Below are 62,675 nucleotides of genomic sequence, written 5' to 3' on the forward strand. Positions count from 1 at the left end.
AAACCCGGTCCGGCAGGTGGATGGGGGTTGAGGCGCCGGTCACGGGAGGCGGGATGCTACAGGAGAGATGGCCCGTGGTTTGGTTGGGAGGAGGGCGGTGGAGACGGCGAAAGTGGCAGCCGAAGGTGGTGGAGACGAGAGGGAAAGGGAGGCGGCACGAAGGCGACAACACAACAAGAAGCTTTTATTTGATCTTTTTTTTCTCTTGTTTTAAAATTGTTTGGTTTGTTGATCTAATCATTCCCCACGGATATGCAATTTGTTCATCAATGTGGGCTACTTAGCTTCAAAGTGAACTTATGTATCTAAAAAAAGGCGATCGTCGCTCTCTTTAGCGCGACACAAGCTAGTCGGGAAAATCCTAGTCGTCGGGGGTCACCTTAGTTCACCCTCACCCGCGGAGGCTAGCGGGCAACATGGTCTCTTTGCACTTCTTTTTCATGGTGGTTGCGGTGCACATAGTGGCTTAGTGGCATGGCCTGCTAGGTGTTGCTATGTCCATGTGGCACTACAATAATGCCTTGTCGAGGCAGAAATAGTGACACGTTCAAGAACAATCATCAACGCGGGATCCTAGCTAGTTGACGGGGTTGCAAGGAGGCGGGCAGTTGCAATTGTTCGGATCCCTCAGTGTGCCACTGGATCTAGGATGGGAGGGCCCCCAACAATGGTCGTCTCTTGATATTTGCGGTGGGGGCATGTGGTGGATTTGTGTGAAACCCCATCTCTGAGCCTGCGACAACGCGAACATTGTCCCCTTCTTGAAGGCATTGTTGTGCAACACCACTCCCTCTACAAGCCTTATGGTTGAGGTTCTCCGGGTGAAAAACTTAGATATGGTTTAGCTAGTGGTTGTAACTTCGGGAAAGTGGGAACTCGTCATGGATTGGGCGAAATTGGTCAAGACGATTGTCCTTGTTCTCTTAGAATTGGTCAAGACCCAGATATGCCTGCCTTCCTTATCATAAGGAGTCTAGCTTCTCTCTCCGACACTAGAGCTCTGTGGCGGAGGTTTGCTCAGCCGATTCAACCTTTTGGTCCAGGGATGCTAGCTACGAGCCTAGGTTCCTAGGTGTGGCTTGCTTGTGGTTAGGTTTCTGTGCATTTATTTAAATAATCATGATTTGTATGGTTTTGGCTTAGTTTTTCTCATAAACAATATCAATTATCTCTTCTCAAATGAGTTTCAGGTGCATATACCCCTCTTTGAGGCGTTCATAAAAAATCTTATATCTCTTCCTCTTGATTTTGGGTATAATGTTGATCCTATAAGCACACACCAAGGACTATCTATATTTTTCTAAGATCTATCATGTTTGCAGAGATGATGTTTTGGATTTGGATATAGTGACCAATATACATGTTTACCTTATTTTTACACCGTGTGCTAATAAAAATTTGCATATTTGTTAAGATATTTTTGTAATTCTGATGTCATGAAAATATTTACAAACAACGGTAGTAAATAGTTGGATATGTCTAGCTAGCATGTAACACTGTTGGATTCTCCCTTAATGGGCTGCTCTGAAATTCGTGACAATGGTTCTTATTTCATCTACTTTGCCACTTTCAAGAAATGCAAATTGTGCAAGACCGGAATTCCGGAAAAAAAGATCAAATGATATTGTGGAAGCGATGGAATGACCCCACAAAACTGAACTATACAAATTCAGAAGCAATACCCCCATATCTATGTGGAATATTTTACAGTTCAGTTGTACCAATAAAGTATTCCACGTAGATGTTGATTTAAAACTTATCCATGCAATAATAATACGTCGTTTGATGCAATTCTAAAATGAGGAAGTAGGTTTTAGATTCTAAATCTTTTGTTGTCTTTTTTCTTAGCTCTTAGGAAATTTTAGAACTTAGACCTGATGTGATGTAAGTTTGGGAAGATTCCCCCCCCCCCCCCCCCAATCACGAAATGGTTAACATCTAATATTGTGAGAGCAACCGCTCCATGTTCTGAAAAATCCGCTCTACGTTTGTAGTCGTAATTCGTAAAACATGTTCTTTTTCGAAATAACTGAAAATGCTGACAACATTTGCCCATCCCCAACACCAAAAAGTTTTCCTCGACACCACCTTTGTATGTCTCCCATCCTACAGAAAGAAGTCTAGATCACCCCCCCCCCCCCCCTATCTTTCACGTCTGGGACGTTTAACCCCTCTAGGTTTAAAGTGGAACACATAACCCCCTCAAGTATGGATTACCGGTTAAATTACCCCCTCCAGACGGTTTGTGAGGCTTATGGTTGTTTTGGGAGGCGGTATTTGTCCACGTGGAGGTGGTGCGTTGGCGAGGTGGTAGAACCCGTTGGCACCTGGTCTTGTCCGGTCGAGCGCATGGGAACTGGTCCGCTCTGCTCCTCTCCCATCGCTGCGCTGCTCCTCCTCTCTGCCGGCCCGTCGCCGGGCTGCTCCTCCTCTCTCCCAGCGTCGCGCTTTTCCTCCTCTCTACCAGCGCCGCGTTGCTTCTCCTCTCTCCTGTCGAAGCGCTGCTCTGCTCCTCCTCTCTCCTTGACGAGACGACCACCAAGGAGTACTCCACTACTGCTACTGCTTTGATGCCCCGAGCGCTCGTGGAACTCGCCGGACTTGCTCAGAAAGCAGTCGTCGCCGCCGCCACCCTCAGTTGGTGCTTTAGTGGAAGAGATCTGGCTGCTCCGGGCCAGCGCCATGGGGCTCTCCCACGAGTCCTTGGACGAGTCAAACACTAACATTGACATGCCAGGGACCTAGCCCGTGAAGAGCGGCACGCTGTAGTCTGTAGAGGGAGTCGTACATCGCAATTGCGTTGAGCTGCGGCACGCCTTGGTTCTGCGGCGGCATGGGAAGCACGTGGGACGCGCCGGTGAGAGGGTTGGACACGATGGCCAGCACACGCAGAGGATGAGGCCGCCCGATGCGACCACCGGCATGGACCCTGGCGCGACGTAGCAAGGATTCCAGGACCGCTCGATGGCGTTGAAGGCTATGGTAGGACGGGCGCAGCGTCGTGGTCTCCTGGAGACGACAGCCGCGCACAACTCTCGACAGACAGCACGGAGGCAGAAGAAGCTGGGCGGTGGGAGGCGCGCCAGGACGCGCTCCAGCATGCCCTCGTGGATGTCTCCCAGGACGGGCGATGGGCACTTGAGCTTCCTGTAGTTGGCCGCCGCCGTCTCCGTGCAGTTGACTTTTCTCCTTTTCCCCATCTCTTAACTGCAATCTACGTGGGCAAATATACGTGGGCAAAACCACCGTCCAAGTCAGCTAAAACAGCCATCTAGAGCCTGAGGAGGTAATTTAACCGGTAATCCATACTTGAGGGGGTTATATGCTCCACTTTAAACCTAGGGGGGTTAAATGTCCCAAACGTGAAAGATAGGGGGTGATCTAGACTTCTTTCCATCCTACATGACCATCCTACTACTACTCGATCTCATGTCTGGTCATTCTTGCTTTCCACGCTGAGATGCACATGCACGGTGCCATGAAACCCATATAGTAGCCCATCACGTGAAAGGAGAATCGTGACGCCCCTATCGCCATAAATCCCCGAAATAAACAAAAGCTCGAGACACCCCACCGGCTAGACTACGACCAGTAACCATTAACCACACTACCGGTTCTACTTAAAGATCTGGGTAGAAACAAAATTCACGGTCAACCATCGGTTCGTGATAAAGAAACGAGCCCGGGCAAATCACTGGACAACACTCATGCCCTCCTCAATCGAACGTTGACATGCATTGCCGGTCCGATCCAGCACCTACAAATGCTAGCAAACAATATACTATTATTGAAGCGTATAAATGGATTGCGCTCCTTCCTCCGTCTCAGTTTACTAGTCTTCTTCGTATATCTAGGTCGTCAATTTAACCTATATATCGAGAGGTACACGCACGCCTAAGAGAGAGAGAGAGTAGCTACTTTTATTACTCAGATTTTTGGCTGCGTTAACCTGTTGCTTAAAGCCTTAAACATGGTATCAAAGCCAAGAGTCTCAAGTTTAAGTTTTAGTTTTCACAGTTTATCCTAAAAAATTTACCTTTGAGTATCTACACGTGTTGACTTGTCTTCCCGTCACATGTGAGTGAGGTTGCTAAAGTGTATAAGTGAATTGCACTACTCCGATCCATCAGTTCGAACTTCTGATTGTATTGTCAAAATAGTGCATAAAGCTTGGCATATACTATATAACAGGGGATTAACTTGTCAATGCCTACAGATTATAGACTTGGGTTTCGTAGAAAGTAGAGGACAAATAGATCTCAAAGGTTCAGCCGAAAAATGTGCTTGACTATGAAAAAGTAGATGACAAGTAGATCCTGTCGCCATCTTTTAATGAAAACACCCGAAGATTTTTCGACTGACGTCGCTGCTGACGATAGCCACGATTCTCTCCTTGGGAAGCCACAGGTCCTGTCACCTCACTGGGTTGTGGGTCCAGAATTTCTGCACCGTCAACACGTCGCACAAGTGGGGGACATAGGTCCTTCGTAATTTCCGGCACACGCGCAGTAACTCCGTCCAGTAATTTAGGGCTGACGAAACCATTCTACCCTTGTGGACACGCGTAAGGCTAAAAATACTTCTCTTTTTCATCCAACGGCGCGGCGGGTCAGCTTCTCACTATATATTCACCGCATCATCCTCATTCATACCCTTCATCGTGCCGCACATCTGCTTTCTCTCTCTTACTCCGCCATTGCCATCCCTTAAGCTCCTTGCGCTCCTGCTTCCCTTCATCCTGCTCTTCCACCAAAGCTCTCCTCCATGGCTCCTCCTCGCACGAAGATGCTGGAACAAAGCTCCAGGCACTGACGCACCCGCGGGGAAAGCCCGGGTTTCTGGTTGGGAGCGGTCCAAGATCTCCACTCAGGACCAAAAGACTCTGAAGAAGTTAAGCCTACTGAAGAAGCAGGAGTCGCTAAAGTTCCCCGGTGATGAAAGCTTCCCTCATCCTCCAATCGGATTCCCGGTAACATTCATCGACTTCCTCGTTTGTGGCCTCTCCACTCCTATCCACGAATTTCTTCGTGGTCTCCTTTTTGTTTACGGGATTCAGCTGCACCATCTGACAAGGGATTAACTTGTCAATGCCTACGGGTTGTAGACTAGGGTTTAGTTGGAAGTAGAGGGCAAGTAGATCTCGAAGGTTTCAGCCGAAAAGTACTCGACGATTATGAAAACTAGGGTTTGTGAGACAATGATTCGATGATTTCTTTGTCCCTCGACTCCCCCTTATATAGGAGGTGGAGCCGAGGGATTCGTATTGTACAAGTTACAGAGTCCGGGAGGGTTTCCAACTCATCCCGCAAGATTACAAATATTATCTTCTAATACAACTCTAGTTTTCCTTAATAACAACTTGGGCTTCCGATTCTTCTTATTCTTCGAGTCGTGGGCCTTCAGTAAACCCCGGGTACTATATTCGGCAGGCCCATTGGGGATGCCTATGTCAGTAGCCCCCGAGATTTTGCTTGAATCGTAGAGTCAGGGAAAATCTCCATTGTTTATATTTACTCGCCAACTTTAAACTTATCTATATTTCTTCATATGAATTTCTATATTGTACAGGGAAAATGGTAGTTGGGGCTAGTTCATCTGACGGATCAGGTACTAGTTAACTGCTCTAGTGGCAATCCGCAAAAATCTACTTCAAGATCACGTCCCTGGACATGATCTCGGGATATCGGTGTAAACTTCGACAGGTGCCGCTTAAGGTCTTACCATTTTGTCGAGTCCCCGTCATATTTATCGGGTACCTAACGCGTCCGTTAGGATTTTTCTTCGTATCTGTTGATACGGATAAAAGTAGCAAACCGACGTCAGAGACGGCGCCACGCCACACAGAACGGATCTGGGGTCTTACCTTCGCAAAGTCTTGCGGCATTTAGAAATTGTTCGCAACTTTGGCGTTCTGAGAATATATTGTCGAGTGCTTATTCGGCTGTTGGAATGGTACATTTTATTGAGTCAACGGATGACTTATATTGATCTCCCGATGGGAGTATATGCAGAGTTACTTATAACTCGAAATATACACTCTTGTTCTTCTATCTTTCTTTTTTTTTTTATAATTTCATCGGGCACGCGAACAGAGTTCCCGATGGGAGTAGCCCCCGAGGCTACAGCCAAGGACTTGTGCTTGGGTGTAGGCTCCACGCCTTATGTCGCTATATTTTCTTTCTCTCCCGATATTTCCAAATCTCTCGGGTGCGCGAACAGTGCTCCCGATGGGAGTAGCCCCCGAGGCTATGAGCAAATATTTGTATTTGATCATAGGCTCACACCATTTCTATTTTGTCTTTCTCAAACTTTTCATTTTTTCCAAAGTAGCCCCCGAGCATTTGATCAAAAACTTGTATTTGATCAAAGTCTCTCCAATATCTTTTGCTGTCGCCTTTTTATGAAACTGTTGAGTCGAAATTTTCTCTTGCTAAGATGACATCATTGCTGACGATAGCCACGACCGCTGTTCTTGGAAATCGCGAGAAGTTCTTTCTCGCTGCCTTGCGGGCCCAAATTACGCATCGTATTGACACGTCGTGCAAGTGGGGGACACACGTCCTCCGCTTTTTCTGGCGCACGCACTGTAACTCTTCCAGGGTGAAATTACTTTTTTACCCCTGTTCCATGTGTACATCATCTGCCGCACACTTTTTCCATCCAACGGTGCGCCGCTTCGCCGCACCTCTATTTAAGGTCTTCATCTTCTTCCTCCAGCACTTTCGCTCGCGCCGCTCCTCTGCTCTCCTCTGCAAAAATCCCCTCTTGCGCTCCATAACTCCCTGAGCTCAACCACTCTCACATTGTGTTCCTGCGCCATTGTTGATGCCACCACGCAGATTGATCAGGCACAGCACTCCTGAATCCAAGATGGCTTCCGCAGATCTAGGGAGCGCTGAGTGGGAGAGATCCAAAATCTCCGCCCAAGACATCAACCTCCTGAAGAAACTGGGGATCAGCAAGAAGCCAAAGGCGCTGTGCTTCCCCAGCGAAGAAAGCTACCCAACCCCTCCAATGGAGTATCGGGTTAGTTTCGTTGATCATCTCATCCGCGGCCTCTCTGCCCCCATTCACCCTTTTCTTCGGGGGTTTCTTTTTGTTTATGGTCTGCAACTTCATCACCTCACTCCCAACTCTATCCTCCATATTTCCATCTTCATCACCCTTTGCGAGTCCTTTCTCGGCGTCCAGCCTAACTGGGCGTTGTGGAAACGCATCTTTTTCTGTCGCCGCAATGGCTCTCCCAATGTCGCCTATAACATAGGCGGCGTTGTTATCTGCGTTCGCCCTGATGTCGATTACTTCGATGTCAAATTCCCTGACTCAGTTCAAGGGTGGCGCAAAAAATGGCTGTACATTCATGAGGAGAATCATGGATGTGCTGAAGACAACATCCCTCCTTTTGATGGTGCCGAGAAAATCTATCGCCGCCGCTCCTGGGATGCCGATGCTACCGAGGAAGAAAAAACGGCGATGGAGGCGCTGATGACCCGCATCTACGAGCTCCAAAGCACCCGCGGTAAAGAACTGTCGGGTATCCAAATCACGGCGTATTTCCTTAGGAACAGAGTGCAGCCTCTACAGGCTCGCAAAAATCCCCTCTGGAAGTATGCTGGCGATAATGATGTGGATCGCCTGTCGGTGGATTTGCCGGTCAAGGACTTAGAAAAACTCGTCCGGAAAATTTCCTCCCTCAGCAAAAAAGATGCTGTCCCCTCTTCTTGTCGGGTAAAACCATACAACGCCACCAATGCGCTTCCTGAGGTAACTTTGGTCGACTCTCAATTTTTGTTTGACATCCTTTGCATAACTCCTTTATTGACATCCTTCCTTGCTTTGTACAGAACCATCCAGATATTGTCTCTCTTCCTCCCCTTCCTGAAGGTGGGGAAGTCGAAGAACGAGCTGTTGTCACTGATGACAACCAAGATGCTCCTTGCCCTGATAGTGAACCCGCAGGTTCTCGAAAATCTGCGGGATCCTCTGAAAAGGAGGCTGGCTCTGAGGCTACCACATCGGCACAGTCTCCTCCTCCTGCTGTTTCTCCAAAAAACAAGAGGAAGAGGACTGATGTCGAAGATTCCGGCACTTCCAAAGCCGAAGAAACTGCTCCTTCGCGTCGGAAGGCAGCTTTCGATCCATACCTTGAAGCCCTCGTCAGTTCGTAAGTCAACTTTTGTTTCTTACTGTTTTGCTTCGTGAAGATTTTTGTCTATCTTGCTTCTTATACTGTCGCCATTTAATCGTAGTGGTGACGAGGAAGAAATGCCAGCTATTGATGCGACTGCTCGAACGAGTACGTCGCATACTCTAGTTGTTTCTGAGGTGCAAGTTGAAGGAGAAGAATCTTCGCCTCCTCAACAAAACACCGACGCACCTACTCCTCCTGCAAGCCCCCTTGTCCCTTCACCAAAAAGGGCGAGGGTTGAAACAGTCACGGAGCCTACCTTATCATTGGGTAGCTCCTCGACTCCTCTTTTGGATGATGTAAGTCCTCGAATGCTTTCTGATGCTGTCGATGTTTTCACTATTTGTTTCTTTTCATTTTGTGCTATCGCACTCTTTCCCATACCGGCGCTTTCTTTCTCTATCTTTCTTTGACAGCCTTTGATTAAGGAATTCATTCGCTTCGGTGCCCAATTCGTTGGGTACCGTGAGTACGCTAACAAAGCTGAAGGTAATGACTCCCTGCTTTCCTTTACCCATGACTTCTTGCTCCTTTTTTGTCGCGATTTTAACTATTTTTGACTATTTTGGCAGAAAAACTTGCGGAGGCCAACAAACGTGCCGACACACTTGCTCAAAAATTAGAGCAAAGTGAGGAGGCTCGTAAGAAGGCCGAATCAGATGCCAGCAAGGCTAGGGCAGATGCTGACAAGGCCAAAGCAGAAGCTGCTGGTGTCGAAGAACTTCAGAAGAGGCTTCATGACGCCGAGACTGCTTTGAGCGAGCATAAGGCCGCACAAACTGCTCGTGAAAAGGCGATTACGAAGCGCTTGGATTCACAAAACCGTCGCTTTGTCAGTAAGTGCCCGCTCTATTTTGCATCCTTTGGACTTGCTTTTCTTTACTTGTTTGCTGACTAATAGAATTTTTTGCCTTGACAGGGAAAACCTCTCAAGAATATGAACTTGAAGATCCCGACAATGATCCTCTTCTTGACGCGCTTGCTTTCCTTGAGTTTCACGGAATGGAAGCACGCGACGGCATTGATCAGGCCAAGGAAGGATTGTCGCGGCTCTACCCTTACTTCTTCCCGAAGAAAAAGGAACCCGCGACTTTTCTTGCTCTTGCCAAGGACTTTAATCCGCCAGAAGATCTTGGACTGAAGCTGCGCCAAGAAAATATGAAGGTTGCCGTTGAAAGCACTGTCGCCCTGGTTGCTAACAGCCAGCAAAACATCGAATGGACAAAAGTTGGCGACACACAGGAGATGGAGACCACGAAGTGGCGATCACTGATCAAGGCTGCGAAACCCAACACAAAGAAGATCCTCGCCTATCTTGGATTCAAGCCTACTCCTGTTTTGTCCTCCACAACTCTATTCTCATCACTCTCTGCGAGTGTTTCCTCGGCATCCATCCTCATTGGGGCCTGTGGAAACACATTTTATATCTCCGGCGCAACAACTCTAGGAACGTCATCTAAAATGTAGGTGGCGTTTGTATCTGAGTCTATCCCGACGTTGATTATTTTGACGATAAATTCCCTAACTCCATCCAAGCCTGGCGCAAGAAGTGGCTATACATGCAAGACGAGTCCTCCTCTCCCCAAGAATATGGCATTGCGCCGTTTAAGGGTGCCGAAGAAATTCAGAGGCGCCGATCTTGGGACATGGAAGCCACTGCCAAAGAAAAAGCAGACGTTAAAGCCTTGATGACCCGAATCCATCAACTCTAAAACAGCGACGGAGAGGAACTTTCGGGTGTACAGATTATCGCTTATTTCCTTAGAATTCAGGTACAGCAGCTGCAGGCTCGCAAAAACCCTCTTTGGATGTACTCGGGAGCAAACGATGTCGACCGCTTGTCCAAAGATCTTTCTGTAAAGGACTTGGAGAGGCTCTTCTGACATTTTACCTCCTTGAGAAAGAAACATGAAGTCCCCTCATCCTGTCGCGTGGAGCCATACAGTGTCGGCCATGCTCTCCCTGAAGTAAGTGCTTTTTCTCGAGTCAAGTTCGCTATTTTTTCGGCTTCTATTTTGTTTCTCTTGTGTTCATTTTCTTGTGTTTTCCTTGTTTTGCTTCATGTAGGGTCACCAAGTTCTTTCTTATCTTCCCCCCTTCCTGAAGGTGGAGAGGTAGATGGTCGAGTCGTTATCACCGACGACTCGCATGAATCCTCTCTTCCTGAGAGTGAAACCGCGGGTTCCCAAAGATCCGCGGGTTCCTCCGACAAGGAGACAGAGTTAGGGAAACCCTCTGATTCTGCCCATTCCATCTCTCCTCCTCCTGCCACTTCTTATGAAGGGCGCGGCAAAAGGAAGAGAGACAATGTCGAAGACTTTGGCACGTCAAAGCCTGCCGAAGTTATTGCCGAAGAAACTTCTCCGGAAGCTGAAGGTGCCTTCGACCCTTTTGCCGCCGCGGGCGCAGTTAGCTCGTAAGTTGCCATTTTATTGTCTCCATCTATCTTAGTTTTCTTTCAATGCTCTAATATCTTCCTTTGTCGCTATATTGTCAGGTCCACTAAAGAGGCAGAGGAGGAAGGAACCGCGGCTCATGGAACAGCTCCTACGAGCACTTCCAACACCCTGGTTCTTTCCGAAGGAAACCGCACTACCGCGGAAACTTCGCCTCCCCCGGAGCGTAGCCCAAAAGCGTCGACTCCCGTGCCTAGTGCCCGAGCGCCTCCAACTAAGAAAGCTAGGACCGGGGCTGGACACGCTCAAGAAGTTTTCACTAGGAGTTCATCGACTCCTTACCTGGAACATGTAAGTTCTCCTTTCTCTATTGAACATCTATTTTGCTTGTCGAATTTTTACATCCTGATGGTATTTTTCTGTCTTGTCGAGTTGCGTTTAGCCTTTGATGAAGGATCTCATCCAACTGGGTTCCCAATTTCTCGGGTTTCGTGATGAAGCTGTCACTTTGAGAGGTAAAGCTTGCACTGCTCTTTTGTATGTTCCTTACTTCTGCCAGTGAATTCTTTGTCTTCTAATGAGTATTCTTTTTCTTTTGATCTGTTTCATTTCAGAGGCGCTCCGTCGTGCCGAAGAACGTGATGATGCACTAGACGCCAAGCTGAAGCTCAACGAAAAAGCTCGTGAGAAAGCCAAGAAGGATGATGCTGCTGTCGAAGGTGTTCGGCAGAGTTTGCAGACTTCAGAAGATGCTTTAAGCGACAAGGAGGCCTAGCATATCGAGCGCGAAAACACTATAGTGACGCGCCTTGAAACGCAGATCCGCAGATTTACAAGTAACCTGTTACTTCTCTTGCCCCTTTGCTTCTGCTTTTGTCCGTTTCTTTGATATTAACGAACTCACGGTTCTCTCCAGCAGGACGGATGGGTGAGGAATATACCCTGCAGGAAGAATCCGATGATCACCTCTTCAAAAGTCTCGATCTCCTCGAGTTAAGCTATGACTTGGCGCGCACCAACATCTCGGCTGTGCGGGGAGTGCTGAACCACTTCTTCTTCCACTTCTTCCCCAAGCAGACGCAACCGGATATCTTCTCCGAGCTTGTACATTGCTTCCAGACAAAGGATGATCCCGTTCTGGCTGATCGTGAGGCTAGCCTGAAGATCGGAGTCGAAGGAACAATTGCCTTGGTCGCTGCCAACGGCCAAGAAGTTGATTGGGCGAAGGCTGACACTCTTGCGAGCATAAACAATGAGAAGTGGAAGACTTTGGTGTAGGATGCTACGACTCAATCGAAGAAAATCATTGCGTTCCTTGATCCACAGTCCACTGCTTCTGCTAGTACTGCGCGGACGGAGGTCAAGTAGACCAACCCGCTTCTTTTCTATTTTCTTTTGTATCTAGTGCTAACTTTTGTTGCTTCCGAAGATTTGTAGGGCTCGCTAGGAGCCACCTTTTGTAAGATCTTGACTTGTGTATATATGCCAAAGTATGAATGAAAAAGTGCCTTTTGTTGAGTAATTGATGTCGAACTTTCTTTTCTTCCAGTTTATATGCGATAACTATACCAAAGCTGCTGGTCCGTCCAATACTTCACCCGCCCTTTCTCATTCTGCGAGAGTTGCTGGCGATGTTTTCTTGGATGATTCTTCGTGTGTTAGTTCAATGTACCAAAAACTAGCCGATCTTCGACAGCAGTTGCAAGCTATGAAAAAACAGGCTATCACCGTTATGGATAAATCTCGCAAATTATCGGATCGTGAGCGGGCTGCTCTTCGGCAAGCACAAGAGGCTCTCGAGTTGAAAGAATCTGCTGCTGCCGATGCTTCTTGGGCTATTAAGCACGAGAATTATATGCTTGATCTGATGACTGATGCAAGTGAAGATATGGCGGGTATGTTGTGTTTTATCCTTCCTTTTCTTTTTACATTTTTCGTGTCTCTTCTCAGACTGTGTTGCTTCTCCTATGTTGTGTGTAGGTTCTTTCCTTGACACAGTCGCTGAAGAACAACGTGTGAACTCGCGATTCGAGGTTCTCCTTGAACTCGCTAGAAAGAATGATATTGACTTCTGGGCGGACGAAAATCGTACCCGCCGAATTGTTTAGTTCCAGGACTGAGCCGCTCAAGTTCGTGAGTTCCGAGATTTTTTTGGCAGCACTTTGGCCATGGTGTATAATGCTCCGTTTCCTCAGAACCCTCAGCCTGCGAATCTTATTGAGCTTATGAATAAGTTCAGGGATGTTGAAAGTATTCACGAAGGCCCAGATGATGGCCGGTGCAAAGTTTGCTCTGATTTGGTTGAAGGTTTGTCACTCGAAATTGGACTTCAACAATCTCTTCGACATTTTTTATCGCAATACGTCGAAAAGGAGGGTAAACGTTGATAAACACAATGAAGTTGCATCACCTGTAGCCGAGAAAATGATCGACGAGCTTCTTCGGTACGGCGCCGCTTTCTTCACAGATCTTCGGTATGATGACTCGACGTAGAATATTCGTGCTGCCAAGGAGAACATAGCCATAGATAGGTTCATGTGAAAGCAATTTTTCGCTTTTCCCGAGATATGTAGTCTGAGCCGAATATATTTGTAACTCGTATATATTGTAATCATTATTGCGAGACTTATGTACAGTCAAAGCAAATTTGTATGTTGTTGTTTTCTTTTAAAGCCCTCGAGTGTCCTCGTTGGCGTATCTATGTTTGTTATCCGCGAGGTTTTTTGTGAACCAAGGAGAATAATTTTGAGCTATATTTTGAGAGTCAAGTATATTTTGCGAATTCTTCGGGTATGAGCCCCCGAGCCTTGCGAGAAAAACATATGCCATCACTATTTTTATTATATTGCAGCATTGCAAACCCGCCTCATTAAAAACCTTCCAGCCCCACTCGGTGCCCTGAAAGGAAAAGAGTGCGTCTAAAAACTTGCGAGCTCTTCAGTACAATGTATGCTTACATAGTCGATACTATATTGATCTCTAAGCGTAGAAACGTCGTAGCTGTGCCACGTTCCACGAGTTAGGATCGTCCTTTCCTGTCTTCTTGTCCTTCAGCATGTATGCGCCTCCTGGAATTACTTCAGTAAATATGTATGGTCCTACCCACGGAGACTCGAATTTTCGTGGCTTTCTTGCTTGAGTCGAAGAAAACTAGATCGCCAACTTCAAACGACCTGAGCCGCAGTCGTTGACTATGATAATTCTTGAGATTTTACTGATACATGGTTACTCTCGAAAGTACTTCATCCCTGGCTTCGTCGAGTGCGTCCACATCATCTTTGAGTGCCTTCTGTAAGGTTTCTTCATCATATTCTGCAACTCTGGGAGAGTCATGCTCTATTTCTATCGGGAGTACCGACTCGGCTCCGTGAACCAAGAAAAATGGAGTTTCTTGGGTTGCTGTGTTGGGTGTTGTTCGTATGCTCCATAATACATTGGGTAACTCCTCTACCCAATTGTGTCGTGCTTTCTCCAGTGCTGTCAATAATCGCTTCTTGATTCCATTGCAAATAATGTTGTTTGCTTTTTCTACTTGGCCATTGGTTTGCGGATGCACCACTGATGCAAACTGTAGTTTGATCCCGAATTTGTTGCAGTACTCTTTAATTTCTCGGGAGGTGAAATTGATGCCATTGTTCGTAACTATGCTGTTAGGGACGCCAAATCGAAAAACTATCCCCTTGACGAAGTTGACCGCCGATGCTGCATCTGCCGATGTTACCGGTACTGCTTCAATCCACTTTGTAAATTTGTCGACAACCACCAATATATACACGTGTCCTCCGGGCCAGGACTTGTGTAATTTCCTAACCATGTCTAAGCCCCATCGCGCGAAAGGCCACGCCAATATCAGCATCAATTCTGCTGCTGGTGAGTGAGGTTTCGATGCAAACATCTGACACGCCTCACAGGTTCGCACGATTACCTTTGCATCCTCTGTTGCTGAGAGCCAATAGAATCATGAGCGAAAAGCTTTGGCTGCTATTGCTAGGCTGCTCGCTTGGTGGCCGCATATTCCTCCGTGTATGTCCTTCAATATCACTCGCCCTTCCTCAGGTATGACACACCTCTGCAGTACTCCTGAGATGCTTCACTTCTATAGTTCTTCCTTGACCACGGTGAAAGCCTTGGATCGCCGAATAACTCACCTTGCTTCGACCGGATCATCGGGTATCTCTTTCTTTGTGATGTACGCTAGGTGTAACATCCCAATTTTCAAATAAATAAAAGAAGGTGGTTTCCAAATTTCAAATTTTAGACCTAACAAAAACTTTTATTTGCTTATAGTGTTATTCATGGTAATTGTGCAATATTGTGTGACTTTGCCATGAGGATTGTTTGTGTGCTTATGCTTACTACTAAAACCCTAGAGGATGATCCCTTAAGATCAAGAAGAGAAGCAAAACAAGAAGAAAAGAATAAAAGTGAGAAATCACAAAAACCCTCACATATGGTTTATGGCCATTTTTGAAAACACTTAACTTAGGCCAATTTGACTTGTGCCATTGGTTGGAGATTGTTATTAAACACTTAAGAACACCATTTGAATCAAAGAAACTCAAATCAAATCAAATTTGAATTCAAATTGAGCTCACATGAGATAATGGTCAAATCTGCCATTTTTATCATGCCCACTTTGAGCCTCTGTATTAAGAGATTTGTAAACCAAACAATTCCAACTCTTTGCACCTCATCCAAGACCTCATCAAGGAGAACAACTTTGGTCAAAACCACCCCTGCAAATTCTTGCTAGATTCAAAGTTATGCTCAAGCAAAGTAGGGACATCAAATCAGATTCTAGATTATGCCCATTTTGATTTTTTGCAAACCAACTCCATTTTGCACCCCACCACCACCATTATGCTCCAATCTTTATTCGAATCAACTCCACCAAAATTCATTTCAAAATTTGAAAATTTCCTTCTTGCGGCCATTTGACCGAACACATGGTGAGCACTGAGCTGCCAACTCTAGACATGCCTTTGTCCAGTGTGTTTTAGCCCTAACCATCAAGCTTTGCTCATCAAAAGTACTCCCATGTACCCTCTCCACCTTGCCAAGCACCAGAGACAAAGAGTGGTAGACCAAATCGTCACCATTTTGACAAAACCTGGCCATGCCGTGCATGGCATGACACACACACATGCCACTCCTCTCTCCATCCTCTTCCAGCGTGCCAAACCTTGTCAGCCACCTTCCCCTTACTCTCCTGCACACGCTAGATACCGTGGTCGACGAAGTGGAGCACCACACGCGCCCAGTGACGCACGTGCACGCCAGGACGCGCACGGACAAGCCCTGTACGCGCTAGAGCGTGACGCCGCCCCGCTGACCCTGGCCACCACTCACTCTCTCCGCTCGCCAGCAGCAGCGCCACGCCACCAGGAGACGCCAGGACACGCTCACCTGCTCGCGGGAACGTTGTAGACGATGCCACCATCGCCGACGTCCGCCGCGGTACTGCAAGCATCCGTCACCCTCCTGCCCTCGTCACTGCCTTGTTTTCCCCGCAATCAAGCGCTACGTGACCGCCGTGACGTCGCCGACTCGCCTGCATCATCGCCAGCCACTCCGCGCCCCTGTAGACGCATCGCCATGGACGACTTCCTCCGCCGCACCTCAAACCCTCGCGCCGCTATAAAAGGGGCACTCCCCTCTCTCAATTCTTCACACCGCCAGCCTCCTCTCCTCTCCCTGACCCTCCTCGGCCATCTCAACCTCGACATTAGCCACCAGAGCCACCCAATTGCATCGTCGGAGCCCGTAGCGCCGCTGCGGAAGAAGGAGAAGCTAGGAGCCATCCCCGGAGCTGTCGCTTGTACCTGGAGCCTTGCCGTCGTCCACAACTCTGCCGCGCACCTCGCCGACGACCGCCGGAGCGCCAGTGAGCTCCCCTACCCCCTACCTGTGCCGCCAGTACACTCGCCTCTCGCCGTCGACGATGATGAACCTGATCCGTTGGATCGTGTTCTAATCGTGCGGCTCAGAACAGAACTTACCGATTCGCGTTTTAATAGTCGCTGACAGGTGGAGCCCACCCTGTCAGGCAGCCCACGCGTGCTGGACGCATTGTTGGGCTGGCTTTCTCGTTTTTAAACCGTTTCGACCCCTTTAGCTTTCCCGCCAGGCCCAAACTTTCAAATTTGGTTTTTCAGATTAGTTTCAATTTCAAATTTAAATTCAGGAAGATCTACTGGGCCAAATTTGGTGAATTTGGTATTGTTGGAAAGCTTGTGAAAAGCTCTACCCAACTCCACTGGTCTCAACCCTAAATTAGTTGTAGAATTAATGTGGTAAAAATAACAAGGCATGGCCTTTTGCAACTTCAAACAATTATTAAAAATCAACCCTAAGTGATTTTGAGTTGATTCCAACTCTCATAAATCACATTTCACATACTCTACATGTTTCTGTAAAAATATCACATAGTTGTCTGTATGATCATGGACTAGAGCAAATCAATGGCTATGTGGCTATTTCTAGTCCATTTTAAATTAGCCCAAATTATTTCTTAAATAGTATGAGAGGTTCCCTCTCATTTAAAACATGGTCCTAAGCAATTCAAGATGAGGTGTTGACTTTGGTCTATAGTATCTCATAATGGATTACTTAGAGACATTAAATTGTTGCAATAGTAGTATTTCAGATGCATGAGGTATTGTACCTCATTTAAATCATTTTCCCCAAATAATAGATATGAAGTGTTGACCTTAGTCAACATGTATTCATACTTTATTATTATTTGAGGAAATTAAATCTTAATAAGATTCAATGAGAGGAAATTATTTTCTCTTACAAATCTTTGCTTAACACACAAGCCAACCCCCTTGTGATTAATGTGGTGATGTTAGAATAACTGGTGTGAACCATGAGTGTGCTTAGTATAGCTCTTAAGCTTGGTTTGGTGATTGTTACCTCGTATCCGTTTTTAGACGCTAGTACCGAGGAGTACCAGGAGGAGGAGGTCTACTTCCAGGAAGAACAAGACCACTTTGATCAGTACACCAACCAAGGCAAGCTAATATTCTTGCAAGCTACCTTAGTGCAAAGCTCTCCTAGAGCAAGGCACTCTTACATAATACCTTATGCTTAATGATCCCAATCCAAGTTTTTACCTTACAAGCTTTTGACTTTAGTTTATCAAAGTTTACTTTTGATTCATGATGCACTTGGTCTAGATATGGAGTAGTACAAGAGCCTCAAATTTAGCCTAGAGCAATACAAGCTAATTAGCACCCCTCATGACTAGTTGCTAGCGCTAAAACTAAAAATGACTACTCTAGATGGGAACATGTGATTTGAAATGACTTTGAAAACCTTGGAATGATGGGTCATTCTATAGAAAGATTTTTGAAGGTGAATATGACTTGGATGACTTGTTGAATTTGATAAAAACTGATGATTGAGTTGGATGCGATACCATTCCAATTCTTGAGTACCCCCACAATACCTGATTATGGGTAAGGCTTTAGCTGGAAATTTATATGTCTTAGTATGGGTTCCCTCTGAACAAGCGTCATAGAGGTTATGCCGAGGCTGCCTCCGTTGAAAGTGAAATGACGTGAAATGAGGTGAATGTCCTACCCAAGCCCTGTGCAGTTCCCAGGATAGCAGTTGGTTATCACTGGGAGGCCAAGCTCATGGGGAGAGGTACCTATACTAGGATGTGTAAGTGAAAGGTTAATGGTTGATGATCCGCATACTGAGTTATGATTATTCAGGGTTATCCCTGACGGATGTAATCAAATGTTGTGGTACAAGTGTGCAACCTCTGCAGAGTGTAAACCTATTGGAATAGCCGCGTCCGCGGTCATGGACAGTTGGAAAGGCCATATTGTTCCGTCATCAGAACTTTCCCAAAAGGGTGACTTGTGATTTGAATTTGAAATGTGACCTTGCTTTTGAATCATAACAGAGTTGTAGGAATGACACTAATGTTCCCACTTGAGTTAAGTTAGGCAATTGAAGAGTCTTTGTTTACTAAATGCTTATGAAATAAAACTGGCTTTATGCAAATAACCTAGAGCTTAGAACACTCTCACTAAAACTGTTAGCGCTTACACTAGTATGAGTTTGCGAGTACTTGAAAGTACTCACGGCTGTGTCCCTGACTATTCAAATGGCCAGACTATGAAGAAGAGCAGCAGTATCAGGAGGATGGACAGCAGTACGTCTATGAAAACTAGGAGCTTCTCCTAACGTCAAGCGTTTCCTGTGGATTAGATGGAATTCTAAGACTTCGCTTCCGCTATGTGTTATGTATGGATCATTAGATCAAGTGTTGTGATGAGACTGGATCATGTGATCCTTTTTGTTGTAAGACTATTATGGTGTTGTAATGAATGATGACTCTATGATATTCAACTGTTATGTCTCGCAAAAACAATCTTCCTGGGATTGCGATGTATGGCATAATAGGCATCTGGACTAAAAAATCTGGGTGTTGACACTAGGTATACTTGCATCCAGGGGACTTGGATCATCATGACTTCGTCTGGTTCCTCCTCGTGTTCCGATGTATGTGCCTCTAGAGCTGCTGGAGCCCCCGAGTCTTTCTTGGGATTCTCCTTTTTCTTCGATCGCTTTGGTACCTTCTTCACCTTGGTTGACCTCTTGCTTATTTCCTCCCTAAAGACTCCAGGTGGTATTGGAAGACATTGCGAGCCGATGTTTGCCAAAACGTCGGCTTCGTCGTTGCTGAGTCTGCTGATGTGGTTGACTTCACAACCATCAAAGAGTTTGTCGAGTTCATTGTACACCTCCTTATATGCTATCATACTATCGTTGATTGCGTCGCACTTGTTCATCACTTGTTGAGCCATCAACTTGGAGTCGCCGAATATTTTTAGGCGGGTAGCACCGCACGCCTTAGCCATCTTCATCACATGGATTAAAGCCTCATATTCCGCTTCATTATTTGATGCATTGGGAAAGGTTATCCGCAGTATATATTTCATCTTGCCACCCTGGGGTGAAACCAGTATTATGCCTGCTCCTGCTCCTTCTAGTCTTTTGGACCCGTCGAAGTTCATGTGCCAGGTACGCGATAAATCTGGGAGTCCCGTGTTTTGCAACTCCATCCACTCTGCGACGAAGTCAGGCAGAATTTGCGACTTGATCGCCTTTCTATTTTCGTATGTGATGTCCCGAGGGGAAAGCTCGATTCCCCAGAGGGAGACACGTCATGTAGCTTCTGGATTGTTCAGTATATTTGAAAGAGGGGCTTCATTGACTACTATTATCGGGTGTGCCAAAAAATAGTGCCTTAGCTTTCTTGCTGACATGAAAACTCCATACGCTAGCTTCTAATACTGCGGGTAGCGTTGTTTGGATGGTGATAAGACTTCACTAAGGAAATATATTGGCCGCTGCACCCCATGAATCTTCCCTTCTTACTCTCGCTCCACCATGAGGACTGTGCTGACCACCTGAGGTGTGGCCGCAATGTATAACATGAGAGGTTATTTATCCTTTGGAGCCACCAGTATTGGTGGTATCGAAATTGTGCGCTTGAGCTGCTCAAATGCTTTGTCCGCTTCTTCGTTCCACTCGAACTTTTCTCCATGCTTGATGAGCGCGTAAAAGGGGAGCGCTTTTTCTCCTAACCTTGCGACGAATCTGCTCAAAGTTGCGACTTGCCCGGTCAGCTGCTTTATTTCCTTGAGCTTAGTTGGTTTCCTCATCGTCACGATGGCTTGTATTTTTTCTGGGTTAGTCTCGATTCTTCTGGCTGACACCAACTATCCAAGAAGTTCTCCCGCAGGAACTACAAAGAAACATTTCGTCGGGTTCAGCTTGAGACGGAACTTATCTAGGTTGTCGAAGGTTTCTCGTAGGTCATCGATGAGGGAGGACCCTGTCTTTGTTGTAACGATGATGTCATCGATATATACTTGAACGTTTTCGCCAATCTGCGTGGCGAGACATTTCTGCATCATGCTCTGATATGTGGCTCCCGCGTTTTTCAACCCGAAGGGCATTGTCCTGTAGCAGAACACGCCGTAAGGGGTTATGAAAGCTGTTTTGACTTCATATTCTTCTTTTAATCGGATCTGGTTGTAACCAGAATATGCATCCAGGAAGAAAAGACGTTCGGAACCCGCTGTGGAGTCTATAATTTGATCGATCTTCGGAAGGGGAAAGTGATCATTTGGACAATCTTTATTGAGACACGTGAAGTCAATGCACATGCGAAGGACCTCCGTGTTTTTCTTCGGGACCAGCACTGGATTGGCGACCCACGTGGCCTCGGTGTGTAACTCCTTGATGAAACCCGCTTCTCTGAGTCGACGGATCTCGGACAGCATAGCTTTGCGGTTTGGCTCAGAAAAATGCCGCAAAGGTTGTCGTATTGGTCTGGCTCTTGGATCTAGATTAAGAGGATGCTCGGCAAGTTCCCTGGGTACTCCTGGTATGTCAGCTGGACACCATGCGATGATTTCCCAGCGCACACGGAGGAACTCGATGAGCGCGCTTTCCTATGTGCTATCCAAGTTTGTTGCGATGGCTGTCATTTTCTTGGGATCCGTCGGGTGAATCTGCACTTCCTTAGAGTTCTTGGAGATGTCAAAAGCTTGATCTTGCAAGGATCTTCCTCCGTCAGGTAACACGTCGTAATTGATAGTGAGCTTGGATGCTTCATACTCAGCCTGCATCCCGAAGGTTTCGGAGAGCCTATGGAAATCCCCTCGCATTTATCTACCATCACAAAGCTTCCTTTTTACCGTGATTGGGCCCTTAGATCCAGGGATCCTCCATAACAAGTATGTATAGTGCGGCACAGCCATGAATCTGGCATATGCGGGTCGTCCCAAGAGAGCATGGTACTGTGATGGACAATCTATAACTTCAAACTCCAGCTTCTCCCTCCTGAAATTTTCTCGAGTTCCAAACTGTACGTCGAGATTAATTTTACCCAAAGGATAGTTCGGCTTCTCCGGTGTAATGCCGTGGAAACACGTGTACATTGGTGTCAAGTTTGCCAGAGAGATATTCATCTTCCTCAACGTATTCGCGTACATCAAGTTCAGACCCGTCGATGAATATGCGCGAGGCCTCGAATCCTGCAATTACTGTCGGCAAAATCATAGCAGATTGTTTTGGTCGTGGAATTTGGGGCGAGTGGTCCACTAGAGTGAATGTTATGTCATGATATGACTAATTAAGGTACTCGATAGTTGGTGGAGGCATCTCTTCCATGTATACTTATCGCGAAATTAACTTCTGAGCTCTATTTGAGGGTCTGCCTATCTGAATCATCGACACCGCTCCCGTTGTGTCGATGTACTCGACATTGCTACCCGGAGGTGCCACCATTTGCAACTGATGCTGATTTGCATTGGTGATTGCGGGTGGTGGTGGCAGGTGAATTTCACTCCTTGGCCCCTGCACATACCCCATGTTTTCTTCTTGTGTATTGGCACTCTGCGCATACCTATGCAAAGCTTGGAAAGTTCGACGGTGTTTCTGAAGATGGCCTGACTGTCTTTTTCCCTCACCGTCGAGAAAAAAGTGCATCTGACACGGTCCATTCAGAAGATCTTCGGGTGATATATTTTGCAGCCTCGGAAACCGTGGTCGATTATTTTGTCTACTGGATCCTGGTGCATCTCTATGATCATTGCGCTGATCATTGCTTCTCTGATAGTCATCTCGATGATTTCCCCCGCTATTTCCTCGGAAGCCATCCGCCACTTGGCTGGGACCGTCATTATCTGAGAAGTGGCGATAACGCCGTCTATTTTGATTGTTGTTTCTGTTCCGATCCTCTTCGGGTGATCTATGTCGTTTGTTTTGAATAGCGTTTTCACCATCTGCCCAGCGATTCGCTATCTCCATGAGTTCCGCTATTGTCCTCGGGTTGGATCTTCCCAAGCCCTCGACCAAATCTCTTCTTCGGATCACTGCGACAAATACATCAATTGCTCGTTCATCGTATACGTTTTCTGCAAAGTTTTTTATGATGCTCCATCGCTGAATGTACGCCCTCATTGACTCGTCGTACTTCTGCTTGCAGGCCCTCAGTTGTTCTTGATGCAGGTTTCTTGCATGTAGAACGGAAATTTTTGAAGAACATATCCTCAAAAGTCTCCCGTACTGTCGATAGATCCTCCTGGTAGCTTCTTAATCCAAGATCTTGCAGCTCCACTAAGGTGAACCTGGATGCTATGCATGGTTGTCGCTCTAGTTCCGCCCATCAACTTCATTGTTTCCAGGTAGTCGACTAACCAGTCCTCTGGATCATGCAATCCGTCGTACTTCTTATAATTATCGGGTAGCTTAAAGCTAGAGCGAACCCGAGTTTTGCGAACCCTTCGGGTGAAGCAAGGGAGTCCACACATGTCGTCTGCGCTAACTTCTGGCGAGTACCGGCGCTCTCTTCGACTTTCGCGCTCCCTCTCCTGCCGTGCTCTGTCGACTCGTGCTTGCGCCACTGTGTTCCTTGCGTCGCCATCTCACGGAGGGTCTCGCGCCGCTGTAGTTGGTCAAGGACTATTTTTCCTTGGAGCACTCTCGGATTGCGGTGCACTTGCTCCTTGTATTGATGTCCCCATGATTCCAACTCCTGCCATGGCCATGTTATACAACGCTTCCCTGGGATCTCCCGCCGGTGGCTTGGATGCTAACATGAAAGCATGTGTCGTCAGATATCCTGCTTCCGGCATTTTTGGGATGATGTGCCCCCTCGTGTCTATTGACATAAAAGACATGTCAAGGTTCTGAATCAAGTTCTCTCTTTCGTGCTCAGACACGTTTGCTAACTGAGATCTTGTTATTGCACTGCCATCTCTATGGTTGTTTCCCGACGTTCCTGGTTGTCGGCTCAGTTCTGCCCTACGTGCGCTTGACGCAGAAGCTGCGGCTTTCCTTGCTTCAAGTACTCTTCTCTGTTTCTCTAACTCTCGTCCGGCGCGGGTGAGTTTATATTGGTATGCTTGCAATACTTCTGGTGTAACCGTGGTGGTCATCAGCTCCATGCCATCCATAGCCCTCTGAGCTATGTCCCAAGCTGCTTGCGACAGCTGTACATTCTCTCACGGCGTGGGGCCAACGTATTTGGGGCCTGTTCCTCGCGTGAGATCTGCAGGGTCGATGTACGGGTTTCCCAAGTCATCGAAATCTTCCGACGCTTCGTCCTCTAGTCAGCTTGATTCCCCGATTACGTACAGTTGGTGGTATTTTGCAGTTGTGTTTTCATCATCTTCATGATCAGTGACACCGTCGTATCGATCGGCGAAGACCTCCCGAATAGAAGTAGGTCTGTCGATGAAGTCAAAGTTGTCGATGTTGTCCGAGTCGTTCCTCAGATCGGAGTCCGTGAACGACCTGAAAGACATGCCGCCGAGCAGATCGGCGAGTTCTCCGCCGCCGGCGGGCTTGATGAAGCTTGGCGGCAAAGCCTCCTCGTTGCCTGACTCGATTGATGATGATGATGATGATCCTGAGAAATCGGAATCGGCCGCTAACGGTCCCAAAAAAATCGGTGCCGCCAGGCGATGCGATCCTTCTTTCCCGACGCGGAAGTGGAAACTCCCGAACGGCATCTCCATCGACTCCTCCAGATCGGCATATGCATGCAAACGGGCGGGAGGATAATGAACAAAATCGATGAAATCAGGTTTGGCCTGTTTACCTCCGTCCATCACGTTGCTTGTTGTCGACGATATTGACGATGCCATCGAGATCACCTTCTTGACGCCTCTAATTCCCACAGACGACACCAATTGACAAGAGATTAACTTATCAATGCCTACAGATTGTAGACTTGGGTTTTCGTAGAAAGTAGAGGGCAAGTAGATATCGAAGGTTCAGCCGAAAAAGGTGCTCGACTATGAAAAACTAGGGTTTGTATTGACAATGATTTGATCCTTTCTTTCCCCTTCGGCTTCCCTTTATATAGGAGGTGGAGCCGAGACTTTCGTATCGTACAAGTTACAAAGTCCGGGAGACTATTTGAGTCCTTCCCGTATTGATACAAGACTTTATTCCTAATCTATCTCTATTTTCCATATCGATGCTTATTGGGCTTCCAGGCTTCATAAACTTCGGGTCATGGGCCTTCAGCCATCCCCGGGTACCTTATTCGGCAGGCCCATCCGGGATGCCTATGTCAATATGTAGGTCAAAAGTGGAACTTTATAAAGTTTAACCAAAATATACAGAAATTCAATTCGCCTCACGGTGCATATGCTCCCTCTACCAAAAAATACATATTTTGAATCGTCCAAAAAAATTGACAAGAAATTCTACATGTATATCTCCATAATATATGAAAAATTGACAAGAAATTCTACATGTATATCTCCACAATCTATGTGCGTTCGTCAAGTTTCGCGAAAAATCGATATTTTTTGTGGTCTATGTAAAAAAGAGAAAAAATTATGTGAAAAGCCTTATTTTTAGCACCAAATTTTATCTATTTTTTTTACACAACTCACATGACAAGTCGATCTTCCATGAATCAATTTTGTGGATGCGTGGCAGGTGAACATGTATGTGTGAATTTTTTGTTTTTCAAAAAATTTAACATTTCAAAATATGTCTAAAATGCATTTCAAAATAAAAGACGCATGCCATGAGCTGAAACACTACTTCCACATACAGAAATATAGAGAGAAAAAGTTATGGGCACGTTATTTTTGCTGCACCGCAGCGCAAAGTAGTGTTTGGCCACAATACCCGAGTGCACACACAAGAGATCTAGGGTGTTATCCAACAGCTAGCTTAATTTAGTGCTTTTGCACTGCACCACAAGCTAAATTATCCAACAGCTTTCAGTCGTCGTCGTCTGTGCCGTTGGCGGTCGTGTTATGTTTTTTGGGAGGTGCAGCGACAACAAAAGCGATGGTGATTGTCTCAAAAAAAAAAAAGCGATGGTGATAGGGACGCACGGGCACGGCCGTACGTTCACAGAGCGTTTCCAGCCATTGAGGAGCCCTCTGCCTCGTTGATCTTCTTGATTGTGCCCTGCACGTACCGTCTCAAAGTAAAAGATCTGCTTGATTGTGGCCACTGGCCACCGCCCATGAGCTGATTTTAGAAGAAGAAAATGGGTAACAATCTCAGATTCTTAACACCTGGATATTATTATAATTGTAGATCTTGTAAGGGACAGGGAACTGTATCATATGCTCCCCCTTTATTATTGCAGCTAGTTATATAAGCACGACCCGATCACGATCACCCGCTGCTTCCCACTACCGCAAACTAGTAGTGGCTACTCTCCCTCTGTTCCATAATTTTTGTCGTGGTTTTAAACTAAAATCATGACAAGAATTATGAAGTAGTAATCCGGTCTGTGCATATATGACTTGTTCATCTTATTGACCAATGAGTCTCAAGTACAGTCGTTGAGTATCATCTTAGCTTAGTTTAATTACGACGCTGGAGAAAAATTCGCCCATCTGTTTGTTTAGCTGGGGAGGCTTGCTGTATTGTACGTGTACGAACGATCGTGCACAGATACTGGAGGCAATGATCAGTTGTGCATAAACTAGGTGCTGCCTCGCGTTAAGCAAAATTTATCATGAGCAACAACCTCTTGCTGACTTGGAGTACAAGACACGGGCCATGTATATCATGTAATATGTGCCTGCGTGCGTATGATGATTGCTCTTGCATCGAGTGAGACGCAAGCAAACCGTAGGTTGCACTTGCGCGCGCGCTCCTCGGCTACCACAATGCATGTGTGATGTGCCGGACGCGATCAGGATGGTGGTGGTGTCTGGTGTGTTGGGTTTGGCCGCCCCATGCCTGCTGCCGGTCACATACATCTCCATGTCGACAGAATAAGGGCAGGATTTTAGCACTCATGCTAGCTGAACAATGTAACTTAACCTATGCACAACGACAAGAAATGGCACCTGAACTCCAGGGTTACTGAGTGTTGCCAAGAATAATGCATAACGGAATAACTAGCAAGCTAAACCATGTGAAACGAAATTGAAGATTACAGTGGGGTGAGGAAGTAAACAATGGTTACAATGACATGGTAAACGACCATGGACGTAAGCTGAAACCAACCTTCAAGCAATCCCAAATCCAATGCTACCATGTGGATAACAAAGGTATGATACGTTCCTCAACACATCAATTCGTACAGCATCGCACACCTTCAAATACTTGGCATGCAACAACAGAGTGGAAACACCCACACGAAACCTCTGTACACCAAGTAACCAACACCAGCAGCAATCACTAGCCTACCTGGTGCATATAGAAAGAGCGGACCAACTAAGCAGAGTTTAGGAATGTTTCGAACATCTTTCCGCAGGAACTCTTTGTGCACTCATTGTATATTTTTCACAGCAGAATGTCTGCACCTATCGGAAGTAAATGGAGATAAGAGGAATGTCAATGTCGTTCCCGTTCTTATCCTCGCAAGCCACGACAACATCAAGGTGCTTCCTGTATGCTGGAACATCTACCTTACCCACCTCCTGGGCGAGATCCACCAACTTCCTGTTTAGTCGATCCTGGTGCCTAGGGAACATGGTGTTGTACAGCAAGGATGTGCCACAGGAGACGCTGTAAGCATTCAGGCCCTTGTCACTTAACCATTTTAGGAGCTCTGCCACAGTGATGTTGCCCTTGATAGACCATCTGTCCCACACCGTCCATCTCATGTCTTGATGCTTCATCACCTTGGCCTCACCAGGTTCACACATTAAGAACATTGGTATTGCCAGGTTGGCGTATGTATTGCGGTAGTCTTCAAGTCGGTGGCCACCTGCCAGAACCTTGTAAAGCTCAAGGCACACAAAGCCTGTGGCCATAGCTGTCGTAGTTGCGATAGCTGGAATGATTCTTCCTGCAATGAACTTCGCCTTCAGCTTGTCTACCTCTGGAATACCATAGTTCCTCGCACGCATATTTGCAAGACCGGCAATCAAGTCCACGTGGAAATTTGTATCATCGTCCTGCGAAAGAATGTATGATGAGTAATCAGAACTAATCTAAGAAAGAATGTCAGCCATAAATATTCAATTATTCCAGTTCTTCTAAGTGGTATGGCAGATGATTTCTTGAGAAATGGAAATTTTAGCAAATGCCTATATAAGTTATAATTGCATGCCTCATGCAGATGTGGAACCGTTCCTCGTACCAGGAAAAACGAAGAAAGTCGTTAAGAATACATAGCAAAGAAAAGTTACGCCGTACCTAGAAAAAGTTGAGCAGCTTATTTTAGGACAGAGGGAGTACTTATTCTTAATGTGTCTGGGCATAAGTGGAGAGTAGATTACTACTCTACATGTTCTATAGCTCAATCCATAGCAGAACGAAATGAGGCTGAATGATAGTCCCTGTTGATACTTTTGCTTACAAAATCTGTAACTGTGCATTAGTAATGTATGCAGGTTTGCTTTCTAGTGTGAACAAATAAGGATGTTTCCAAAAACCAGGGCGGGGGATAAAAGAGTGTTTTATCCTTAGCACATCAGAACTATGTAGTTAAAAAGAGGCTTACCTTCTCAAACTGAATAGGTTTCATTTGGAATCCTGAAGGCAGTTTCTTGGCACATGCTTCCAGCTTAGTTAGAAGATCTTCAATATTAGCACCATCGTCAATAGAGGCACTGGAGAGGTTAGTAGCCTTCTCATCTGTTTCAATCTTAACCCCACTCTTTGGCTCAAATTCAGGCACTGCAACCTTACTTACTGCATCAGCCAGACTATCCATGTTCTTCGCCCAGTCAGGTACAGTGATCCCAAAAGATACCGCTCTCAATATGGAAGCAGCCAGTATAAATTGAATGTGAGATGAATCAACAGTTGAAAATTGCACCGGGCGAGGGAAACGCTTAGGGGCAGACCAGAAAGGAGCACCAGTACTAATGACAGTATCTTCAGGAAATGTGAATGTCAGCTGTTTCACACGATTAGAGAAGTAATCTTCAAACCTGGCAAACGAAGAAGAGATGTTATTACATGGTATCTGGAGCACACAAAATACTGTCCAATTTGTTGGACAATATAATCAAAGCGGAACCATTTAAATAGAAATAGCTAACATGAAAATAAAGTTATAGAAAATCGACAAGAAATTGTTAAATTCAATCAAAAGGGATATGTGGAAGAGATAAATCATACTTCAGTCTTGCCCAAGCTACACAATCTTCAAATTTATCACATCGCTCCTTATCAAGGCATTCACGCACACGCTCGAGCAATTCCCTGGCTTGAGCATCACCTGCCTTCCTCATAGCAGCAGCATATTCAGCAGGATTGGAAATAAATGAGTTCACTTCATTTGGAGTTTTTTCTAGCAGACCCTCAAACTCTGAGCGAGCCCATGTTAGACAATGATCAATATTGTGTGGAAAAGAATGGACTGTGCACATTGGTGCCTGTTTCTCAGGAGGATCCCGTGAAGCTCCATAGTTTTCACTAAGGTGAGGAATCACCATCTGTGTATTACATTTTGGACCCAAGGTTCCAGATTCCAAGAGTGGTTTCTGGAAGTATAGGCATCGCATGTCCATGTACAACCTAGCATTAACATTATCAAGTGCATTGATGACAACATCAAGGCCCTCCCAGAACGCATCATGGAACACATGTTCAGTCTCTGGACATGCACGATTCTGAAGAGCATCAATATGCAGGCTGGAGTTGATAGCACTAGCAGCTGTAGCAGCTACTGTCGATTTTCCCTTTCCAATGTTCCAATCACGAAACAGAAATTGCTGGCTCAAGTTGCTTTTCTCAATGACATCATCATCTGTTATAGTTAGCTTTCCTTTACGGCCACAAGATACCCCCATTAAAGCAAGGTTCTTCAAGAACTCACATCCAAGAGCACCAGATCCGACAACAAAAACATTAGTGTCTCGCATCTTCTTCTGAAGCTTAGAACCAAAAACAGATATCTGAGCATCGTAGCGGCTATTCAATTGCTTCAAGTCTTTATGGTCCAATGCATAGGTTGGCAGAGATTCTAGCGAGTCAAAATAGAAGAACTAGCAAAAAAATAGAAGAAAAATCAGACAGAAACCACCAGATTATCATAACCATACATATTTTTTTACAGTTCATGACACGCACCTGGTACTGAGGGCGAAATTTCCCAGAACAAGCCTTCACAACTTCTTGACCAACAATACCACCAAATATTGCAGCCATTGGATTCAGAACAGCTCTAGAGCCACTTGCAAAATTTCGCAGCAACTTCTCATCAAGTCTATCCATCTTATAATCAATTGTGGCCTCATTAACAGAAGCAGTGAACTCCACAAATCTTCGAGCATCCTGGTCAGAACCAGCAACAGGGAAGCGCCCAAACTTCTCCCTGAACTTATCCAAGGCTAGAAATGCGAAGTGAAGCAGCGGAGGATGCTGGTATTTTGTGAAATCACCAAAAGGAAATTGCCTGGTTCTTTTATACATTCTCTCAGACTCCTGAACTCTAAGATTGTTGATTCTTTCACCTGGGTAGCAATCCCACCTTTTGCATAAATGCCAAAGTTACGTGTATCCTCCTCAATGTGAAAATAAGATAGCCCTGCATCTAGTATCTTTCTGGGCTTGCCATCATTCAGTTCTGTCATCCCATTGACCTCCTTGAAAACAACAAGATCACCTTCTTTGAATTCAAGGCGCTCATCATCAATACAGAAAACCGTTGCAGGATTGCCATTGCTGATGGATGCAATTATACCAGTCCGGGGTTCTTCACCATCAACATCAAGCACAGTGAACTCAGGCCCGAAGTCACAAAATACGCTACCAAAAAGACCACAGACTTCTGTTTTGATGAAGGCAATTGGAGGCTTCTGGCTACGGCAATAATCATCAAATTCAACCGACTTGTCTAGAGTTAAGTTGGTGAAAACAACAGCCTGTAAGATATATGATCAGCATATACACAGGGAGAAGATGTTTATCAAAAGACACACGAACACTACAACAACACATTCAGCACTGTTATCAACTAAATAGTGTGTGATGGTGACCAACTATGTAGCTTCAGTTATTCACATTAGCTTCAGGTATAAAAGCTCACTAGCTGGACAACTCACATTCAGGTCACTTGACGAGATCAGGCAACTACACTACATTTATAGATTATCCATATATCAGCCATGGCACATATAGTGAAAAAAGGGAATTCTACTGGGTAATATATGAAAGAAATGGAATTTTCACTATAAGAGTAAGCACACTTGAATTAGGAGGAATAATTACTTGTCAGCATGTTGACGTCAATAAATATAATGCCAAAAATCAGCGTGAATATACATATTACCACCCAAACCACAAATTAACTCTGACGACCGACTTATAATATCATTCCACTTATCTCACACACGGATAAAAAAATGAAGTTGTTTTATCAACCTTGATGTTTACTACTACTATTAAGAATGGTGGTAACTAGCAAGTAAAAGAATTTAACACAGAATACAGTTAACAAACCTGGAACTTCGAAAGGTGTTCATTACTCAGTTCTTCTGTTAGAGCAGATATAAGAACAGCGTTGTTAAGTTCTTGCAGTTTTGCAACGCAAGCAACAGCCCTGTTCTTCCCAATATCATCCTCAGATAGGAAGAAATTGCCTGATAGGTCCCACATTTCCACATTTTCTACATCATGTAGGGTGACAGATTTAACACCCGCCAGAGCAAGATTCTTTGCTGCATAGAAGAAATCTATTCGTTTCAAAAATCATGTAATACAAATACACACATAGGATGATTGGAGAATGATAATACCATACAGATAGCAATAAGTGAATGATGCAATAGGATATGTGCACATGCAAACAGGAAAAAGGGAAACTAATTGCCCATTAGTGACCATATTATTTGCCTAATAAGAGATGAAAATGATGCAGGAGAAGAAAGGGAAAAAATTACAATCCACTTATTTCACTGATTCGGTATAATAACTACATATTCTTTTCGCAGGGGCTTATCTGATTGTGGAGTAACTGTTGTCTAGCTGAACTTGCACCAAATTTACAACCCACAAATTCGGTACTAAGTTCTGCCGCAACTTTTAATTTTATAGGCCTGTGAAATTTCAGTTTCATCAATGTATAGCCACTGGGAAACAAAAATCTTCAATAGAATCAACAGATATAGCAAAAAAAAGGAGGGAGCAATTACTGCCTATCAAACCAAACCTAACCAGGCTACTCAGATTGGTTTATCTTGCTGCTAGTGCTGCATAGCATAGCTAGGTTGTTTGATGCAGGGCGTGCCCCTCGGACAGCTCAGGTTTGATTACTCGGAATGGATGGGTACTCACTCCCCTCTAAAAGGACTTGCAACGTTGCCCCAAAATTTCAGACAAGAACATGTTGGGGTAGAACATTTTAACACATAGATCTGATTTCCATAATGTCAATCAAAGGATTAAGTCAGAACTAGTGACTGAAGCTCCATAGGTCAGTACACATTGAACAGTTTCACTAAAGCAACCGGCAGTCCGACTTTTACCTGGGTTTGCAAAACGTGTAGCGCAATCATCTATCTGTACTATTTTCTCAAAAAAATTCTAGTGACAATTACAAACAGCTTTCGATGTAAACATGAAGCAGGATCGCGAAACAATCAACAAGTAGTGAATAAATGTAGCCAGCCTTGTGTAGTAATCTCAATAAACACAAGCCTTCAGAAGTGTACACAGAAAAGTAGTATGACTAAATCTGCATAACAAAGGCAGAAAAGGTCCACATGATTTACATTTCTCTATGTTCCTCTACAAACTCAGGATGCTTATCTGATTGTGGAGTAACTGTTGTCTAGCTGAACTTATACCAAATTTACAACCCACAAATTCAGTACTAAGTTCTGCCACAGCTTTTAATTTTGTAGGCCTGTGATAAATTTCAGTTTCATCGATGTATAGCCAGTGGGAAACAAAAATCTCCAATAGAATCAACAGATATAGCAACAAAAAAAAAAAAAAAAAAAAAAACAGGGGGAGCAATTACTGCCTATCAAACCAAACCTAACCAGGCTACCTAGATTGGGTTATCTTGCTGCTAGTGCTGCATAGCATAGCTAGGTTGTCTGACGCAGGGCGTGCCCCTCGAACAGCTCAGGTTTCATTCCTCGGAGTGGATGGGTACTCGCTCCCCTCTAAAAGGACTTGCAACGTTGCCTAACAATTTCAGACAAGAACATGTTGGCGTAGAACATTTTTAACACATAAAATCTGATTTCCATGATGTCAATCAAAGGATAAGTCAGAACTAGTGACTGAAGCTCCATAGGCCAGTACACATTGAACAGTTTCACTAAAGCAACCAGAAGTCCGACTTTTACCTGGGTTTGGAAAACGTGTAGCTCAATCATCTATCTGGACTGTTTTCCCAAAAAAAAAAATCTAGTGGCAATTACAGACAGCTACCGATGTAAACATGAAGCAGGATCGCAAAACAATCAACAGGTAGTGAATAGGTGTAGCCAGCCTTGTGTAGTATTCTCAATAAACACAAGCCTTCAGAAGTGTACACAGAAAGAAAAGTAGTATGACTAAATCTGCATAACAAAGGCAGAAAAGGTCCACATGATTTACATTTCTCTATGTTCCGCTACAAACTCAGGATGCAGTAAACAATCTGATGATGGTAACAGAATAAGTCAGCAATTTAAGGCTTTCACGCTGTTGCCTTGTTGGCACAAATTAGACATCATCTAACTATGTAGTAAAATTTATTTACCAATCCAGCAACTCAGCTGGCCTGCACAACCGAATTGCACAATAGATGTGATAAAGCGAAGTAATCACAGATTCCAAACAAATATGATAGCAGCAAAACAGAACGCAGCAGTAACGACAGCGCCAACATTGCAACAGCAAACGTTCTAGATCAAGCAACAGGCATTGAAAATCAGAAATGGAATGGGGGCACGCACCGGTCTCAGCCCCAAGCCCGTTGAGACCGGAGACGAGCACGTTGGAGGCGAAGAGCAGCCGCATGGCCTCCCTGCCGTAAACGGCGAGCTGCCTGCTGTGGAGGTCCTCATCGATCTCCGCCACCCCATTCCCGTTGCTGGCGCCGCCCCCGGCAACCATCGCCGCCCGCTCTGCCTCCGCCCGCCGCCGATTCCCCAACCCGCGCCTTCTTCGCCGCCGCGTCCTCGGCGCCCTCCGCCCTCTTGGTCGGAAGCATACAGCGCAGGGCCCCCCCTGCACCGCGCAAGCACAGACAAATCAGGGGCACCCTAAAACCCCCAGGAATTAATGGCGAATCGGAGCACCGGAGCCGGCCCGAATCTGCGGCGGCGGGGCGGGGCCTTACCGGAGTGGCGGCTAGGGTTGGCGCGGCGGTCGGTCGCGGACGGGGCGGCGCTCGTGAGGTTTGGCTTCGGCTTGGAGGCCAAGCCGGTGGAATGGAGTATTTGTAGACAGTGGCGGGCGCAGCGGGGGTTTTGCTGCCGTGGTGGTGCCGTGGTGATTTGCGTTCAGTCGCCGTTGCGGTGGAGAGGCTTTGAGGGTGACGGGGGTGGAGCGCTTCGACGAATCCTGGCCGTTGGTTTTGGGATGGGAAAGCCCGACTGGGCAGGCCGGTCGGGACGCGCTAGCACGTGGATGGGTTCCACTCCACGGCGTGTGACTGGCCGAGCGAAAAGCTGGGGGGTTCCGAGGGCTGAATTATATGGGGATTATTTGAATTTATTTTGGAAAAACTATGTCAGAATTTTCATGAAACTTTTAAACCCAATCGAGCCAATATGTCGGAATTTTCAAAAAAAATATATTGAAGACCAGTCGAGACATAGACTCTGATTGATCCGCGAACCGCGCATTGTAGTCCAAGTAGCAAGAGTATTTCCTGGAGTTGGTGAGCTTTCAAAGGATAGTGTTCATGGTTGTGAAATACGCCATTTTTTCTCGCGTTTAAACCTTTAACTAAGTCAAGAAATTGACTAACTTTACCTCTTAACTTGCCACTAATAACTAATGTAAAGATGTGCAATTTCTTCTATTTTTAGATGTTGTGCAGTAAATCACGTTATAATGATAAATGTACCTGAAATCACTGAAAAAAAATCGTGTCAGGAGCATGGCAAAGTTGACTACGCTCGAAGAGGCGGTTTCGGGGGCTTTAACAGGCATCGGTACGGGCAAGCCTCTCTGTACCGTCCGCCTGCACCATCTATCGTAGCCTTCCCGAGGTCAAACACTATAAGTTTCGTGAAGGGACCGACGCCAAAAAGAGAACCATTCATCTCAAACAGAGACGCCATCCATCAGATTCATCTGCACCACACCGAAGGAGATCTACCACCATAGTTTATCCATCCCATCTCTAGTCTCCTCCATAGCCATAGCCATCACCATTGTAATGGATATCTCCTTGAGAATTGGCGACCATTGTAAGAATATTGTGATTTCAATCTAAATATTTTGCACAATGATTTCTATCTTTGGTAATGATCTTGATATTATGTGTGAGTAGTCCTCACGGGATGCGGGTCGGGGTGAATCCTCGCAGCATTTATGTGCATCTAATCTTATTATTGTATGTGTAAGTATTGAATGTGAGTTTTGCATTCTTGTATCCTTGTCTCTTTGCCTCGTTTCGATGATCTGCAGGTACCCATATCATTCGGATCGATCAAGGGAAGATGTGGGATGAGTGGAGAACGGTGTGCTACCACGAAACCTTAGTGATAGAAAGGAAAACATACTGGTACATGTTTAGTGATTCATTCAGGATCATGACACAATCATCTAGCTTAAGGCTTTGGTCTGTGTTCATTTACTTAATAACTATTGTTGCTTTCGGTTGTGAGGATAATGGTTGGACCAAGAGACTCTTATCACCTCTGGCTTTAGAAGCAAGAGTATTTACGGATGTCCTACTCACAAATCTCGTATCTCTATCTCATTTGTTACACATATGTGCTTCAATTATATATGTATGCATAGCTGCATGAGAAACCTTAACCCTGGTCTATTTCCATCATTGGATACAGCCCCCCTAAAAGTAAAGTATAAGGTCCGGTAAACAAAAAATAAAATAAACTAGCAAGTCTAGTAGATGTTTCCTTTACACCATTTTAGTAGGGCTTCCCAAGGTTCGATTAAACCTAGGTCTTATAGGGAAAAAGCTTATCATACTACAGTTCGTAATCCGGATCGAAGGTATCAACCCTTTTTCTAGCACTGTTGCTGGCGAAGCAACTGCGCTATTCAGGTAAGGTTACTAGAGACCTTATTAGTCATTTTATTTTTAGTGTTTAGTTTTTATTTGTTGTTATTAGTGTACTGTTTTTATTCTCTACTTGAAAACCCAAAAAAATTAATTACTTGTTCTTTTACAATCATAGAAGAAAATAGCAAAAATATAATCATTATGGCAAAAAAAGAACCTTGGGGAATATGCTATCCACAGTGATGATTTTATTCGAGCACCCATAACTCAGCCCACTGTTACAACGAAGAACTATGAAATTAAGCCTAACCTTTTGAGTTTGGTTCAACAGAATCAATTTGAAGGCTCGGCCGCTGAGGACTTAGGTATGCACTTAAATACATTCACTAAAATATGTGATATGATGCGCATTAAAGATGTTGACCCCAATGCGGTAAAAGTACGCTTGTTTCCTTTGTCACTAAGATGAAAAGCAAAAAAACTGGTTGCTAGCTTTGATTAAAGACAATATAACTTCATGAGATGAATGTACTAATATATTCATGACTAGGTTTTTCCCACCAGCAAAGATTATGCAGCTACGTTCTAACATTACAGGATTTAGACAAGAAGGCCGCAAGCCACTAGCGCTTGCATGGGAAGGGATGAAAGAAGCCACCATGAACTGTCCTAGTCATGGAATGGAGGACTGGTTAATCTTCGCTTATTTTATAATGCCCTTAACTCAATGTCAAAGTCTACGCTTGATATTGCAGCTGTAGGAATATTCATGAGAAAGTCAGTTGAACTGGCAATGAGACTTTTAGATGATATGCAAAGCAATCATGCCCAATGGTATGTAGAAAGATCCTCCTCAAGAAAGGTGAATTCAATCACCGAAGGTAATAATGAAGAGCTTACTTCAAAGGTAGATGAGTTTTTAAATATTCTGAAGGGTAAGAAATGTACTCAAGTTAATGCCATCACCAACTCTAATGTAAAGGAAGTAGACTTCATAGCAAGAAATCCTTATAACCCTACATGAAAGAGTCAAAATTATGGCGCTAATTTTCCAAACAATATAACAACACTGCATGAGTTTCAAATAATAATTACACCAATGGTAGTGGAGCAAGCAATGGTTATACTTAAATTGAAAGTGCTTTCAAAAAAATTATGCATGCTCAAACTGAACAAAATATTACCCTTACAAAGCTTACTGAAAATCATAGCACTATGTTAGGGAATTTATCTAATCAGATTGTTTCTCTTAAGAACGATGTTCAAGTTCTATAGGAAAGGACAGAGATCGTTGAAGCACAACTGGGGAAGATAGCTGAAAGCCAAACTACAATACTTGCAATATTTGCAGGAAAGCTGGAACCAAACCCCGTTGAAGACCTCAAGATGATGAGGATTGAAAGAGAAGGAGAAGCACCTGAAGAACTGGACAATACAATGCTCCAACACCAGAGTACTCCTTAGAAGATCTAATAAAGATGGTCACGGTAAAACATCCCGGAGTCAACGAAGGTAATGTTATTCATGAAGTAGCATGCAAAGTTCGTGATTTAGAATAACAATATAAGAAGCTACCTGAAAAACTTCCAGCTAAGCTTGATGATATATTTGAGTCCACTATTAAGATTCATATTAAACAAACGAGGTGGCTGCACTTTGTGATCTTGGTGCAAGCGTCTCCACAAATTTCAAAAAGCTTATTTGATAAGTTAGGAATTGGGCCATTTAAAACAACTGAGGTAAGACTTCACTTAGCTGATTCAACCTATAGACAAGCTGTAGGAATTAAAGATAAAATTATAGTAGAAATTAAAGGATGTCCTACTATTATTGATCTTGTTATTGTGGACACGCATGAAGATCCTATAGCTCCTATAATTCTAAGAAGGCTATTTCCTAGAACTAATAAAGCTCTAATCAATTTACATGAAGGGAATGTGAGAATTGGACTACCATCCAAAGACCCACTGTAGTACACTTCCCTAGAAAGAAGAAGGCCAAACATGATGATGATGGGATCATTACTTTGAAAGCAAATTACTTTAGAGTGGGCTTCCATTTCCAACACCTAAGTGATTATCATCTTGGTCAAGCTAATTAAACTTAACTAGAAGCGCTCCATGGGAAGCAACCCATGTTCAATAAGTTTTTCTATCTAATTCTCATTTAGTTTAATGGTTTGCTCTATTTTTTTTGTTTCATCTGTTTTTGTTTTTGGTAAAGAGTGTTCATGAGATCCTTTGGAAAAGAGGAGAAGAAAATACTTATTAATGCCTTTTGATTTCATATACTAACGGTTGTGCATTCTTGATATTATATATTATTGTTTTTCCTTGGTCATTTTTGAGGTAATGTTGATGCACAAGGGCACATGCAAAATGCACATAAATTTTTGAGTCACAAGGCCCGTGGCATTACCAAAATTTGTTGAAATTTCAGCAAGTGTGGAGATGTTCTCCGAGAGCGGGGCCATGAAAATGGCCGCATCATCGGCATAGAGGGAAATCCTAAAGAGAGCCCGTTTGACGGGAAGCCTTTGTAGGAGACTCTGGTCAAGGGCAACTTGAATGATACATTGCAAGGGATTAATGGAGATACCAAAGAGGAGGGGAGAGAGCGGGTCTCCTTGCCACAACCCCCGCCGTGCTTTATTGGGTCTCCTGAGATACCATTAAGAAGCACTCATGATGTAGCGGTGGATAGAAGGGCCATGATACAATTTTGAAACCAAGGAGGGACCCGAGTTGTTGAATAATCTCTAAGATGTAGTCCCAACAGACGGAATCAGACGCTTTCTTGATGTCAATTTGAAGAGGAGTGTGGCCTTTTTCCTCTGGTGAAATCACCTAGCATAGTTTCAGACGAACATGAAGTTTTCGTGAATACTTCTCTTCTTTATGAAGGTGATTTGAGGTGCATTAAATAAAAAAATGACTGAACTCTTGACGAAGATTTCTTTGGGTCGAATACAAAGTAACTCATTGGAAAAAGTTTCTCAAAATTCTAATCTTACAAATATGAAAAAAAAACAAATAATGAAAATCCTACAAAAGTCCTTTAATTGTGTTTGAGTAAGATGACCTAGAGGGGGTAAATAGGCGACTACTAATTTTACTCAATTTCACATACTTTAGGGATATGTGTGAAGAAAAGAGGTGATCCTAAATTACAACTAGCTGAAAATCCTACTCCCTCCGATCTAGATTAGTTGATGCTAAAATGGATGTATCTACAATAAAAATGTGTCTAGATACATCTATATTAGCATCAAGTAATATGGATCAGAGAGAGTATATGTAAGGGTATTTTACCCTTATCCATTATTTTGGTATCTATGACACCGTGCTAGAGTATTTGGACTAATACATGCCTACAAGATGACTTTCAGGTATTAGCCAAAGAGGTATGATGGTGTAGCAATGGAACAAAAGGCAACAGGAGAACCCCCCAATTCGACGAAAAATCAGCTAGTTTTTCTGAGCCTGGCCGGTCACAGATCCGGTCGGACCGGCCCTGGCACCGGGCAGCCCGGTCACCAACCGGACCCAGAACCGGTGCCATCCGGGCAAGTTCCGATAGAAGAGAAGCTCTCCGGTGTGCGTCCGGTCACCAGCCCGGTTTCGAACCGGCCGCTCCGGTCCACGGTCCGGTCTGACCGGGCGCCAGACCGAGCGGCCCGGTCAGCAACCGGGTTCTGCGCCTGTGACATCCGGGCGACATCCAGTAAGCCCAGAAGCCTGCCCGGTCAAGTCCCGGTCCCAGCTCCGGTTGGAAACCAGCTGGCCCGGTCTGTGGCCCGGTCCGACCGGGCTGTGGACCGGCTCTGTCCGCGCCAAATCCGGTTGACCGGGTTTCTCGAAGAATCTGCGATGTGGCAAGTGACCAACGGCCGTATTTCGAAGAACACTATAAATAGGTCTTCTCCTACCTCCGAACAGTTAGGCACTACACTACAAGCTGTTCTTGAGCTCTCTCTCTCTTACTCCATTGCTAGAAACACCAAAAGCCTCGGATCTCCCTCCTCCTCCACCCAAACTCAAATCCCTCCGGGAATCATTAGAGGAGGACCCGATCTACCGTTCTACCAAGCCAAATCTCATTCCCCCTTGTATTCATTGAGAAGCTTGCTTCCTAGGGTTCCTTGGAAACCCTAGGTAGGCAAGAGGAGTCCGGAAGCATCCGGGCTGTGGATTTGCTCCGGGCAAGATTGTGAAGGTTTGGAGGCTACCTCAAAGTCTACCACAAGTGAGTGAGCTATTCCTTCGTGGGATAGGCTCCGGAGAATAGGGTGAGCCTTCGTGGCGCGGGGAATCCTTCGTGGGACCTCCACTCCTCCAAACGTGACGTACCTTGTTGCAAAGCAAGGGAACACGGGAATACATCCTCGTCTCCGCGTGCTATCGGTTATCTCTAATCGAACCCCTTACTTGTGATTTAATCTGCTGTGAGAGCCTTCGTGCTCGAGTTAGTTGTATCCTCATATAGGTTGCTTCACCTAGTTTGCATTAGGCTCATCTTTATATTCCGCAAAGCCTAATATTGCAAAGAAAGAATTAAAATTTGTAGAAACCTATTCACCCCCCCCTCTAGGTTTACCATCTCTATACTTTCAATTGGTATCAGAGCCTGGACTCTTATTAAGGGCTTCACCGCCTTAAGAGTGAGATGGATAAACTCTTCGAGGGTCTAGATGAAGACTCTAACCTTTCGGTTAAAGAGATGAAATCTAGATTCTTGGCATATGAGGCCGAGAAGAAGAAAAAGGAGGATGAGCTACAAAACCAAATGGCAGAAATGACTGCCATGCTTAAGAACCTAACTGCGGGTGGAACTTCTAGTGGGGCTTCGGCCTCTAAGGAATCCTACCATGATGTTAACCATGACTATCCCAGAAACACTTCACCCATGCCTCATATAAACCATAGTGGGACCGTTCCCCATTACGATGGAACTCACTTTCCACATTGGAAATCTGCTATGGAATCTCATATTCGCAGTTGCAGGTGTGGAGCTATGGGAGCTCATTGTTCATGGACATCGGGAGCCACAAGATCCTACTCGGTTGACCTCCACCGAGTTCTACAACCGTCAACTCAATGCATCCGCACGTGACAAGATTAGAAGTGGTATCAACCGCAAGCTTCTTGATCAAGTCGATGACATTGTCTCCGCTAAAGAGTTGTGGGATCGGATCGTAGTACTCCAAGAGGGAACCGATTTGATCCAATCAGCTCTCTATGAGACCGCAAAGCAAGAGGCCTACCAATTCATGATTCGAGATGGAGAATCCATATTTGATGCCTATGCTAGGCTTGGTGCTCTGAAAGTAAGGGTCAAGGGACTTGGTGTTGAGAAGTATAATGACGGATTTGAGATGAACGAAGCCTTCATAAAATCCAAGGTCATTGCTATGATTGCCGTCAAACAAGAAGACACCAACCTTGGACTCAACTTGCAAATCATGACCAAGAGTGCCGATCTCAACTCCGATGATCTAGTCTCCTATGTGGCCGCCAATGAAAGCATGGCCAAAGCCGGAAAAGAGGCTCAAGGCAATGAACCGTGTTGATGAAGCCTCACACAACCATGAAGCGTCACACAACCTTGCTCTCAAAGCTAGAGCCGACCATGAAAGCAAAGAAGACTATGAGATTGGAGAAGATGAAGAGATGACTTCAACTAGTGACATTGCTACCGACTTTGCTTTCTTTGCCAAGAAGTACAAGGCAAAGTTCCCAATGCTCCTCAATGACAAGAAGAAGAAGAGAACTTGTTACAATTGTGATGAAGATAACCACTTTGCAAATGAGTGCCCTTATGAGAAAAGGGTAGACAAGCCAAAGTTCATCAAAGGGGTCAAGCCAAGATTGAAGCCGAACCCAATCAACGATCGGTACAAGAAGAACAAGGGAAGAGCTTTTGTTGGGGCCGAGTACTTGTCTGATGAAGAAGAGGAAGATGAGGAGAAGGAGGCCGGAGTGGCCGGTTTAGCTTACTCTAAGCCCGGGTCACTCTTCACATATGACTACTCCAAAGATTACTCCACGGGGAATGATGTTGGCTCTTCCTTCATGGCAAGAACAACTCAAGATGATGACTCCGATGACTCTCCCTCCTCTCCAATCATTGGCTCTTGTCTTATGGCAAGGGAAACCAAGGTAATGGAACCTCCACTTCCCTATCTAGTGTTCTTGATGATGAAAACGAAGATCAAGAAGAATTAATTATGCTTAAGGAACTCTATGATGTTAGATGCACCCTTCGTGGTGAAGCTCTTGTCAAGTTTGATTTCTTGATGGACTCACTCAAAGAAAAGGATGAGTCCATTGAGGAATTAGAATATCAATTGAATGAGAAGGAACGGAGATTCGATCTCCTAAGACAAGAGCTAAAAACCGAAAGGTGCATATCTCAAGGCCTTAAGCAACAAATTGAAACTTATGAACTTGATAAAGTTAAGGACCTAGAAACTATTGATAGGGCTCAATTATTGACCCAAGAGCTCAATGCTTCAAAGGAGGAACTTGAAGTTGCTCATGCTTCTCTCACTAGGGATCTTGACCACCTTGAAAGAGCTAACAAGCTTGTCAAGGATGAGCTCAAGAAACTTGGAGAGAATCATGATCTACTTCAAGAATCCTACAAAAAGGCTCTTGGATCAATGAAGGATTCCATTGATGTTGAAAAGCTTGCTTGTCCCTCCATTTCCTTTACTAGTGAGCATGCTAAACTTGTTGAGGAACATGTTCGTTTACAAGAGGAACTTTCTTTGCATGTTGAGACCAATGCATATCTTGAGTCCTTGGTGACCAAATATGGTCTTGACTATCATCCTAATGAATCTTCTTGTGAGCAAGCATCTATTCTTGAGGAAAATGTTAGGCTAACAAAGGAACTTGCAAAGTTCACCACCGCCAAGAACAAGATGGGATTGGATGACCTTTTGAGTAAGCAAAGGTCAAACAATCAAAAGTATGGACTTGGATATACTCCCAAGTCCCACAAGAAGAACAACTACAAGAAGGAGAAACCCGCTCAAGATAAGAACAAGAAGGTCACTAACAATGGCAAAGCCTCAAAGGGCAAAGCCACTAGCGGTGCCCACACGGGGCCAAACGATCACTATGCATTATTTGTTGATTATTATGGTGATGTCTATGCTAACTATGTTGGCCCTCCTAATGGCTATGCTTATAGAGTGTACTCAATTTGGGTACCAAAAGATATTGTTGCCATTGCAAAGGAACCCATTAATCGATGGGTTCCTAAATCCTCTACTTGATTTTGTAGGGGTATTCCTCCGGTGGTCCAAAATGGGTGTTTGATAGTGGATGCACCAATCATATGACCGGAGGAAAAGGTGTGCTTGATCAATTCATTGAAGATATCCACAAGAAGTCAAGCATTACCTTTGGTGACAACTCAAAGGGAAAGGTACTTGGGTATGGCAAGGTAGCAATCTCTAAGGACTTGTGCCTTGAGACGGTTATGCTTGTTGAACACCTTGGCTATAACTTACTTTCTATATATCATCTTGCCGATGCCGGGTACAATTCATATTTTACTAAATATTATGTGCAAGTCTTTAGGAGTGACAATCTCAAATTGGTCCTTGTTGGATTTGTGGAGAACAACCTTTATGTGGTTGACCTCTCGAAAGAGAGCCCCTCCTTCTCCACATGTCTAATGGCGGCCAAGCATGACGAAGGATGGTTGTGGTATCGCCGCCTTGGTCATGTTAACATGAGGAATCTTAAACAACTCCTAAAGGGTGAGCATATTGTGGGACTAACCGGTGTTTCTTTTGAGAAAGATCGTGTTTGTAGTGCATGTGTAGCCGGAAAGCAACTCAAGAAGAAGCATCCCATCAAGAGTATTGTTACCACATCTAGGCCTTTGGAGCTCCTTCATTTGGACCTCTTTGGGCCATCACACTATGATACTCTTGGTGGAAGCAAGTATGGACTTGTCATTGTTGATGATTACTCAAGATACTCTTGGGTCTTTCTCCTTAAGTCTAAGGACGAGACCCATAGAGAGTTCATCACCTTCGCCAAGAAAGCTCAACGTATGTATGAATCCGAGATCAAGGCAATTAGGACCGACAATGGCACCGAGTTCAAGAACTACACTATGCAAGAGTTTGTGGATGATGAGGGCATCAAGCATGAGTTTTCGGCGCCATACACCCCTCAACAAAACGGCGTTGTTGAAAGGAAGAACCGGACTATCATTGAGATGGCAAGAACCATGTTGAGTGAATTCAACTCACCCCACAACTTTTGGGGAGAAGCCATCTCTACGGCCGTCCACTACTCCAACCGGCTCTTCCTCCGTCCCCTCCACAACAAAACCCCATACGAGCTCCTTACCGGTAACAAGCCTAATGTCATGTATATTCGTGTCTTTGGATGCAAATGCCTTGTTAAGAACAACAAAGGAAAGCTCGGTAAATTTGAAACTAGAACCATAGAGGGTATATTTGTTGGATATGCGGAGAACTCTCACGCCTATAGATACTACAACCGGTCCTCCGGGACTATTGAAGTATCTTGTGACGTGGTGTTCTTGGAGGATAATGGCTCCCAAGTGGAGCAAGTTGTTCCATGTGTTGCAGGTAATGATGTTGATCCATCTAGTGCCATCAAGCATATGGGCATTGGACACATCCGGCCCATGGAGGTTCATAATGATGATCAAGATGATGGAGTAGATGTCTCAAGCACGCCACAAGTAGAGCCTAGCTCAACTCAAGCCGAACCATCAAGTGCAACTCAAGAACCACCCTCCACTCAAGATGAGTCTCAATCCGAAGAACAAGAAGAAGACCCTCATTCCATGGAGCAAGATCATGATGACGATCAAGAAACATCCTCAACTCATGATCAAGCTCAAGTGGTCCCTCATGATCAAGTACTAGCAAGAGATGAATTCATTGATCATGAAGGAACCGTTCGGAAGATCAAGGCCGCTACAAGGGCAAGTGACATGAAAGTGGATCAAGTCCTTGGTAGCATCTCAAGAGGAGTGGTAACTCGTAGACACCATGCATTACTTATCACTTATTGTCAACATCATGCTTTTGTGTCTAGTTTTGAACCACTTAAGGTACATGAAGCCTTGGTCGATCTGGATTGGGTAATTGCCATGCAAGAAGAATTGGAGTGTTTCACTCGTAATGAAGTATGGTCTCTAGTTGAGAGACCCAAGGATCATCGCATCAATGTCATTGGGACCAAATGGGTATTCAAGAACAAGCAAGATGAGAATGGCATTGTTATACGAAACAAAGCAAGGTTAGTGGCGCAAGGGTTTGCCCAAATAGAAGGTATGGATTTTGAGGATACCTTTGCGCCGGTAGCCCGTCTTGAAGCTATTCGTCTTTTGCTTGCATTTGCATCTTTCCACAATTTCAAATTATATCAAATGGATGTGAAAAGTGCATTTTTGAATGGTCCCCTAAAAGAAACCGCATATGTGGCTCAACCCCCGGGTTTCGAAGACCCATGCCGACCCAACCACGTGTATTTACTCCATAAGGCACTCTACGGTCTCAAGCAAGCTCCACGTGCTTGGTATGAGTTCCTTAGGGATTTCTTACTACATGATGGGTTTTGCATGGGTACGGTCGATTCCACCCTTTTCACCAAGCGGGTTAAAGGGGGTGGCCTCTTTATATGTCAAATATATGTTGATGATATTATTTTTGGTGGAACTAACCCCAATCATAACAAAGCTTTTGAGCTATTGATGACTAGGAAATTTGAGATGTCCATGATGGGAGAGTTGAAGTTCTTTCTAGGCTTCCAAGTGAGGCAACTTGCAAAAGGCACCTTCATCTCTCAAGAAAAGTATGTGAAGGACATGCTCAAGAAATTCAACATGACCAATGCAAGTCCAATGAAGACACCCATGCCCGTAAAGGGGCAACTTGGTTCATGTGACGGTGAGAAGGATGTGGACATAAAGGTATACCGCTCCATGATAGGATCCTTGCTCTACCTTTGTGCCTCTAGGCCGGATATCATGCTAAGTGTAGGGATGTGTGCTCGTTTTCAATCCGCTCCCAAGGAGAGCCATTTAGTGGCGGTCAAACGGATACTAAGATACCTTGTTCTCACTCCTACTCTCGGGCTATGGTATCCAAAGGGGTCAACCTTTGAACTCATTGGCTATTCGGATTCCGATTGGGCCGGTGATAAGGTTGATCGGAAGTCTACCTCCGGGGCTTGCCAATTTATTGGCCGGTCATTGGTGAGTTGGTCATCCAAGAAACAAAACTCCACCGCCCTATCCACCGCCGAAGCCGAATACATATCCGCGGCATCTTGTTGCACTCAATTGTTATGGATGAAGCAAACCTTGAAAGACTATGGTGTGTCTCTTGGTACGGTGCCTCTTCTTTGTGATAATGAAAGTGCAATAAAGATCGCCAACAACCCGGTTCAACATTGTCGCACCAAACATATTGACATTCGCCATCACTTCCTACGTGATCATGTTGCCAATAAGGATATTGATCTCACTCATGTGGGAACAACCTACCAATTGGCGGATATTTTCACTAAGCCTTTGGATGAAGCCCGCTTTGTTAACTTGAGAGGAGAACTTGGTATTCTTGATCCTAAAAACTTGGATTGATTAACTTCTTGCACTATATTCCTGCATTTATCTTGCTATCTAGCTTAGAGGCACAGCACATATGGGGATAGTCATTCTACCATATCTTGGTATGATGCATACCTATGTGTGCAACATAAATAGACCCAATGTCATTATATGGACCCAAGCATGTCTCTTCGAGGTCTCATGACATTTGCGCTTTCACATAGGGGGAGTAATCCCCCGCCCCTCATTGAGCCTTCATTACAACTTGATTTGACTATATAAGGCCAAATGATCTTATTGCAAAAACTATTTCAAAATGCCCTTATGATTCTTGATATACTTCGAATCATGCCCATTGTAGCTATTTGTATCTTGTTTGCATTTTCACTCCAATGGGTATGCCTAGAGAGCTTTGTGTTTTCCAATCCCATGTCTATGCTCATCTCATCATCATCTATCTATCTATATGTACATGTCATCATATGAGCACTCACACACATTTACACAAAAAATAGGGGCAAAACGAGGCAAAATGACACATTTTTGGGAAAATTGACTACGGCCGGTCACTGGCCCGGTCGGACCGGCTCGTGCGCCGGATCGTCCGGTCACTGGCCCGGTCGACCGGGCGCCCGACCGGCCGTGCGGGCTGTTATGTTTTGAAGAGGATACCCCTTGGGGATCTTCTTCCTCATTATCCCCCACCTCTCAAACCTCCATGGCCGCCGCCTCCACCATCTCCACCACACCCTAGGCACTTCCCACCACTAGATTCTCCCCAAACTTCACACAACCATAGATCGGGATCTCTCAAGCATCTTCACCAAAGGATTTGGTCTCTCTCAAGCTAGTTTGGGAGATCGTGGGGATTTGGTCCTCAAGCCTTCTTCACGAGTTCCTCTTGCTCACTTGGGCCAAGAGGACAATGTCTTCGGGTAAATCTTTCTCCCTATCCCTCTCCCTCTTGCTTTCCCTCTCCCATGCCCATTGTTGAGGAAAGTTGAGAAAAGTTAGGGTTAGGGTTAGGGTTAGTAAGTCCTCATGCCACCTAGAGTGTCACACCCCTCCTATGCACATTGTTCACTCTTCTGGTATAATCTATGTTCAAGTTTGTGAGTTTTTGCATGATTTTATGTCGAAATTCTGGGCAAACATCACAACTCAGCATGACCCGGTCTACAGCCCGGTCGACCGGCCTCTCGACCGGCTGGTCCGGCGCACCGCCCGGTCAACCGGATGGCCAACCGGCTCGCCCGGTCTGTCATCCGGTCGGACCGGCCCCTGCGCCGGCTTGCCCAGCTTTTTCGCATGATCTCGTCGAGACACTTGAATATAGGCTATATTTTTGGCTTCCTCACATATGCTGATGACATGTACACTTACCTCCTTGCTATCCTCGCCCTATTTTGCTGATTCACAGGTGATGAATGGACTGATGCGGACCTTGGCCCTGTTGCCAAGAGAGGGAGGCGCTCCGGGGTTCCACCCCGGCGCTCTACTGGTCGTGCTCCTCAAACTACGGGTGGCAGCTCAACTGGAGGCCGAATCAAGAAAACTGCCAATAAGAGGAAAGCTAAAGAGGCAGCACAGGATGGTGATGAGGTACTGCCAGATTTCCATGTTGGTAATGTGCATATTGGGGCATGGAGAAGACTCAGAGAGTCCAACCCCTATCGCTTTGAGGCACCCACTTACACAGGGGGAGATCAATTTTTCTGGACCAACACACAGCAAGTCATGTGGGATGATTTCTATAACTCCCACGAGCACATGAAGAAAGGCACCATTGTTATGCCCAAGGCCATCAAGGATGTCATTGGAATGTATGAAGCCACCAAGTTTCGCTTTGTGGTTGCGACCTTGAGGCGGATGGGATTGTATGATCTTATGTGCTTGACACCTACTGATGGGTGCTATTGTCCAACCTTGGTGAGACAGTTTCACCGCACGATCTTTTTCCATGATGATGCCGCTCGGACTATGACTTGGATGACCGGCAAACGAAATACACTTGCAACTATCTTGATTTCCGTGAAGCCTTGGGGTTTGGTGGAGGGCGTGCTTCTGGCTTCAAGATATATTCTCAGCAGAAGTTCAACCGTGGGGACATTGCTGGTTGCTATCCGCCGGAACCCACACTGGACCTCCCACCATCTCCGGGATGTACTACTCCTACCTCTTACTTGCCAAGCTCTTCCGTGAGACTCTCATCAGCAAGTCCGGCGATACAAGTGAATGCCGTGCATATCATCTGAACTTGATGTACTACTGTCTCCCTGAGCACCGGCAACTTATTGATGGCTGTGATCTCATCTACTGCGAGTTACGGCGCTGTGTTCGCGAGAGGTTGACTCCCAATCTTGCCCAGTACGTTCAGCTGCTCATCAACAAGGTTGTGCCCGCACCTCTCAATACTCAAGGTGAGCGGGTCAGGTTGGAAGCTTTCAAAGTACCTACCCAAGGTGATAACCCGGATGTTCCTGAAATGATGCCTTCTGAGCGCCGGTCCAAGGCACGCCATGACCATGCTAGCTCCAGCTCCTCTCGTCGCCCACAGCGTGGTGTCGCACGGTTCTTCTCTCGCTTATGGCAGATGTGCAAAAATACAAATGATGTTGCACATCAAAGTCTCTCTTTGAACCAAGAGACAAGGAGGCGCCAAAATGAGTTCATGGCTGCTAGGAATGTGCCTATCCCTCCTCCTGGCCCTGAGTTGGAGCCTGTCCATGCACCAGACTGGGAGATGCCTCTTCTCACTGATGAGATGTTCCAGAACTTTGATCCTTCTCTGTACTTTGGTGGTCCTACTCCTAGATTTGCTCGATCACCTCCTGCTGATGATGATGATGAAGAGGATGATGACGGTAATGAGGATGATGATGAAGAGGATGACGATGAAGAGGATGACGATGGGGATGGTGATGGCAACTCTCCATCCGCGGGGACCCACTTCTATTGATGGGACGCTAGCATCTCTCCTCTTTTCTTCGCCTTTTTGGTGTTCCGATGCCAAAGGGGGAGAAGAGAGTAGAGTCTAGAATTACGGGGTTCTTTCGTTGTCACAAGCCATGGGAGTTGCTTTATTTGGATTTTATATGGCTTGTGCGTATTTGCTTTGATTTCCCAAGAACCATTTGCTACTTTGAATAATTCATGTATGGATATGTATGGACGACTATTATGTGTGCTACTCTATGTTAGGATAATCATGCTTTATGGATAATCATGCTTCATGCTTATATATGTTGATATACTTGTCCATACCATGCTTGTTTCCTAAAGATATTGGGGGAGCTTCTCATATTCCACAAATGGTGCACTTTGCATTCAAACGCAAATTCTCCAAGTGCACACATTATGGGGGAGCTGTCGTAATATCTTATATGGAATCAAGGTTTAGAGCTTATCATAATATCTATGTGTTACTCTAGCTCGGTTTGTCATCGTATACCAAAAAGGGGAGATTGTAAGGGTATTTTACCCTTATCCATTATTTTGGTATCTATGACACCGTGCTAGAGTATTTGGACTAATACATGCCTACAAGATGACTTTCGGTATTAGCCAAAGAGGTATGATGGTGTAGCAATGGAACAAAAGGCAACAGGAGACCCCCCCAATTCGACGAAAAATCAGCTAGTTTTTCTGAGCCTGGCCGGTCACAGATCCGGTCGGACCGGCCCTGGCACCGGGCAGCCCGGTCACCAACCGGACCCAGAACCGGTGCCATCCGGGCAAGTTCCAGTAAAGAAGAGAAGCTCTCCGGTGTGCGTCCGGTCACCAGCCCGGTTTCGAACCGGCCGCTCCGGTCCACGGTCCGGTCTGACCGGGCGCCAGACCGAGCGGCCCGGTCGGCAACCGGGTTCCGCGCTCGTGACATCCGGGCGACATCCGATAAGCCCGAAGCCTGCCCGGTCAAGTCCCGGTCCCGGCTCCGGTTGGAAACCGGCTGGCCCGGTCCGTGGCCCGGTCCGACCGGGCCGTGGACCGGCTCCGTCCGGCGCCAAATCCGGTTGACCGGGTTTCTCGAAGAATCTGCTGATGTGGCAAGTGACCAACGGCCGTATTTCGAAGAACACTATAAATAGGTCTTCTCCTACCTCTGAACAGTTAGGCACTACACTACAAGCTGTTCTTGAGCTCTCTCTCTTACTCCATTGCTAGAAACACCAAAAGCCTCGGATCTCCCTCCTCCTCCACCCAAACTCAAATCCCTCCGGGAATCATTAGAGGAGGACCCGATCTACCGTTCTACCAAGCCAAATCTCATTCCCCCTTGTATTCATTGAGAAGCTTGCTTCCTAGGGTTCCTTGGAAACCCTAGGTAGGCAAGAGGAGTCCGGAAGCATCCGGGCCGTGGATTTGCTCCGGGCAAGATTGTGAAGGTTTGGAGGCTACCTCAAAGTCTACCACAAGTGAGTGAGCTATTCCTTCGTGGGATAGGCTCCGGAGAATAGGGTGAGCCTTCGTGGCGCGGGGAATCCTTCGTGGGACCTCCACTCCTCCAAACGTGACGTACCTTGTTGCAAAGCAAGGGAACACGGGAATACATCCTCGTCTCCGCGTGCTATCGGTTATCTCTAATCGAACCCCTTACTTGTGATTTAATCGCTCGTGAGAGCCTTCGTGCTCGAGTTAGTTGTATCCTCATATAGGTTGCTTCACCTAGTTTGCATTAGGCTCATCTTTATATTCCGCAAAGCCTAATATTGCAAAGAAAGAATTAAAATTTGTAGAAACCTATTCACCCCCCCCTCTAGGTTTACCATCTCTATACTTTCAGTATATGATGCGATACACAAAACCCACAAACAATGAAGTGGAGTGAAAAACCAAAGTGGAAGGAGAAGATGACTCGGTAATGTATCCTGAAGGTGAGGTCCTTGGGGGACTCTAATAACCGTTGGAGAGGTTGTTGTAAACCAACCCACAAGATCCATCATGGATGTAGCACTTCTGCCTCCAAACCGAGTGATACCTATTTCATTATGGGTATCTTGAGGTGATCATCGAAATTTTACAAACTCCTTGATGGAAATACAAACGCCGAGTGCTCATCAAGCATCTCTAACTGTCTAGGGTTCCCCATAAACCTAAGAGTAACAAGACCAAGCTTACTCAAGATTGGAATTTTACTTTTGCTCGGATGCAAATGTAAATCAAGGTTTCCTATCTTTTTTCCTCAAAGAAATACAAGAATGAGTGGAGTGATGAATAGGAATAGAGATTAAGTGTGTGTCTCAGTGTTCAAACCCTCCTGGATCCACATGCGTTGTTGTGGTGCCAACTTGAAGGCGGATTCCAGCGACGAGCCAGAGAACCAGTTGTGCTGCCGAAAATGTCGTTGCCGCACGCGAGGAGGGCAGCCTGGAGGACATGCCAGCCTTCATGGCCACAATTCGTACACCCATGGTCGAGGGACCCATCGACCTCGATTCCAACTCCTATATGGTTAGGGCTAGATTAGTTTCATTTAAATTTCCATTGTTTGGTTTAAATTTCCATTTTGGTTTAAATTCCATTGAACTAGACCAAGTTTTATCAAATTTTGTGATATGTTTTGAATTTAAGCGTTGCTAAATAAAGAATTGGGGGCGCTGTTGTGGACACCCGCCCCCACTGGTCCGACGTATAATTGGGGACGTTTCGAACAAAATCTATGGAACGCCAGTGGATATGCTCTTAGCCCCTATATTTTTTCGAGAGCACGCGCAAAACGTGCCTTATCTTTATAGAAGGGGAAAACATAATGTACAAGAGAGCAGCTGATACAAACATCAGTGCTTAAACCCACTCACACCCCCCCGGCCCACCCTCCGTCTGAGGCCTACTCTCGCGCTATCTGTGAGCTCCCTCCTCTCCTAGCTAACTCCCACAGCTAGAACTCCTCTCTGATGGCCGTCACGATCTTGGCGGGATTCTTCTGTTCCCGCATATTCCCGAACACTCTCGCATTCCGTTGCTTCCATAGTGTCCAGGCCGTGATGATTACCATTGAGTCGAACCTCTTCCTATCTAGCTTCCTCACTCTTTTCCTCGCCTCAGTCCACCATCTCTCCAGGTTTGAATCCAGGCCCGGCTCATGTAACCTCAGGCTGGCGCTACGAAGGACGTCAAACCAAACCTGCCTCGCATATGGACATTGGGTGAGGATGTGGTCCACATTGTCCTCCTCATGTAGACATGTGTAGCATGGATCAGGCTGATCCTAGAGGCCATGCCTTGCCCGCCGGTCTGAAGTCCATACTCTATATTTCATGGCTAGCCATGCAAAAAAATTGCATTTCGCAGGGGCAAAAGATTTCCAAACTGGTGTACTCATACTCCAACTCGTGCTCCCCTGGCATAGCATCTCGTAGGTGCTCTTGGACGAATACTCTCCCGAGACCGAGCATGTCCATCGAATGCGATCGAGCCTAGTGGTGTCGGTTTGCACTGTGTCAACTGCCTCCCAGAGCCTAATGCATTGTGCTCCTCCTGCCATTGTGAGCTCCTCCATGATGTCATTGAGCCAGTGGTTATTCTCCATGGCATCTACCACCCCAGCGGGTATTCTTGCATCTCGTAGAGACTTTGGCGGCCACTTCCGGTGCTAACTCCTCAGCCGTGAACCCATTAATCCATCGATCGCGCCAACAGAGGGTTTTGCGGCCATCTCCAATGCTGAACGTCGCCAGACTCCTGAACACCTGTTCCGCCTCCTTATCCTGCAATCCTGGCAACCCTTGCCAAGGTCTATCAGGATCCGTCCGCCTTAGCCAGTGCCATCTTACACGCAGTGCAAGACCCTGTAACCGGAGGCATTTGATGCCTAACCCTCCTATCTCCTTGGACTTGCATATATTCTCCCAAGCCACCAAACACTGCCCCCCGTTCACTCTATCTTTCCCAGCCCAGAAAAAGGAACGCATCCATCTATTAATCTCCTCTATAAGCCACACAGGGGCCTCCGCAACCACCATTTGGTGCACCGCCCTCGCTGAGACAACTGAGTTGATTAGGACCAATCTCCCTTCCTTCTTGATGAGGCCTCGTTGCTAGGCCGGCACGCTCTTGATCACTTTATCCAATAGAGGTTGCCACTCCGCTCTGGTAAGGGGTCTCAGGGCTAACTGCAGCCCCAGATATTTTATGGGGAACTGGGCCAACTCACATCCCAGGATTGCCGTTGTCTCCTCCTCCTACCCTCTGCTCCCTCTGATGAGCGTGGCAGTGGTCTTTCTGAAGCCCCTATATTTGAGAGCTTAGACTAGAGTATTGGTGGGACATTGAACGGTGCAGGGCTCACATATAGAGTTGGGTACATGCGGTAGACACTGTGACCGTGCAACAAATAAACGGGCTTTCATGGCAGAAAAGGCATGCACCACCTACATTTCAACATTTTATTTAGTCTATTCAATCCAGCATATTTACACGTCTTTTGTATACAATACAATACAAATTAGAATTTAAGAACAAAATGCTGATTTTCCGTCTCTGGTATGGAACTGCATGCTCGACCGCCAACGATAATCAGGCAGATTTACAAAGATAACACATGGAACCCTATTTTAGCCATCATACATTCGCAGATACATCGTGGTAGATCAGTTTGACGAGTATTTCTGTGCCAAGGCCTCGTAGTGTTTCCTTTGCTGTAACCAACATCAAGAAAAGGTGAGGTAGATGCTACTATAGTACTGTAAAAAGTTGTTAGCACAGAACCACCACATTTCGCAGTTAAATCTTCATTTTGATACCACTTTGTATTTCGGGCGAAAAACCCACCAGATTTTGACAATGTTTTCTCAAATAGCACTAATCCTAAATTGATAACAAATTGACACCGTTTTTGACCAATGGGGCCCAGTTGGCAGGCCCAATTTGCTGAAGTGGACTAGAGCCTGTCAGTCCAGTTAAAAAAGTGAAACAACACAAAATATAAATAAAAACAACAACAAAAAATAGATGAGCATCTCAACCCGTATCCCCACCCCATCCCGCACGCAGCCGCCGAGCCTGCCTGCACGCAGCCACCGCTGAGTTTGCCCGCACTGCCCGCACGCAGCCGCCGAGCAGCACGCCGGGGATGGGGAAGACAACCTCCGAACCCGCACGCGGTCGCCGAGCCTGCTCGGCGTCGCCGCCTCGCCGTGCGCGTCGTGCTGCTGCAGGCGCTCGGGGTCAACCCGCCATGGCCGAGCTTGGGCTCAAGGCGGTTCCGGTCCCTGCCACCGCTGCCTCCCCTGAACGCGCTGCCGCCCGGACCCGGTTCACCCGCCGCTCGGTCTCCTCCCCACACGCCAGCGAGGAAGGCCGCCGCCGCACGCCGGCGAGGAAGGCCGCCGCGTGCAAGCCCCTGCTCGATGGGCCCGAACCCCGGCCTCCCGCACGCTCACCGGAGCCGCTGCGCTGCAAGGCCGTGGAGGGGTGGTCTCCGGCGAGGTGCAGGGCAGCGACCACATGGCCTCCGGCGAGGGATCCCTTCCTCAACGCCATACTCTGGCGATGACGGAGAGGAACGCAGCGATTCTACATAGTCGTGGGGGTCCCTGGCTTATCCAATGGCCAGCATTATTTCAAGATTCGTGCTAGTCCTTTTGCAATTTTGACTAGTACCTTGTGCACAATCACACCCCTATAGACGCGAAGATGGACATGTACATCTCGTTCCTGTACCAGAGTGCTCCACTCCACGCCTTCACCCTTGACCCTCCTCGTCTCGTCCCCTCTCAAGATCCCTGTCGATGCGTGGCTGCCAGGGCCTCCTCCCCTGCCAGGCGTTGGGCCGGCGACCTTCTCTGCTCGAGATGCGGCCGGCGAGACGGTTGGAGGGCAGGCTCCTTCCTCTAGCGCAACGACGACCACGTCGTCGAGCCCTCCCCTTCCCCTTCTCCTCCGACCACGCCGGGGACAATCCTAGCGGATCCCTCCCAACCACTGCCGGATCTGGGCTTGGAGGGTACGGATCTGGCTTGTAGGGCCTGGATCCTTGGCTACCCCTAGATGGATTGGTTCCCCTTTGTTCTTGCAAGACTACTTGTCTGCTGGATTTGTGTATATTGGACGAAACTCATGTACGTTGTACATATAGTATCAGAAATCAAGTCTGTTCATATTTGTTGGATTTTTGTATCCGAATTTTTATGGATCTGAATTTCCGGTTTATGTTTGTGCTTGATAATGACGCTTGTTTCTGTATGGTTTCCTAATCCATCCTTTGTGCTTGCATCTATAAATGATTCTTGCATGCAAAGTGAAATCTTTTTGTTCTGCGCGTAATGGATTTAGAAGGTTGCACTATTTCAGATACTATTAGGTTTGTGGAGAATTTATTGCACTTTGAGGTACCGAATATATTTTCTGTGATATAAAGTTGACATCTGGAACTGGTAACCTGATGTCGAGATGGGCTTGGAAGATTTGCGCCTAAAGGAAACGAACTGTTAAAAAGGAGGTCCAACTAACGTAATGGAAAATGGCTAACAAAAGAAATATGTATTAATTATGTACTAGTTGATCTAATGAATCTGTACTCTTGTCGATGGGTTCATGCGGCATGGGAAGGAGTAGCAGCCCAGGAATCTCACGGTAAATATTCGGTAGATTAAGGTTGTTTTCGTATTGAACAGAATAATATACTAGAGGAGTTTTTTGGAAAGTGCACAACAGGGTGCACAGATCTCAAAGCATAAATGGACGCTCAAAGATAAGCCAGGGACACCCACATATATGTAGAGTAGGATTTCCGTGACGGAGATAGATTTTGACTTTCGAATTTTTTCTAGATATTTAGGTTTTTTTAATTATGACATGTGGGGTCCAGTCTATTGGAAGAAATTTTGCCACGTTAGCCTTACATGTGGGCCTGGCCTGTCAGAAATCGTGTCAATTCGCGCTCAGACATGGTTTAGTGTTTTTTGTGAAAATGTCGGCAAAATGTGGTGGACTTTTGCTTCCGAAACATAAAGTGGTACCAAAATCGACATTTAGCTGGAAATGTGGTGGTTTTATGTTAAACCGTAAGAGGGTGAAGCAAAACGAATGATTATCAGACGTCCTGTAATATAATACCTGTTCCGACACCGAGGGCTTTATTTTGGATAGAGCTTGCTCAAAGTGCGATAATTCAATCGAAGGATCTGGACATGATGAGCTTAATGATAATGCCCCATTCTCCAGGGGTTCCAAATTCTCTTCCAGGGCTGCCATGGCTGCTCCGTTCACCTGAAGAAGGAAGCATCTGAGTTAATTCCCTTCATGTTCCAAATTAAGGGGCATGCATGCTCCTGAAGTACATGCTTCATCACAAAGAACAAATAAGACACTCAATGAAAAGGCACATAAATTACCAGCGATTCTAGGTCAGCACCAGAGAGATTTCTGCACTCCTCACGACGTGCAAGTGCATCCAAATCAACAGTGGAGGATATAGGTTTTTTCTGAGAATGTGCTAGGGCTTTTATTATCGAAGCTCGCTCTTCAGCACCAGGCAAAGGTACAAAATGCTTCTGCCCAAATCTACCAGGCCGTAGAACAGCGTCATCTATCACATCAATTCTGCACCATACATAGAGATGCATGCTAATTGACGCCTTCCTTTCAGGGATAATTACATAAAGAGTCTGAAGTGGCTGACAATACCTATTTGTAGCTCCAATAACATAAACACCTTCACGCTGACCAGCACCATCAAGCTCAATAAGTAACTGCGAGCACGACAAGTAGAATAACACTGAGCCAAAGGAACACACAATTTAAAAGAATCTTTATTGCAATATTATCCATAAGATGTCCAAACCTGGTTTAGGAGACGTTCAACAACCCATCCTCCCTCCTTCCCTCTTTTTGTTGTCAAAGCATCTACCTGGCACATCAGTCAATAAATACTTGAGAATCATATGATGAGAAAAGCACCTTTACAACCAAGACCCACAAGTTGCAATAGCACAAATGTACCAAACATGAAAATGTGTTTCAAGAGATTGAGCCAAGTTTCCATCAACAGAATAAATAATGTATACAAATAGCTTAACAGAAAAATTACCTCGTCAAAAAAAAGAATGCACGGGGAGTTGATTCGGGCACGGGTAAATATCTTCCTTACACCTGATTCACTCTCCCCAACATACTTGCTCAATAATTCAGGACCCTAAAGTTCCAGAGAAAGAAATATCTAAGCACTCTGTATAGAACTGAAGAGGAAACTTTTTATTTACAACTGAATAACTCCTTAACAGCTCCCTTGCAACCGAAAAGACAAAATGTTGCAAAATGGTATCACATTTTTGAAAATGCTACATACTGAGAAAAAAATGTTACATTCAGATTTTTTGGCAGCATTGACGGGATTTTTCGCGACTTTTTACAGACTATTGGAAAAATGTTGCACACAGATGCTGCATGCATACTCTGAAAAATATTGCTACACGTGAAGCTTTTCGCTACATTGATCGGACACACGAGATTAACTTACTTAAGTGCATCGAATGGCTCCTAAGGTGGAGCAGGCCAAATCCTAGCGGTTGCCATGGAAAAACCACCTTTGTACCATGCAACAAATGGAGTTTAACATCTACTTTGCAGTCGATGGCATGTTGGCAACCAATTCAGTTTTTCAGTGCTAAATAAGCAAGCACTATTTTGAATGAGCATTAAGGAATTATTCAGCAGTAAATAAGCAATTTGCACAAACATACAAAAATGGAAGTAGTATACTGAGAATATATAAATATAAAAATCAATTTACCTTAATGTGAATAAAATTAGCCCCTGCATCGTGTGCAACTGCTTTTGCTATTAGTGTTTTCCCACAGCCCGGGGGTCCGAACAGCAAGACACCAGCTTGCATGTTAACTCCAAATTTCTTGAGATGAACGAAGAGGACATTAAAACACAATTAAAGGATAAAGAGAATATGAAAGAATTTTTATGATTCAAATAATCGCCACATATGTCTTATGATTCCAATAGCTGTCCATATTCTGAACTATAAATGCCAGTGGGCAATCAGTAGTGAAACCATATAATGGAATATAGAAAAAAAAACACAGTTAAGATGGCACCTTGTAATATTCGGGATACTTGATACATCGAACGATGCAGCGGTCCAATTCCTTCTTTAACGAATCAAGACCTCCAACAGAAGCCCATGTGACATGAGGCACAGAAGATAATCCTTCTCTTCTCAATGATGGCTGAACCACTTTGATTGCTCCCTTTAGCGATTGAAGTAATCAACATGGTATGTTAGACACTACTGAAAGCTAATAACAGAAGAAAACAGGATGGAAATTAAGGCAGGGCACACATCACTAAAAGAAAAAACATTGTAGTATGAACATACTTGTGATAAGAGAAGGACAAAAATGACCATGTTATAATCCATGTCAACTTAGGCACCATGAAATTAACACACACCACATACTGATAAACACTAAGACAGTCGGATAATAGAGATCAGAAGAATCATTCTGGAATGCAAATCTTAAACTAGATGAAATAAACGTAAGAATTCTAGTGATGCAGATGTAAAAGGTGGAATGCTTACCTCAAAGTCATCCATAGTAATACTCAGGCTCTGCATCTCGTGTTTATCCCAAGGACTCCTCCACCAGTCCTGCGTGTTGTTTCTTTCCTTCAAACACTTGTCTTTTCTTACACTAACTATTCTATTTATAGCTAGATTTCCTGCTGTATCAACCAACAACTTCAAGTCGGCACCCACAAATCCTGGCGTAGCCTTTGCAATCTTCAACAAGTCAAACTGGCCTTCTGGTGGCAATCGAAGTTTGCGAGCAAGCCTCTCCAGTATCTGCTTCCTTGCATTCTCATCTGGAACATCAAGATATATTTCCCGATCAAACCTTCCTGGTCTTCGAAGCGCTTGGTCAAGAGCATCAGGTCTATTGGTAGCTCCGATAACAATGACATGTCGAGGCTTCTTTTGGAATGATTCTGAATCCATGTCATTAGCACCCGACTGAATATTGGTCTGGTGGAATTCATCCATGCATGTCATTAGCTGTGTGACTATCCGCCGTTCCATTTCTCGCTGCATATTCTCCCGCTTGGATGCAATTGCATCTATCTCATCTATAAATACAATTGAGGGAGCAGTCCTGTATGCCTTCTGAAACAAGATTCTGATGTTTTCCTCGGAACCTCCTGCAAGAACAAAAACATTAGTGAGTACCGTGTTACAATGTTTTACTTGTTCCCATGAATGAAACAAACTAACTAAGTTCAAACGCAAACTAATTAAGTTCATAACTTTTGGTGCACATTAAGAATCGGATAGCATATATACCGGAGACCCCAGACACGACATCGGGCGCCGAGATTTTGTAGAACGGGACCCCAGTCTCGTTGGCAATTGCGTGGGCAAGCGTGGTCTTCCCACAGCCGGGTGGTCCGTGCAGCAGAATCCCAGCCACAGGCCGCACCCCAAGCCACATTGGCAGCTCCGGATGGCACAGAGGGACCACCACCTCCATCATCAGCTGCTCTATCACCGACTCCATGCCCCCAAGATCGGCAAACCTTACCCCTTCCCCCCCGCCGCGGCCTCCTTCAGCGTCAGGCATGATAACATCCTCCGCAGTGGCCTCCATCTCGGGCTGCTGATTAGCGTCGGGGACTCGTTTGGATTTTTGGGACGAGTAGCTGGAGCGTAGCAGTGATTTCGTGACGTCATAGGCGGGGGGAGGCGGCGAGTGGATGGTGGAGGACGATGAGGCGTCATGACTGCTGCTGCGGCGGCGGCGGGAGGTGCTGTCGGATCCTGCATCGCCTGAAGGAGGTAGGGAGGAGAGGACCCGGCGGACCACCGAGGCGAATAGCTCGAACTTGTAGCGCTGGTACTCGCGGTGCCGCAAGCGGAGGGCGTGGGCGACGTCGTCGGCGGAGGAGCCGGGGACGGCGAGGCCGGCATCTGATAGGATGATCTGGCGTATGCGGGACTCGGAGCAAGACGAGTGCCGCCGTGGGCGTGGGCGCGGGCGCGTTACCATTGGCGGCGACTTGGTAGGGTTTGGTAGTCCGGTTTTCAAGCGAATCTGAGTGTTTTATCCCGACCTAATCCCACTCGGCGGATTGTTTGGCAGCCCGGTTTTGGTTGGGTTGAAACTCGCCGAAGCCCAGAATCCACGTCGGGTAGAGGTGGATCGGAGACGCTCCGAGACTCCGAGTACCTCGCGTTTTTTACTCGCCTGAGAACAGGACGCGTTGCAACTTGCAACTCGCACCGTTTCTTCTCTGCTGCTAACGCCAACTGGTTGAAGACGCAAAGAGCACCACGGCACATCTTGCTCGCGGCTCGTTTCAAAATAAGTTTTTGTAGCCTCTCGATTGCATATTAAAGTGCAGTAGATGATATTGTTACAAGTCCCAGCACATGAGCATTCTCACGAGTTTCAATCAGAATGGTCACATGGACATTATACCGGATCAGCACTGCAGTTTATTATCCGCTTGGAAGGTTGTAGATCTTTTTATTTTTGAACAAGTTAGTTTTCAAATTACCCATGTCCTCCAAATAGATAAATGAGTGAAGAGTATAAATGAGAAAGGAGATTGTGGTGTAACAAAGTGTTTTGGGTGACAAAAGTGTTTTCACCCAATCCCATCAGAAAAATACTCTCAAATATTCTGTGATACACTCCTACCAAACAAGGCCTTATGTAAAAAAAAATTCCAAAGTACCCCAAAATAGTCCTTTTGGTAATTCTTTTCGGTTTTATTTTCTAACTCCCTTTTTCCTAAAATATGCTTATTACTTTTTAGTATTCTATTAAGTAAAATGATATAAAGTTTGATCAAGTATGCAGAAAAATATTAACATTCCAAATGCCAAATAAAGTATCATTAGATTCATCATGATGTACATTTTTAATATGGTAGATACACTTGGTTACTTGGTGTTGTAGATATAGATAATATTCTCAGTAAATTTGATTAAAATTAGTGAAGTTTGACTTCCTCAAATGGCAACCATGGAGTATTTGACATACAAATCCAATTTCTCAATAAACTATGGTGTTCAATAGACCCTTTACGATATACCGCGAGACAGGTTGTCAATTTTTTGTTGGTACTTTCTCATAATATCTTGACGTTATCTTACATCTTTAGACTATGAGAATATCCTACTCCTAGATATCGGATGATCACAGAAGTTGTCAGACATTACTCCGTAATTAGTTTAGTAATAGAAAATAGCTAATCACTCGTGCACATATATTGCCTACCAGTGGCGCACCTGGCTGCTAACTGTTAGCAGTGGCGCACTAGTGGTGCGCCACTGCTATCTGGCGTAGCAGTGGGCCAGTGGCGCACCAAACAGTACGTCACTACTAGCTTCCTGGTGCGCCACTGTTAAAAGCGAGAGGTGCATCACTGGACAAAAAAGAGCTGCGCCACTGCTAAAATTTGAAATTTCTGGATCTAGATCTCGATCTGGCACATTTTTTCGAATTTTTTGCTCATTTTATTGCCCGAATTATTTGTCCCGTGTTCATCTCATTCATAGCCTAGCCGCCGGTGAGGATGGATAAGAGAAGGGAGGAGAGGTGAGGTGAGGATGGAGGAGAGGAGGGTTAATAGAGAGGAGGAGGGCAATGGAGGCCGAAGGGAGGAGGCAAACCGGAGGGTCATCGGAGTTCGCCGGAGAGGAGGAGGGAGGCCGGAGGGTCGTTGGAGAGGAGTAAGGAGGAGTGGATGGAGGAGTAGAAGGAAGGAAAGGAGAGGAGGAGGAGTAGGATAGGAGAGGAGGAGGAGGAGGGGAATAGAATGTGTGGAGGAGGAGGGATTAGTAGGGGTAACTGGTCGGCCTGAAAATTTCAAATTACATGGGCGGGAAGCTTAGCATTGGCGTACCAAGGCATGGATGCTATTTTTTTCTTTTTTTTTGTTGAAATTTTTGCCCGAAATCTAAGAACCTAACAAAAGTTTTGTTTCTGTTTTTGAATTTGACGAACCCAATTTTAGGTCGTTAAATTCGGAATGGAAATTTCGCGTAGATACATTTTCATATATTTTTTTTTTCACGGGAGGAGGTCGTACACAACCACAAATCTCGTTTTACCGAAATACGCCATTTTGCAAAAAAAAAATCGAAATTCATGTTTGTTAATTCTTATTAATACTAGATGACATAATACATGAGCATCTCGAAAGATTTTATTTTTGAAATTTCTATCTATTTCTTTTATTTTTTTCAAAACCAAAATGGTGATAGGGGGTGGTGACAAGGTATCAACTTGTCAATGCCTATGGATTGTAGGCTAGGGTTTAGTTGGAAGTAGAGGGTAAGTAGATCTCGAAGGTTTCAGCCGAAAAGTACTCGACGATTATGAAAACTAGGGTTTGTAGACAATGATTCGATTATCTC

At 45.4% G+C, this 62,675-nt stretch overlaps 2 protein-coding genes and 1 pseudogene across 3 annotated transcripts in view; all 3 read right to left on the minus strand.

Annotated features, from left to right (window-relative positions):
• The window catches only part of LOC124698008 (protein MALE DISCOVERER 2-like), a 3,769-nt gene extending 3,650 nt beyond the window's left edge, over positions 1-119 (minus strand). For both annotated transcript variants that reach the window (XM_047230531.1, XM_047230530.1), the window contains exon 1: positions 1-119. This exon is cut by the window's left edge and continues 127 nt beyond it. The gene's annotated coding sequence lies outside the window, so the exon portion shown is untranslated.
• A 26,420-nt stretch (positions 120-26,539) lies between these two features.
• Positions 26,540-33,706, minus strand: LOC124702179 (annotated as a pseudogene).
• A 20,094-nt stretch (positions 33,707-53,800) lies between these two features.
• Positions 53,801-59,913, minus strand: LOC124698009 (cell division control protein 48 homolog C-like). The gene is made up of 10 exons (XM_047230533.1): positions 59,595-59,913; positions 58,836-59,452; positions 58,351-58,503; positions 58,035-58,151; positions 57,333-57,437; positions 57,087-57,152; positions 56,930-56,994; positions 56,638-56,845; positions 56,360-56,512; positions 53,801-53,940 (listed from the first exon to the last, which is right to left on the minus strand). The coding sequence occupies exons 1-10, from the start codon at positions 59,896-59,898 to the stop codon at positions 53,893-53,895; spliced, it is 1,836 nt and encodes a 611-aa protein (XP_047086489.1). The 5' UTR covers positions 59,899-59,913; the 3' UTR covers positions 53,801-53,892.
• Positions 59,914-62,675: the final 2,762 nt, after the last annotated feature.

Source organism: Lolium rigidum, chromosome 3, assembly GCF_022539505.1.
Source record: "Lolium rigidum isolate FL_2022 chromosome 3, APGP_CSIRO_Lrig_0.1, whole genome shotgun sequence".
NCBI lineage: Eukaryota > Viridiplantae > Streptophyta > Magnoliopsida > Poales > Poaceae > Lolium > Lolium rigidum.

Excerpts from the sequence above, each read along its gene's own strand:
- LOC124698009 (XM_047230533.1), bottom strand. The coding sequence starts at position 59,898 with ATGGAGGCCACTGCGGAGGATGTTATCATGCCTGACGCTGAAGGAGGC. Across the intron at positions 57,438-58,034 it reads CTAATTTTATTCACATTAAG|GGTCCTGAATTATTGAGCAA; the intron begins GTAAATTGATTT and ends CTGGAACTTTAG. Across the intron at positions 53,941-56,359 it reads AGCCCTCGGTGTCGGAACAG|CAAAGGAAACACTACGAGGC; the intron begins GTATTATATTAC and ends TGTTGGTTACAG.